The sequence below is a fragment of the Magallana gigas genome, chromosome 8 (assembly GCF_963853765.1).
Source record: "Magallana gigas chromosome 8, xbMagGiga1.1, whole genome shotgun sequence".
Lineage (NCBI taxonomy): Eukaryota > Metazoa > Mollusca > Bivalvia > Ostreida > Ostreidae > Magallana > Magallana gigas.
In genome coordinates, this window is record NC_088860.1 from 50,810,370 (window position 1) to 50,882,458 (window position 72,089).

The window sequence follows — 72,089 nt, forward strand, 5'->3', positions numbered from 1 at the left end:
TAATAACAACAAACATGTTTTTACTCCAAATTCTAGATTTAAGTCTAATTTGAATTATATCCCTTGACTTAGGTAACAAACTATACAGTGTATAATAATTATGTGATAATGTCGGACACAAATATCTTTGGTGTGTTCGCGTTAAATATATAAATGTCAGTCGCGATAGCCGGAAAACACGTGTAACGATTTGGTTGACACCTTATTTCCAAAGGTCCGACCTATCTCTTCACGTCTAATTACTTTTACCACGTTCTAGGCGGAGTGTGAGAGTCTTAGCCAATCAGATAACTTGTAACTGAAGCTGGTAATCTACCTCAAGAACATGAAGCCGTTAATGAAGTTTTAAAGTAGATATCTGCTTTCAAGATAATATGATTGAAATGCATCTTGAGTCTCAGACACCTCGCTTAATTGTTATTAATTGTTCGGATCCTTTTTCATTCACTCACGAATTTCTTAAATCAATGTAGCTATTAGAGCAAAATGGACGCTGAAAAAGAACGCTTGTCACCTGCGATGGCTGAAAAATCTAAGAACAATGTTACAAACAATAACGAGTCGTCTAAATCCCGGCCCCAATTATCGTTTGGAATAAGTCGGATTCTGAGCGACTTTGGGGAGAAAAGTGAGAGCGTGGATTCTGACTTGGAGTCGAACGATGACACGTGTCCAAAGGGAGAGGGGGAGAGTGAGAAACAATCCGGGCACTGCCCACCCTTTCCTACCCAACTTTTACCGGGTGCCTTGTCAGCACCCCCTGTCGGTTACTGTGGGTATTCCGGCCAGTTGTCCATTCACCGACCGCATCCCATAATTCCCATGTTGACTTCCTATGGCATTTCCGGGTGGCTCGATATGCGAAGAGACAGATTCGGTGGTGAGTGAAGAAAATTAATTTTCTCATTAATTAGATTCATCTTTTAATTAATTTTGATAACATTTTATTAACAAAATGTGCATAAATAATCGGTGAGAAAAATATTCTATGTAAATATTTGAACTTTTGAATATACCGAGATCACGCTGTTTTTCACGACTTAAACGCCCGCTTAACTTGTTTTTTATTTGACGAAATTATTATTTTTTAAGACAAATTCAGTTCTTTAAAAATATGTTGGAATTGAGGAAAATTAAGAAGCACATTAATTTGTCATTCAATGCAAGCTTTTGACATGATGTTGACATATTGGTAAAGATACCCAATGTTGCACCAGTGTGTTTGTTTTTATGTTCCGCGAGATCCACGCACTTAAAGTAAACACGGTGGCGCGTTTTGAAGGCCCCGTCGTAAACACACGACACATGGAGCGGGTCTCGGCGTTAGACGTGATGGGGTGTCATAGCTCACTCGCTTCATCTAAAGATGGCTGCCGAGTGATGTCCTGATATAATTCAACCATTGTCCCCCTCCACCACCGCCGGTGGGAACCAATTCATCTCGCTTATGAATTAGCCTCAGACTCCGAAGTTTTAAGGAGACACGATACATATAAAAATTCACGATCTCAGCATTGAAATGTTAAATGCGATTTATTTTTACATATATTGGAAATGCTCTTATTGGTTGTGAAGTTTAAGAACATCTTCTCTTTTTAAATGAAGGGGTTGGGGTGTTTTGATGTTCTAGTTTGATTATTGTATGGGTTTTTAGGACGATAACATTATGGTCAATATTTCTAACACACATTTTTAACTCAGGTTTTTAGAGCTCTATTATCTGGTTAAAGAATTTAAAAAAAATGTGTTTACACAGTATAAAACTGAATTTTAAATAGATATATATTTATTTAAACATAAAAAGGACCTCGTTAGGGTTAAGGCTACTAAATTAGATATTTGAAAAATTGGAGTTAAGTTGGTTGTTTATGCCCAGTACTAGAAGTCTAGAAGGAATGTTTTTCTCGCCTTGAAAACATTTGTTATTTAATACTTCATCAGCCAGATTGCGCCATTAATTTGCCGTGATTTAACTATTAATTCTGATTAACACGGGGTGTTCAGGTCGGTAATCAGATTTTGTCTGCATAAAGAAGTGTTCAAGTCGTCTTCTCTTTTTATTTAAATGAAATTGCCAGAAAAAATAAAATTACCAAGAAAATACGGTAATCTTAATATCCATAAAATAAATTAAATACATCATTTCTTACTTAAATCTTTTTAACGAGGTTTTCACGACACAAATTGAAGTTTAGATTTGAAATTAATGTGAAAAAATTAAAGTAAAAAAATTATATATTTTTGTATAATTCTTTAAATCGACCAAAATAATTAAAAGTATATAAAATGCATGTTTTTCTTATCACATTTTCTTGCCCGCTATTTTGTTAAGCACACTCTGTAAAAAAAAATTAACATTTGAAGATGAATATTTTTTCAATCAAATTGAAATAATTATAACCCAGCAAGTTTGGAATATAATTATCACATGTATGTTGTCTAAATTATCTTTTAACAATGAATTCTGTTCATTGAAACGTTGTGCAGTCGTTGCCCAGTACAAAAACTTATTCATACATAAGCGTGATGAACTGTTCTAAGCCTGTCTTAAATATCGCCCCTTATTATTGAGTCGATTATTAATCACAATTAATTAGTGGGCCCCAGAAAATACATGTAGCGATTGGTTTCTTATAAAAGAGGATGTTCTGCATGATGTTTGGGCACGCCTATGATTTATTTGATAACTTTTGATAAAATGTTTTGATTTTCCTTTTGGAAATGTGCAACACTTTAATGTAAATGCCTTTAAGCGACAGATTGATTTGAACCAATCAGAATTAACTTGTGGCGGGGTACTGGGTGACGTCATTTCAGTTCATTCACCAATTAAAACCTTATGAATAATGAGAGGCTCAAAACGTCACAATGTCGTGTAATATGAAGTACTTAGGTGCTACTAAGACATCTGATGAGCGACTATGTATAGGAAGTATAAGTACATACTGAGAGGACACGAGTAGAGAAGGATGTGGCCACTTGTGTCCCGTACTAATCAAGCCGTGAGATGATGGACTTTGTCCTCACCATACAATTGATAGTATTGATACTTAGTCTATTGATTTATGTACTGGCGGTCAATGGATCACTCAGGAAACATTCATATTTCTATATTGATATATACTGCATGTCTGTTTAAATTTCTAATAAAAAAAATGTATTGATACATGTTAAACTCATCATGTTAAATGTTCAGACCTTTTTTTCATAGGCTCCCTGTTAAATATAAAAATTGAATACATATAACTCGAAAGCACATGTTAATCTAAAGTTAGAATGTTAGTAATTTAGTAATCCGAAAGTTGAAATTGATGCATGATTATGGATGGTATGGTTTGTTATATTAAAATAAAACAGATCAGTTTGAAAATCAGTTAAATTTTATCTAACTTTTAACAAACTGTAGACCCCCCCCCCATAAAAAGAATACCCTCCAAATTTATAAATACGGCCATTAATTTGTGTGAGCTACAGTGTATTAGCTTCTTCTGGATTTAGGAGAGTTAACATCTGGTGGATTAGGATTTAATTCTAGTTTTATCGTAAAAGATGGCTGTTGATCAATTCAATTATACGATGAACCAACATTTAGAAGTGACGTTAAACGTTTTTAGCTGTTTTAACTGAAGAGATCGTGAATTGAAGGAAAAAAAATCTGAAAATTTGTCAGATCTACTTCGTTGTTTGGATAAAATCAAGTAACTTATCTTAAGTGAAGAATGAAATCCATTGCTACAGCTGATTTTACTTATTATCATATTGTCTGGGTTGGGGCAACTTTTAATTAGCGTCAGAGATTTTTACTTGATAATGACTGATATAAGACTCAACTTACATATGTACATGTAAGAATCCCCTTTTTGCTTTTATTAACGCGTGTTCACGGGTAAAATAGGCGTGTTTGAACTCCGGGCAGATTTATCAAAGAAAGAAATCTTCAAGTTCATTTATTCGCAACTTTATATATGTTACTGTCCTTTTCGATATATTTCATTTTATCAAATAAAATATACAACATGACTAGTCATGGTTTATATGTTGTATATAATATTTGATAAAATGAAATATATCGGAAAAGACAGTACGTTGAATAAATAATCATTTTTGTACGCAGAAGGCCATACGAGTACACTTATAAAAACACCAACACAAAGTATATATGCATGAAGTTAAAATTATGTACAAAATACAGGTTTCAGTGTGTTAGGGATGACAGACAAACTCATAGAATTTTTAGATAAACAATGACATACGAAGTGTTTGAAGTGTTTAAACCTTACTGACATAATTAATTATTATCATTATTGACCTAATTTCATGAAAATTATAATATGAGGTCTTGTGCACTACCTACTGTGCAGATACCATTTACTTATATTTGATAAAGCACTGCATTTTATAATTAACATAAAATGAAATTTGTCTGCAATTTTTGGTTCGTAAAAGAAATCTTTCGTTATATAAGATATTAATCCATTTGTCATTCTCTACTTGAAGGCGGTAATTTGCAGTGCGATTTGATAATAGTTCTGGAATTTTTAGGCATTCTAAAAAAATAGTTTTCAAATCCAAAGTCTATTTTAAAAGCTCTTGAATTACGTATATAGTATTTTAGATTCAACGATTGTAGAAAGCCATGCGACAAGGGGCGGTGAAAATGGGAAGAAAACAAAGATAGGGTGAATAAATGGCGACCGATTTATCATAGCATTACTTAATTTGTGGAACTTTGAATGTAAACAAATTTCAATCTTATTTCTTGTATGTTTCAACACGTGGTTTCATGAATCAGTCAAGAAATATTACCCGTCCGACTCTCCTAGAAGTTTATACGCCATAAACTAATTTTTTGTGAAAAAATCCTTTTAATGTTTTACACCCAAAAATTTTAAATGTTTTTCAATAACTCTGTACACATCTTGATATCATCTTTTCTAGTGGATTATAAGAGATTTAAAATGCAAAGGAAAGTGTTTCCCTTTTAAAACAAAGTTTTACTCAAAGAAAAAAATTTAACTAACAATATAGTGAAACAATTATTAACAGAAAAAAAGAAACCAAAAAACCCATAATGATATTGTGTGGTGATTTTTTTTTTTTTTATAAATACATTACATGTAGGTAAACCATTAGGTATATTCGTCAGTATGCAAGGGTAAATTCCTAGCATCTGTTGTTATATATTATGTCTCTTTGATGTAAATACCTTTAGATTGAGCATGCATTATTTTATTTTCCCCGTCAACATAATTATAAATTCAAAGAAAGAAATGGAATTTGAAATTTTTCATTTTTTTAAACTAAAAAAAAAATGAATTTCCGTCTTTCTATTGTAAGCATTATCTAAAATTGTTATAAACTGGATTCATGTTAGCTAGTCATGCACCGCTTGCAGTTTAGTTTAATTTTCAAGAAGATAAAACAATTTAAACGCTTTCAAAATACTATAGAATATATACTACTTTCTTGATGTCGCATTTTGAACTTAAATGTGTTCTAAATAATCAAGTTAAGCATTGTTAGTATTATCCCTTATTTTGAGGAGAAAGAAATTAATTGAAATCGGTTTTTATAATTAATCGGTGTAGAAGGAGTTTGGCAACTTATACAAGTGACAGTGTATAAGAGGGATAGGGCCTTCAACAACTGATTCCAATGGCCAATAAACCCTCCTTGATTCAAAACATTTCTTGTTTGTATGTTTATTTTTTTTCTGAATATTTCCTCATATAAAGAGTCTTTATCATATAGATCAATTTGATTACAATAGTTTCTACGCAGAGAACAAATCAGTTAGAATCATAATTACAGTGAATGGCGAAAATCAGTTACAATTCTTACATACATACAATTGAGAGAGGATATCAGTTTCAATGATAGTTACAGAGTAGAGAAGATATACCATATTTACAGTTTCAATGTTTCTAATTTTAAAGTGCACAGTGTAGTTATTGAAGTTAAAATGAAGAAGAAATCAGTTACAGTATTCAATTTTATATAAAAAAATATATATATAAAAAAAATAACATCTGCGATATTTTTACAATTTAAGAATTTGTAAAATTCTAGAGAATGAAGAATTGTAGCTAGAGAAAAAAAAAATAGTTACGATAGGCACAACGTTGTAAGGATACAAATTGTTAACATCTTTTATAATGTACATAACCAATTCAATCTTTTCAGTTACACGTAGGATCGGGCATCCTTACCAAAACAGGACGCCACCCAAACGTAAGAAGCCCCGGACCTCGTTCTCCCGCCTCCAGATCATGGAGCTGGAGAAGAGATTCCACCGACAGAAATACCTGGCGTCCGCCGAGAGATCCACCCTGGCCAAGGCGCTCAAAATGACCGACGCCCAGGTCAAAACCTGGTTCCAGAACCGCCGGACCAAATGGAGGTAAAGAGAAGTTATCAAACAAAGATATACTGTAGATTCCTTATTTTACGCGAGTACTGAATTCCGCGATTCAACGATACCATCAAATCGCGAGAACATAAAATCTCAAATGCCGAAATTTTATCTTGCTTTCATGTTGTTTACATGTGTCCCAAAATTAAAAGCGAGATTTTAAAATTCGCGAGACGGGCTTCTCGCGATTTTACGCGGATATTAATTCCTCGCGTTTAATTAGGAATTTACAGTACCTAGTACATTTACAGTGTTGTGTGTTAATACGTCAAATTGTTTGTAAGTAGCAATCTTACTTGGGGATGTCTGAATAGATTTTATTAAATATTATAATGATTAAATTCAACATTTACAAAGTTAGGTAGCAACCATTCTATAAAAGTAAATAGATCTACATTGATCATTTATAGGTTAAAGGATTTTTTGTCACTTTAAGAAAATTTGTTAGAGAATATCAATTCTTCTTTATCTTTCTAAACAGACTTGGATTGATTCTTCTAACTTGAAACGGGTTAGGGTATAATTAAAATACCCGTATTCTCATTTTTCATACTCAAATGAGTACAACGACTTATATATCTACCGAGTTTTATATACACTATACAACCTTATTTCTATTTGCTTTCATTACCCCGTAAACGCAATTGTTCCAGCAATAATGTTTTGTAAAAAAAATAATGTCAGGTTCAGTGCGAAATATTGCTTGTTGCTTGATTATCGAACATGTTTCAATCCTTGTAATCTCTTAAGAAATAAGCAGACATCTGATATGACATATACCGTGATGTAAGCTCACAGAATCTGTAGGTCTAATTGTACCGTTCTCCGGGATTTATTTCTGTCGCCCCGTGGCTATCTGCTATTGATTTCCGGTAAAATACTTGCAGTAAATCTCTCCGAGTCTTAAATTGAGAGTCATAAAACTACTTTGTCATTTCTCCTAGTATCAATGGCTACTTCATCTTTTGGGGAGTCTAGAGATTGAGGCAATATAAGTTTGTGTTGGGGGACAGGCTGTGCAGTCAGAGCAGGGTTAAATAACAAACCTTATTTTAAGATCTGGCTGAGTAAGTTAACAGCATATGGTATTGCGTTCATAATTCAACATGAATGCGTTCATAATTTAACATGAATGCGCATTGTCAGTATTTATGATTGATATTTGTGATTATGATTTATTAGATTATTAGATATTTTAGGATGGTGAAAGGGTATATATTGTATGTCTCTCGTACATGTATGTAATAATGTCATAAAAAATTGCATTGATTTAAAGCAAAATGAATATATTTTTTAAAAACCGCTAATATTGAGTTTAATTGCATGACAATAATGAAAGCCTTTGCAAATTGAAATGAAAAGACAACTCTAGGACACAAAATATAACATTGAGAAATCAAATTTAAAGTAGATTGAAACATTGACAGAACGATCGTTCGTTATGCGGTAACTGACAAGTTTAATATGCTACGATATTATATTTTTGTGTTATTTCTATAGTTTATTCAGCGACAAAAATAACACACAGTAATATTTAGACAAACCATACGATATAATTCACCAAACCTGATCTAATAGCATCCAGTAACGATAACTCAAACTTCCGTCGACTTTTTGTAATGTTTGTAGAACTCTAATTGTTTTTGAGTCGATGCCAGATGAAATCCTGAATATTTCTCATATTTTATTTAGGAATTCATATAGTGTTTGAATAAATATGCACAGTTATTAACATAAACAGTGCTGTGTTATATCCATTCGAGAGACCGAACATTTTACAGGAACAGTTGCTTTAGCTCCAATCAAGTAAATAGTTCGTTCATGGGTGATGATTGCGGTTTTGACAGGATTTCGTTAAAACAGAACACATGGTTGCTTCAATGATAAGAACAAGCAATAAAGACTTTAACACGGGTCTTCATGATCTGCCAGCGAGTCAAACAGATAATGAATAACTGTAAATGTAAATTTATACCTACAAAGATCAAATACTCACAGCATAACTCTAATTTGAAGAGACACAATGTCATAAAATTTGTTTTATTTTCTAATAATTAGTAACCTGCTTTGCCTTCATCTATGATTATTTCATACACACCATCGATATCATGTTTCAAAAGGTAAACACTATCGATGTACAACTACATTCATGCACACAAAGTCAGAAATACGTGTACTAGTATAGATTATAGAAAATAAAACTACGTACATAATAATTCAGATCATCATTTAGCTACAAGAAGGACGGAATGAATTCTTTCTAAATATGCACACACCTGTGAAAGTCATTCCAGTTAAGTTTCACTATCTTACATAATGAAAAGTATCTGGTTAAATTATAATAACTAGAATTTAAGTTAGTTTCTTCCACATAAAATTGTTTACATTGTTGGTTAGGGTGTGTTGCCAATTACTCTTCTTTTATTAGTTGTCTTTTGTTAAGGTAATGTTAGAGTTAGTGTTAGAGACAAAATAGAAAAGAAGAGTATACGACATTTAATTAAAGAAGTAGCAATTGTTTCCGATACTATCATAAAAGTAATCTGTTCTTCGGATATATAATACTTAAACACTGAACACTTATCTGCGGCAATGAAATATCAAAGATCTTAACATACAGAATATAATTCACAGAAAATAAAACAAACATCTGATTTAGCAAAACGGCGAATGCAAATCTCCATCAAGTAAAAACGTCTGGATAGGAAATTTTTATATAACCCCCCCCCCCCACACTTTTAAAATCTGTGCCCCACAGTGCACTCCATGTAAACCCAGGTCTACAGCGATTTTAAATTACTACAATTTGTATCTATATGTACATGTATGATAAGTTACACGGAGAATACGCACAAGTACTACATAAAGTAGTATGTAAATATTCGATATAAGTGGAATTATTGTTCAACCTAGAATTTATTTACTATTTTGAAAAGTTTATTAAATATGATATGATAATGATAATTATGAACCTAGTTGTAGGGATATAAATCCTACTCTGTAATGAAATTCTTGTATTAATTGAAAAATGTAATAAAAAGAAACCTTTTTTGACAGGCGACAAACGGCAGAGGAGCGTGAAGCGGAGCGACAAGCGGCCAATCGTCTGATGCTTAGTCTCCAGAACGAGGCTAACAAGACTATCTATGACGTCAGAGACCCTCTGTGTATGAGCAACTCCTCCCTGCACGCGCTCCAAAACCTCCAGCCCTGGATCGACGAAAACTCCCAATGAGGCTCAATGCTTGTGTGTTCTTGTTAATAATTGGTACATGTTTATCTATTATCTAAATACAAACATTCCTCTATCCACATTGTACTTTGCAGTATGTTTCTGTTATACGTGTATATACAGGATATGTACAGTATAATGTTAATACAGAACTATATCAGCTATGTACAGCTGTACATACGATATATTATCAATATAATTGTACATATATATAAACATACGATATATTATCAATATAATTGTACAAATATATAAACATACGATATATTATCAATATAATTGTACAAATATATAAACATATGATATATTATCAATATAATTGTACAAATATATAAACATATGATATATCATCAATATAATTGTACATATATAACATAGATATATCATTAATATAAGTGTACATATATATAAACATATGATATATTATCAATATAAATGTACATATATATAAACAAACTACATCAGCTATGTACAGCTGTACATATGATATATCATCAATATAAATGTACATATATATATGCACTACAGTAAAGATAGGACCACCGCCGGCAGTTAATCCCTTGATATGTGGGTCATATATTGAACTGTGTGAATAAATCAGAGATATTGTAAACATATATTTACCGTTTATTAATAAATCAAGATGATGTATAATACTGTATGTAAGAACCTAACTTTGTCCAAAGTTTGTCGTACATTTTAGAAATAAACAGCAGTTTTTAAAGTTCTCCGGGATAGGAACTTGATCGGTCACGTGATCAAATCATGTGAAGCCCGAAAAGTTCATATAAGGAAACATACTTGCAAATGTAGATAATATACACTTAATATATAATTAATAATCATAATTCCATCCACGAATTCACACACTCGATACATGCATCACATCTGTCTTCCTTATTTGTTAAAGATAAAATTAAAATCATGTCATACATGATATCCTTATCATAGAAAAAAATTAGTAGCATGTATATATTGAATTCATTCCTTATAATATAATTTTTAATATAAAGAAAATACGGTCATTTGAGCTTTAAAATTTTAATTATCATAAATTGTTCAAAATGCAAACGTAACGTAAGGAGAATTGTTACGTTTTTGACGATAGTCTTATTGTGACGTTGGCAACATTCTTTATACGATATTTTTCCTTCACTATTAGAAAGAATGTTACCACCAAAAATAAAGGATTTCATTATTTATGAAATTAAAACGTAGATTTTTGGCGGATGATTTTAGTTAATACTTTGTAACACTTCTGCTGTAAATATTTTTACTCATACAGTGTATGTAAAAAAAATGTTGCAACAATAAACGATTTGACTGACGAAATCGAAAAAATCCCAACAGCTTTTATTGGAGGCAAGTGTCCTATCGAATCGACAATAGGAATTAAATTTCCAGATTGAAGACTATAACACTTCTTGGTTAATACGTCTTAGTTCAATAGATATTTACGTTGCTGACAAGAGAATAGTCAATTATTGTTCTAAGCGGTCAATTATTATTGCTGCAAGCGGCAATAGAACTGATGCTATTTCCATTGTTAAATTACAGCTCCTGACAGATTAGCTAACAATTTGTCCGGCTCCCCGCTCTTTCGGCATCAAAGACAATTCCACCGTCAAAGACAACAGCGAATTTGTCACTGCTATCTGAAATAGGGTCTTAATTATTGATGAGATTGGGGACATACATCTTAATGCACCGGGCTAATGGCTGACAGCGAGCTGGGGGGCCGGATGGGTGTCCCGGGGATCGCCCCTCTCAATTTGTGGTCCTGCCAATCAGCGCCGATCACTTGGACCCAAAACTCGTGACACTCCCTGGTTTATCGTCATCATCGCATCAATCATCCACAGAACCCCCCCCCCCTCCCCCTCCACCGTCATGCACTGTGTCGTGTCCACAGACTCCCCGAACCCTTCTTTACGAGAGTGGTTTTTGTTCTTATTTGATGGCACGGTGTTCATTTTGTAATTAATACCTTCTATGATGACTTTTTATATGTGCGTTTTATAAATAAAATTAATTTTTTTTTAAACCATGATCCATTAATTAAAAACAACAGATGAAAACGATGGGCAATGCATTATCTTTTGTTACTACAGACATATCTTTTCCAATATTCAACTGTAATCGTTACAGCGAGTATGTATAACATTGGAATTCAGTGGTGCATTGTGATGTGAAATGGTCAGCAAAGAGATGTAAGTAACTTACACATAGTCCGCGAACTAGGTATGACTGATCCCTCTATTACGTCACTGACCGCGGATGAATACAAAGAAGCTTACATCTTTCACTCCCTATTAAGGCGATACATGTACATGTATTTTCAATTGCGCACATAACAAGAAATACATTTTTTTTTTAAATATAAAACTATAAAACACGCGTTCAAATAGGCAAATGTTTTTATTTTAGGAAACTATGGTGGTTTGTTTCTGCCATCCAAATAATTTTAGTCAACATAGCATATCACGTAAAGTCGAGATAGCTATATCGTCAAGTCAAGATAACTTTCTTGTTTCTCAACAAACTCTGACTTCTATGTTGTCCAGTCAACATAAGCTTTTACGTTTTGTTGCGATAACATTTCGACAAGATGAGATAATTTATCTTGTATCTTGAGTGAAATTTGTTGCATTTGCAAATGCTGCCATCCACAAAACGAGATAATACATGTAGAACAATTGTGTATTCGTATTTCGGAACTCATTACTCAATACCCTTACGTTTATAGAAAGGCACGTGCGCGTAATCAAAATGAAATATACCGAACGGCCCGTTAATTAGAGTCTAATTAATTATCTTTTAATATTTGATCTTCAGTTGCAAATTCATATCTGAATCTGTAATTAACATAAATATATATTCAATTCTTTATTTCTTTAAGCTTTACAGCTTATCAGTATAACATATGTATAACATGAGGTGGTAGTGTGTTTAGAATATTCAAATTTTGGTTCAAATTGTTACAAAGTCAGAATTGTATTTTGCAGTCCTGTTATAAAATGCTGTATAATGAGTGTGAATCGTCTTTGGCACCTGCTGAAAATTGGGTTACTGTAATTAAGAATAAACTTTTTGAAATAGGTCTAGGACATATATGGTATGAACAGGAGTATATACATTGTGAAACCTATTTTCCTTTAATTAAGCAAAGAATCATTGATCACTTTACTCAACAACTTGTAGAACAGATTAATTCCTCATCTCGATGTTATTTTTACAAGCATATTATTGACCAGTTTTCATTACAATATTATTTAACAAAATCAATACCTTCTAAATATAAGAAACAAATTACAAGAATTAGATTGTCATCTCATAGACTTGCAATTGAAAGTGGACGACACACTAATGTACCAAAAGAAAGACGCTTATGTAAATTTTGTTCAGATATTGAAGATGAATTCCATTTTGTTTTGAAATGTCAGCAGTATAGAGAAATCCGAGTAAAATATATTAAGAAATATTATTGGAAAAAACCTTCTGTATACAAATTTATACAATTATTAAGTGTTCAAAATTTTAAAGAACTGTGTAATTTGGGGAAGTATCTCCATCTAGCTTTTAATATTCATGATAATTAAGAAAAATTTCTCTGGTTTCTTCGCCTGTTAGTAAAATTTTATTTTATATACAATCATGTTCATGTACCATACCATTATTTCAATATTGCTATATTTATATGTAATAACCTATGCCATAAGATGTATGTCTTGTGCAAATAAAGAATATATTTACAGGAGAACTTGTGCACGTACAGATAATAACATTTACTGTTACATATACAGGTTGAGAAAACAAAAGACTACAATTATGTAATACAGTTGTCCCTTAATAACATACTTTTTAAGATTAATTTGCCAAGATTACAGAGATCTTTAACATTGTCAGTATGAAAAAGTTGAATTAATTTTAACATACAAGGTTTTTTATAATAATATTCTTTTATGTATAATCTGCGCAATGTTCTTTATAGAGGACAAACAAATAAAAAATGGAATTCATCTTCAACACTAGTTTTAATTTTGCAATGTGGACAAAATCTATTTTCTCTATTTGCATGCGCGGATCCAGAAAATTTTTCCAGGGGGGGGGGTCCGAAGGATAATTGTGTTTGCCGGGGGGGGGGGGGGGGGGTCCGAGGCATATTTTCGTGATAATTTTACTATGTAAATTTAATAAATTTTCATTTTCCAGGGGGGGGTCGGGACCCCCCCGACCCCCCTCTAGATCCGCGCATGATTTGTGTTATTATACCTGCCAGTTTCAATAGCCAGGCGATGTGACGATAGTCGTAATTTAGTTATATATTTCTGTAATTTAATGGAAATAGATTTTATTAAATAGTATTGAAGGTGTATACCATCGATAAGATATTTGTAAAAAGAACATTTTTTTGAATTTTCAACATTTGCAAAAATATCTTGTTTTGCCTGATCAAAAATTCTTTGTTTTACAAGTTGTAAAATACCATTGTTTATTTTTTGGTTAGTCCATATATAAAAAAAAACGAGGTCAATGAGAATTTTCTTTACATCGAAAACCCAGTTTTTATAACCGTGTTCATATATATAAATATGATGACTTATAGAGCTAAAGACACCTTGAATAAAAGTCGGATGACTCAAGGTTGATATTGAACTATATATAAATTAGATTAATCATACGATCAAAGATTAAAATAATACTTTTTAAAAACAATATCCAGAAAACCACTTAGGTTTTCATTAGATATAAAATCAATTAAATATATTAAGGTTAAATAGAATTCACCAAAATAGAAGCAAATGTAAAAACATGTTTATTTTTCAATTCTTAGCATAACACTTTCAATATCATGTAGTTTAAAGTATTTGAGACAGTGCAACTTTATAAATAAGATGAAATGTCGCAAAATACAGTGTGTTGTTAAAGGGAAAATAAAACATTATATATAAATTTGTTATAACTAAAGAAAAATTGCAACTAATTACGGGTTTCTAGTAGTAAAATCTTGTTTTCTAAAACCGTTGCGATTTAGCCGGTTACTTTTGTTGAACATATGTGTTTTATAATAGATATCTCATCTGTATTTTTTATAAACCAAAAAAGCAAAGGAAACTATGAAAACCTAGTCTGATTTCTTTTATTACAATGTCGGATTTAATGACGTGAAAATGAAACAATAATGATATCCCAAGTTAGGGAGGTATTGGATTTGTTTCCGGGTAGTATATACATTAGTATCAGCAAATCCAAGATTTAATAAACAAAGCATGATATTGAACCATAGATGCATGTATATACTGTAAAGAATAAATATGTATATCTAACAAACTACACGTATTATTAAAATGTAAAATGGAAACCCACTAAAATTAAAGTCGATAAAAAAGCTCAGTGACATGAATAGTGATTACAAATATTACAAACATAGGGCCATCTTTTGGTTCCTGAGGATCGGTTATAAATCAGAATCATCAAAAATCGAGGTAGCACAACTGATTCAAAAAGACACATTTGTATAGGCTAATAGACTATAAATACTACAAAGGACATAAATAGAAAAGTACAAAATACGTATACAAATGACCTAAAAATTACATACAACAGTGTAAAAAGTGACATTTTTGTAAAGTAAAATATCTATCAACAATCAATGATATGTAAATAAAAAATATATTTTTTCAAAAAGCAACAAATAACACATTTTGGGCGGACATTATTTTGTACAGTAACACAAACATATAACAACGCGGATTATAATTCAAACTGCGTGTAAACCATTTCCTTAATTACAACAATGTTCAAATTGCACTCACAACAAAACAAAAATCCTCACAACACGACAAAAGTCTACACAGCCTGGTCAGAGGTGGACAAGAAATCCTTGAGGGCTGTGTACTTGAGGATCAGGTTGCTGAAGAACTTGTAGCTGTCCCTCATGATGATGTAGTCCCGATCGTGGTTATCGGACCGTGACATGGTCCGGTACCGCTGGTTCATGGCGAACTCTCTCCTGGCGTAGTGCTCCTCGCTGACCTCGGCGTTTCGGGTCCTCAGAGCGTTTGAGAGCACACAGAGCAGAGACTTGATGTTCCGGTAGATGGCGTTGAGCGCCGGTAAGAAATAGCTGCTCTCGAAGGCCTCCTCGTCCCAGCGGGCTTGTTCTATAAAGACCATTACCACCGACAGCTTTTGGTAGTCTGTCAGTAAAATGTCCGTCAACTGAAACCAACAGAATACAGCATTATAAGTAACGTTACATGTTGCAGAAATAGAAATACAACCTCACGTGTGTCCCACGCTGTTTATCAGTACGCAAATACATGAAATGACAAAATAATGTATCTATTCCGAGCTATAATTCTTGTAGTATATTGTTTTTCACCTTTGGATTTTCCAAAGAATTTCAGCCTCACCTACTTTCCAAGTTTAGATATTTGTTTTTGGAGGGGGCTGTCGGATTATCCAGAGGACAGCATAGGAAAAGTGCGATTTGATAAGTACTTTTATTAATTTCCAATAGAGCAAGGGGGAAGTGAAATAATTGTGTGTAGTGTCAACACGTGAGGAGCACGTGTAGAGCTTGTTTCCGCTCTCTAACGCAATGAATGATATAGATCACACTTAATTTCCAATATCTATACATAGGGACTTTTTGGTGTTTATGTTTTGAATCCCCTCGACATTTTGTAACTGGTACGTATGTGTAAATATTGGTATCAATAAACAACATTGGGTTTGTTAAATATATCTATAACATCTAGATAGAGAGAATGCTGCTAGTTTCAACACTAGATTATTAAAAGTTTTGTAAGATCATTAACAGACTGATCGGTGTTGTAGGAAACAAACAGGCGTTGACTTACGTTCATTTCTGAGATCATGCGCATGGCTCCTCGGAAGGCGGGGGCGGATGGGAACCCGTCTAGTTTTATGTAGGGTGCGTCCAGGTTGTTACAGCCACCCTGAGAAATTCGGCCCGAGGTTGTCTGTAACGAAACACAATAATGTTGACACTAAGCCTTAGCTTAACCCTAAAAGCTTTAAGTTGAAGTAAAATGTATTTCCTTCTTGATATCAACGGTAAATAAACGGTAAAGTTTTGTTGTTCTTACGTAGTTTTGTTTGAGCTCCTGAACTTTATCCCGGGCCTCTTTCATCTGGTTGACCAGTTCTCCCAGGGTCTGAGGGAGTGACTGAGGGGGTGGGGTGTCGTTTCGCAGGAAGTCAGGGAGTTCAGCCATGGGGGCTTGTCTGGGGGTCCCCACACAGGGGTCTCTCCATTCCTCGTACCGAGAAGTCGGGACCGGGCTACCAAAGCTTGCCATGGGAATCAGTATCAGAACTAGGATCGTTAGTTTACCTAGGACACAACAACAAGAAAAGTTCACTTACTGATAGATATTCAGTATACACACTATCATACTATATATAGGTCGTATACTGGCGCCGTCTTAAGTCTCTTATAGATACGTGTTTATAAAATTAATAAATGAATTGTACCGAAATATAATTTTTTAAGACTATGTTATCTTTCTTAAGTCTTTAACCTCTAATGTTTTGAATCATAATTAAACAGCAAGAAATGTGACAAAATCATACTGCTTTACCCATTGTGTTTTCTTGATCAGTAATCGATTAATAATGTTGATCAACGATATTGTTTTATATATAAAGCTTTAATATGCATCCGGTGTGATTTTGATTGGCTCGGATACAATTCATTAAGTTTCCTTAATTTGCATCCGCTTAAACTCCAAGTTTCCCCAACGAGTCAAGCCGACATGCTGTAGGTATCGATGAGAGTTGCCTGAACCGCTGGATAGAGAGGGGAATGAGAATTTACATCAAGTGTGCTTTTTCATTGTTTGTCTAAGCATCTTGTATTGCTTTTCCTATTTACTGATAGATGTTTGGATAAAATGTCCCAACTCTCCAAAAAATCAAATTATTTCGGCAATTCATCCAAACCTAATTGCACAACATTTAGATTGGTAAGCTGTAAATTCCTAATTATGGTTATCAAATTTTAATTCTATAATAAGGCAGTAAAAGTTTTTCTATTACATATAAATTTTTAATTAAGGCAATTTAAAAAAATTGAAAGCTTTTAATGGGAATAAAAGATTATACAAAAAATCATAAGGATTTTGTGAGAGAAAAATAAGGACTAACAATTTTCTTTAAAAAATGTCGCTATATTTTGAATAACGGAAAATATTGTTTGGTAAAAATTGAAGTTTGTCCTCGAGTCATTTGTGCATGATTTTAACTTTTTATAGAACTATATTTCGTGTTAAGCGAAATCTGTCAGAATATTAACAATTAAACACAACTCGCACGGGTTACAATTTTATTTTAAACTCATGGCTTAGAATATTCATTTTTTAATGTTGACTACTTGTCGTAAATAAAACAATTTTCATATTTGCCCTAGAACGGTTTTAAAAATATTGAAAAATAAATAAACAATGAATAAAGTATCAACAGCTTTTTATTAAATTGGAAAGTTAAAAAGAATTGAGATATCTTCAAATCTTGATCATGATTTAATAAAAAATCTTCATGAGAATTTGTGAAGATTACTCAGTAATTTTTCTAAATTGAAATAGCTGTGCCTAAGTTTTCCCGGCGGAATGGTCAAGTTGGGGTAGGGGTGTGGTTGTGTGTGTGTGTGTGTGGAGGGGGTGGATAGGGGGTGTAAGAACAGTGGATACTTCCGGCGTTTTTAGCGTTCAAACTTTTCAGAAAGCTTCAATTTCCTTTTTATTTGACGAAATAAGAAAATTTAGTTTCCTTTGATTTACAGTTAGGCACGTGTGTATGATAGATCTGAGAAAGAAAGTAGTCTGGAAACAGAACCGGGAAACTAATGGACATGTGAACAACGTCCCGAAGGAAACATTAGTTCATGTACATGGGGACTAGAGTATTGTCTCATTCCTACAGAGGCCGTCATATAGATTACTTTCCCCTCATGCAGCACTGAATCACTCGGTAAATTTGCGACTAAAGATAAATTTCCAAAAAAAATAAATTAAAAAAAATTAATAAATACTAAATCTACATTATTGACATTTGTTGCCTTTTTTAGAGCTCATAAAAAACACTCTACATATTGTTGACAAGCTATCAATAACTTTCAGTTTTGACAGGAAATGTTTTCAAAGTAAGCGTGTTGAAACTGACACATTATTTATGACTAAGTTTAGAAGAACCATAATTAAAAAAATACATTATTAAGAGTCGCAATCTTTAACTTTCAGATGGTATATTCTTTACAACAGTTACGAAGCGATGTTTATCAAAACAACTGTAAAGAAAATGAAATACCGTGGATATTCAATTGTGGATAAATTAATGGTTATCAAGGTTGTCATTGTGTTTATCTTTTTTTCTCCGATCAAGCCTAAACTGTATAATCTGTAATATGTAATGATGATTATTTGTACGTTATACATTGTGAGTAAACGTCACAGAGACAATACCAATGTACCATCCAAAGTGTCAAAACTGTTAGAACCATAATACACTTGTTAGGTAGGAATTTTAATTCAAAACTTAAATTAACTAAACTAATCATTAATAGAAATTAATAAATAGGCCTTCTATGTGTAAAACAATTATTCTAATACATTGAATAATGTAATGAATAAAAATAAACGAAATCAGCCTCAATTAAACAAATATAATATTGACATAAATCAAAGTTCCTTCATCCTAAGTGAAGGCATTTACCCACTGAGTCTTTATCTGCTTTAGATAAAAGAGAGATAAATCTAAATCTAACCCTCACAAATAGTATTTCAATCTAGCTTTGATCAATAAAAATTAAATGTAACTTTTCATATTTCACCTGAATACAGAATTATCTACAGACAGTGCATCACTTCGAATAAAAAAAATTATTATGTTATCTTATAATCAAAATATACAGTCTGATATAACAGTCTGTCCTCCGTAATTCTTTTTCATCATATTTTCATTGTATATATTTTAAATATATTGTTTATTTATACTTATCTAATATTTATTTAATACCTATCTATTCATTAATATCTATTCATTTATAAAATGTTCCTCTTACTTTTAAACTGTATATAATAAATGAAATGATATATAATGATTAAACTCATGTACCATTTCATAGTTTGAGTAAATAAACTGAATTGAATTGAATAAATTTTACCCTTAAACATCATTGTGAATAGTTAATGAGTTTACCCATTACTTGGAAAAAGACCCAGAGTGAGAAGTCAATTTTGTTGATTCTAAAGAATCTGATATTGTTAAATTGCATCATTTTTTCTTCTTACATTTGGGGTATATGACATTGCAAATCTATTGGATAAAAGCTAACTCTCAAGATGTAATGTCGCATTACATGTAAGTAAATTTACCATACATGACCTCAATTTATGTTAGTGCTAATACGATAAAGATCCCGAACTACTCAATGAACGAGACCGCTAAAATGGACTCTGTTATGCCCACTACTACATCTTATGTCCTGATGCTTCTTATTGTAACAGGAAGGGAGAAATAGTGAGGGACCAGACCGGGATTCTGACCCAGACCTTCTGAGTCTGGTGCTCTATAAACTGAGCGATTTGGAGCCGATATTCGAAACGGTCTGGTCGTCACAATGTAAGGACCTTGTATTCGGGGTTATTAATTAATGAAAGCAATTTTTTTTAGATACTAGTATTACTTAGTAGTGTCTTCTTATGGGCAAAGCTTCAAGCATGCATTTCCTGAATTGTACAGAAGATGGCACACAAGAAAAGGTTAAAAAGTTTAAAGAAAGTTTTGCAACGCAATCAGAGAATGTTTTGTGTAAATATTAATATACACGTTGTAGAGTTGTTAGCTAAGGGAACTTTTCTGCATTTGACCTTCACAAAAATGAATTTTAACTTTAGATTGAAAGGTAATTTCGACACATGTATATATACATAGTTTTCCGTCGCCATGTTCATCAACCTTCTTATGCTATCAAATCACTGGACATAATTCAAACATGTACACATGGCCATCTTGGAACTGGGTTAATTGTGCTTTGTGAGTGTAGTGGGAACAACCCCTCTTCCGCCTATATACGTATATAGTTTGACGTTCACTGTCAGAGTTCAGATTCTGGGCCCCGGCAGGTGAAGAAGTACTACTTCCGCCAGAACAGGAAGTGAAATGGATGCTAGGTATGCAGAGGAAAGAACCAGCGCGGATTACAAATGCAAAACTACGATTCCGAAATTCTATTGAGTCCAGAACATGGAAGCAAAATATTTGTTATAACAAAGAGCTGGTAGTTTCTAGTACTTACCATTTTTCAAACCAAACTTATATTGAACAGTTAACTGTATACATGTAATCCTATTTGGAGTGTTGATAGGTCAAATGTAATTGAAATAAGATATACTACGGAGTAATCATGTTGTTTGGTAAAGGTGGTAGTGGCAGTGTATGGATATCGTGTTGGGGGAACGGTCATTTACTGGGGGTGGATTCTGTGGACCTATCATTGTTTGGGGAGGGGGATAAACGTAATACACACTCTAGTACTGGGGATAAATGTAATACAATTTGTTAATTAACGTAATACACACTGTAATATTGGGGATAGTGTAATACACATTGTAATTATGGGGATTAACATGATATACACTGTAGTACTGGGGATTAACGTAATATACACTATAGTACTGGGGATTAACGTATTACACACTCTAGTGCTGGGGATTAACGTAATACCCACTCTAATACTGGGGATTAACGTAATACACATTGTTTTACTAGGGATTAACGTAATACACACTGTAGTACTGGCGATTAACGTAATACACACTGTAGTACTGGGGATTAACGTAATACACACGCTAGTACTGGGGATAAACGTAATACACATTGTATTACTGGGGAATAACATAATACACATTGTACTACTGGGGATTAACGTAATACACATTGTACTACTGGGGGTTAACGTAATACACATTGTACTACTGGGGATTAACGTAATACACATTGTATTTCTGGGGATTAACGTAATACACACTGTAGTACTGGGGATTAACGTTATATATAGTTTTGTTCTGCAGATTAACGTAATACACATTGTAGTACTAGGGATTAACGTAATATACACTGTAGTACTGGGGATTAACGTAATATACACTATAGTGCTGGGGATTAATGTAATACGTATTGTATTACTGGGGATTAACGTGATACACACTGTAGAACTGGGGAAAAATGTGATACACACTGTAGTAATGGGGATAAACGTAATACATGTTGTAGTACTGGGGATAAACGTAATTCGCACTTTAGTACCGGGGATTCCCTTAATACACACTTTAGTACTGGGGATTAGTGAATATACACTGTAGTACTGGGGATTAACGTTATATATAGTTTTGTTCTGAAGATTAACGTTATACACATTGTAGTAATGGGGATTAACGTAATACACACTTTAGTTCTAGGGATTAACGTAATATACACTGTAGTACTGGGAATTTACGTAATACACATTGTAGTACTGGGGATTAACCTAATATACACTAGTACTGGACTTTTTTTATTTTTAGTTGGGGAGAGTGGTTGTAAGAATATTGGGATTTCCCTCATACATCGATTGTTTCTGCGGTAAATGCAAAAATGTATTGGTAACAAAGGTCAGAATACTGAGTGTGTGTACATGTTTGCATGACTGATCCAGAGATAGACGTTATTAATTTGCACCGAATTTTTCATTGTATAAAATTTTGTAAACTGGCTTCATGCATGATTTTTCGTTTCATACACCTCTCACTTTTATTATTAAAAAAATTGACCTAAGAAGAATGTTTGATTTCCGGGTAACAGCGAGTAATTGTAAACACCTGTATTTAATTATTCATGAATGGAATGATTTATCGACAGCATACGTACGCAGTTTTGATAGATGGGTGATCAAGTAAATAGGATAAACATCTTTGGATATACAAAAATAACACAAGGCATCGGTTATTGAATTTTCCAAGGAAGCAGGGGTGGGGGGGGGGGGGGGTGGAGGGTCCGGACCCCTCGATCCCATCCCCCTCCCTCTTCTAGACCCTCGCACGTATTGCATCGATATATAGCAATTGTGCATTCTATAAACGATGGATGCGTTCTAGCAACGAGACTACATACATCCTTTCATTAGTTTTACATGGATACTGGAAAAGGGTCGATGTATACATGTCTTCACGTCCAGAGGTATTTCTTGAACGTGTGTGTTACTCACCTGGTGATTTTCCCCTGGAAGTCAATTAATGGGGACTAAACTCCTGTATATCGTCACATTAACACTTTTTGTTTGGAAAGATATCTGGGTTAAATTCAAATCTGTTCTAAAAACGGAATAGCCCATTGATTTTTATCTCACAAAATATAACATAAATGTAATTGACATTTTTCTGCTGAACACAAAGATATATACAAGTATATACATGAATATCAACAACACATGGGGGCTCCAAGACAGACTCTTGCTGAATATAAGGAAAGAAATTAGAAGAATATTTACTTCCCTGAATATCAATGTATGGCTACATGTAGCATTGATTTAAGTGTAGTTTTGAAGAAAAAAAATCAATATCAAAAAAAAAAATTAGTCGACGTGTTCCTGCTAAAAGACTTTTTTCTTCCTTAAAAAGTTAAACAAACTAATAATGATTAAAATTAAAAAAGGAAGAAATGTAAATAAATTTACATTCTTGGTACATGTTTATTTTTTTGTTGATTTACATTTGTATCTATCTATGTGTCTCATTAATTAATAAATAAGGTGTATTTCTACTTTTATTCATATCCCCATCTATAAATCTGAATGGTTAAAATACCTGTTTTATGCAGAATGCATTTTATTTAATTTAGGATGTTGGCACAGTCACGGATTATAAATGAATGTTCACGAGAGAGAGAGAGAGAGAGAGAGAGAGAGAGAGAGAGAGAGAGAGAGAGAGAGAGAGAGAGAGAGAGAGAGAGAGAGAGAGAGAGAGAGTCCATTGCTAGTAAATTCATATGCTTCATGTTTTTCCTAGAACACTCCATCTTATATGATATATATATTCCAAATACAGCAGGAAGAATAATTAGGGGCGCCAGGATCATTTCTTTATTGTTTCAGAGAAAATTTATAAGGAAAATGTAGAGGAGGGCGCGGCATCCAAATTCTGAGAAAATTTCGCGCAATCTACATCATTGTAAATGTTTTGATAGTTTTTTGGATAAGGATTATAGCGCGTCATTCGTTATTTTTTAACACATTTAGCTTCATAAAGTTCGGCAGTGTATATTTAGCTATATAACTGGCGTGGGGTTTTAGATAACGATTTGAATGAACGTGATGAACATATCTAACAGCTGTAGAATGGGTAATTTGAGAGAACAACACTATTTTCCTGTCAAAGGATGTAGGGGTGCTAACAATGCTTTATTGGGAGTCTAGATTTACCACCTGTTTTTACCATTATACAAACTTCATTAAGAGACAGCTTTAAATGCGATTAAACTAGGAGTTACAAACTCTGAATTCTTTATATGAATACTATTTTTATTAATGGTTGTTAAACGGCATCTAATTAAATGGTTCATTGACAAGAAATATGTTTATTGTTTTGCGGCACCATGTGTTGGAGGAGGGTATACAAAATACTTACTATGGTGATATGGGATATCTGTCGATATTAATGTGGATTAAAGTACATTATAATTAGAATACCTTCACCGGTTTAGAATTTTTCTTTTACACTATTTAACCAAAATAAAGCTTTTGAAAATTTTTGGAGAGGTAAAAAAAAGAAGAAAAAAACCTCCGGCGGGATTTGAACTCATGACTTACATATTCGTAGTAAACCATCTAACCCACTGCTCTCTGCTTTTAGTTGACTATACTGAGAAAGAAACTACTTATATAATTACACTTCATTTTATTGTTTATTTCGATAAAAAAATACATCACAACATGGACGTGTACAACACCACCTTAATACTCCAATTCCTGGTTATTTTTACAAACACTGATGATTGTGAATCTATATCAAACACAAACCTACCTCTCTCTCGATGCACTATTCATTTTGACAATACAAATAGTATTAATTTCTTATGACCCCCCCCCCCCCCCCCGCTTTAATTATTTCCCTTAACCCTCTGGCTGCGGCAGGGACATATATGTCCTTTTACCGCTGGCTGCGAGAGGGACATATATGTCCTTTGCGACGTCATGAACGTAAAGTCACTTCTCCCTTTCATTTTCAATGGATTTTATATCATTTTTACTCGATTTTTACTATATAGATTGATTTTAATTTTCAGAAACATCAACCTTTTGTTATAGTTAAGAAAAATTATTTAATTTTTTAGCAAAAATTTTGAAAATACGCATAAGATACAGTAACTCGCGACGACTTGATGTCGTAAGTAATGAGTGTTAAAGCAATTATGTTGCAATTTTCATGTTGATATTTTTTTTACGAGAATCTTATTTTCTACTAAAATGGCATAAAAATATCATGGTTTTTAAATATCTTTTAGCCCTATTTTTGTGTGAAAAGGCTGTTAAGAAGCTTAATTTGAGCATAACTGATTTTTTGTCGTCCTGTACAAAAATTGATACTTATTCATTTCGTTCTCCTTTTCAATTATCCCGGTTATAAGTATGAAAACATCATACAAACCAAGAAAAAAAAATAAAAAATGAATTTTTGCAGTCGCCATTACCAAAAATTGATTTATTCAGTCGTCATTACCCCCCCCCCCCCCATCCCGGATCTTCATCAGAATAAAAAACAAAAACAATTATAATTAATACATGCAGTTTCTCATAAATTGTAAGAGTACATTATAATTTTCTTATTACACAAATTACCGATATCCGAATGCACACCATGAATCACATTTTTAGTTTTAATCTGAATGATATGAAAGTGTTATTCCTCTGCTATGAAACAAAATGCAGAGTATGGCTTTCCATGTTGACTAGCGGTATTTGCAAGTCATCAGATCGTTTTCAGAAATATGGAGTCTTTAGTGCCGTACTCAAAGTTTTCCTATCTAAGATTTTCTAAAAGTACATGTATGTACGATATGAAACCCTGGTAGAAGTCTGATATAAATTTTGCGATAATCAATTGTAAGAACTGAATGAACTACCAAAATATCACAATGAATTTGCAGTCTAATAGTACCTGAAGTTTTGAAGGGAATAAATGGAGAAATCGATCCATCATCGATTCTTTCTGACATAAATTATGTCTTGTAGAAACTTTCAAACATACTAACCATATATACAAACATATGTATCATTGGATGTCGTCTTGGCCGTCATGCAATGATTTTGTGATGGTTTATTTGTACGTAGATACTCCTACCTGTACACATACTCGAACAATTATGTACATTCATCCACTTTTGATATAAAGCACAACTTTTTTGAGAAAAAGAATTGTTTTAAGATGGGGGGGGGGGGTGTCATTAAATCTACGTATTCTTTTTCAGATATTACTTTAGTAAAATATTAAACGACTATCATCATTTTGACCGTACATAATTATATAGCACGCTAAGCACTGGATTTGGAGATCCCTTTAATACACAATAAATGCTTACAAATTCTCACTGGAAATGTACTCATTTAATTTGTAGCAGTGGTGTTTTTTTTAACAAATGTCAACAAAGTAAAAACAAAATCAAGGTATTGATTTACTACGTATATAATTTATTTCATGAAAGGTTTACTTTCACAATTGATCACATACGTTGATGTTTGAAATGTGATTAACATTTTGCAAGCAACTTCTTCAATTATATAATTACCATATAAAGGACATCATTATATGTGCTAGTGCTATACCTATTATACTAGTCCAGTACTTAACCCTAAGATTTAAAAATAATTAACGAAAATACAACTTTTAGATAATAAACATCTACAAATATTTAAATTACATATACACATGTAGTTGGAAATTAAAGTATTCCGATGTGTTAATTACTTAGTTGTCGTAGTTTACGTACAATATAATTTTTGAACCTAATAGAAGGGCAATGCAAGTTTTCATCATGACATCAAACGACAGTGGTGTATGAAACAGCCATAGCAAGCACACATGAACGAACGTACAAAAGACGTATTTCATGTAGAAAAAAACCCAACAATTTTAAGTAAATCTGAGACTTTATTAGATTGTCTTAAATTAAAAAAAAACAAAGACGAACTGACTGCTATTAGTAGATACTTTATATACTATATATACACGGCGAAATAAGATGTTAACATGTTTCGAAACATTTGATTTTAAAGGTTTTTTTGGCCAGATATCAGACACTATATCCTTTAACAAGACTAAATAATCCAGTATTTTTCACAGTATAACACTACATGCATAAGTCCAGTAAAATTGTGAAATTATCAAGAATAAAGATTTATACTTGGAAAAAACTACACTTGTATACTGTGTAACAGTTGCATAAATGTAATTAAAAGGAAAGGATGTACATAAAAAATGCACAATGCCAAAGAAATGATATGGACGGTAAACAATTGGTATATTCTAATAAATTAGGGGGCTGCAAATTCTCTCTCTCTCTCTCTCTCTCTCTCTCTCTCTCTTTCTCTCTCTTTTTCTTCTTTCTCTCTCTCTCTCAGAATTTTCTCTGAATGGGGAATCGTAGTTGTAGACCTTTATTGTTTTTGTGTTCTGATTATGTCTCTGATGTGATGCAGCCATGCGAAATTCTAAGAGTGATATGTAGTGTTTGTGCACTTTGATCTAGATCTATATATACATGTAACCACCCCCCCCCCCTCTAAAAAACTCATACAAAGACAAATTGGTTGATACAACAAGAAATGATATTGTATTTAGTATATTTTCTAAGAATCTTTTGTTTACATGCTTGAGAATATCTCATGATTGTTCTTCAACAAATGTATAAAGATACATTTAAAATACTTTGTCAAAGACAAAAATGTCTCATCAAAAACGTACAGTTATTATACATGTATAAACATATTATGTTCTTGCATATATATAAAAGACAGTTGCCTTATAATCTATTCATAGTTTTCGGTAAAGATTATCGGGTTCACTGGGCAGACTTATTACATGTACGAAACGATCTGTGTTGATACTGTATATAAGTCCCATATTGACGCTATGCTATGGTAATAGAAAACAGCTACACATATGTCCACGCTTTTCGATACAATTATTGATGAACATTTTCTAAAACATAAATATCCATCAAAAACAATTTTACATCTATCTAGTTATTTTCATGTAAATACAAGAATCAAATAGAAAACACCATAATCAGAAGATTTCCACAGCTAATATGAAACGTACGAAACCATGTTGCCTTAAATTTTGATAAAACGTAAAGTGAATAGTTTTTAGGGGTGTTTGATTATTTTTCTATATATATTTGTTTAAAATATCGCAGCATACATGTAATTCCCGTGCACAAGACTAAAACTGAGCTATCAATATGTGTTTAGTCAATATTAATCTTGTGAACAAGATGGGTTATCCTGCTTGTTCGACAAATTGCCAGATGATGATGGTCTGATATACAAAGTAGATCCAACAACGTGTCGGAAGTCGGAAGTCCAAAAAAAAAAGGGGCGGGGGTAAGAAATCAAATTTCAAAAAGCTGTTTATCTACGCAAGGCACTGTGCTTCTTTGTGGGTTTCTGATCCGCTCTGCCTCTGTGAGAAGCGGAGCGGATCAAAAACCCTTGACTTTGAAAGATGGGCACTGTGTTCTGTTAAGGTAATGTTTGTGGCTTACGTTGGATTTTTCATTCTAAGAAAATGCACCCAAGTTTATACATGATATTTTATTCACATTCATAGTCTTTTTTATCAATAAATTTAAAAGATTTTGTTCGTCCCATTTTAGAACTATTAATGGTCAGATTTCTTTATTTTAAACTGCCGATTGAATAAAGTTGCAACAATTTATCAAAATCTACATCATATTTGGGGATGGGAGAACGTTTGTGAGTGATACATGTATATATTAGTATCCAAAAATATGCAATTATAATGTTGCATTTATCATATCAATCGTTACTTGTAATTTTCAAGCAATTTCAAACAATACACTCCAAATGAGATTTGATAATTTTGTCCGATTCCTTTACTTTAAAGGTAAGAATGATTCAGTTTTCAATTGTGCTACACGATACCTTTTTTAAATAAAAAAATATTTTTTTACAATAACCAAATATCTTAGCAAAAACAAAGTTTTATTTTCTAACAATATAAAAAACAGTCCGCTTTATATGTAATGATCACAGTGACTATTGAAAAACTGTTTCTTCTTGTGCTCGCGTTCTCTGTTGTAAACGGTATACTTTGACTAGTTACAATGTATTATTCACCACGTGATTTCTAAGTCATTGTAACTTGTGATTATAGTACCGCTACTCTAATTTTAGACCACTCATCACAATATTAGTTCCACCCTCTATGCATAAATATGAAACTGCTCTTCAATTTAAGGCAGACAAGTCTAAATCCCAGATATTTGCAGACCAGTAAAAGGGGAAAAAATAATTTATTGCAACGCAGTTTAAAACCATTATGACAATAGATTTCTATTGGAATTTCACCAAACTTTTAAAAAAAGAATTAACGCAACAAGAATGACCGAAAAAGGACACAAAATGCGGCGATCGGCGCAGTCATCCTTTTCTGATTTTCTTTTAAATGTAACCTATACTACTTTTATTAAATTTGAGAATACTGTAAGTTTATATTATTATTAAGCCTCACATGCATTTATGATCTTTTATAATTATGAATCAAACAAATGTTGCTTCTGCTTCTGGGCAACTGCAATAAATCCAAGGATACAGTCATGAAATCTTGGGAAAATTAGTGAAAAAGACAAGTAAAAAATTACGGCATTGTAATCCGCACTTGCAAATAGAACGCGCACTTGTTATATTCCTTGAACTTTGAGAAAATCCCGCGTAAAAACGTCAAAAACTTATGACGTCGTTTTTAATGTCGCAGTGACGTAAAGTTTTCTGTTCAATAACGTCGCAGCCAGAGGGTTAATGTTTGGTGAATTGTGTGAGTTTGGCGATTCGTGTGTACATACGATGTATATAGAGTGTTTTAATGTACATGTTAAGTGTTCACTCAACAGCAATGATAATGCAGGCGAACGGTTCATAAATATTCAATTTAAAATGAATATTAACTACGTAATAAATAAGTCAAAAGATACACGAAGGTCTTGGATACGTTAATTAAAGTTAATAAGAAACCAGCCTTGAGAGTTCGTTGTACGTCATTGAGAGTTCGTTGTACGTCATTGAGAGTTCATTGTACGTCACGACTTTCACAACGCAAGCGACTTCTTGATTTCAACGAAGGCCCCAGTCCAAATAGCAAAGGAATGCAATAGAATGCAATAGAATGCACGCCCCCGCCTCAATAAATTTGGCCATGTTTATTCATTAAACATATATGTAAGTTTTTATACATGTGTTACCGAATTTCGCTGGAAATTTGTTCAGAATTACCCGTCAATTCAAAGCCCTTATTTGTAAGGTGTACAGGTGTGAGTTTATACAAATAAAAATAAATAGATGCATGCGTGTGTGTGTGTGTGCGTGTGTGTGGTTTCGGTGGGGGCTCGTGGCTGTTCAGGTAAATCAATAAGGGAATTACCCGCTCACGCGATATTTTCATAAACTTAATTATAGCTGCAAGTTTGCAAGTATAAGGGGGCAGCTGCTAGGAAGAATTAAGAGCACTGGGAAAAATGTCATACGGAGGAAAAAAAAAACATTGTTAAAACCTAAAGATACATGAAATGTATGAAACACACGACAAAATTCAAGGCTAGACGTTGTCTGGTGATACGTTTCTGAATTAATTTATAAAGGAGATAACATTAACATTAATTAGCATTGTCTTTTGCTATAATTCGTTATACTTTAATAATTTTTACACTATTCATTGGCTCGTCTTTTTCTTGTAAATATAATATGTCATGTATTTGTCTGTCCTGGAGTCTGAATCAGAAATACATGTATACATGACATGTATCTGTATACTAGGGTGATATAAACTCCTAACGTATAAAGCACCGTCTATGGGAGACTGACCGTGGGTTTTAGACGTCAAGGTTGACGATGTACAATGTACTGGGTTTCCTCTATCTGGGTTTAACATTGTAATACATGTACCATGAGTTTTGATGCAATTCAAACCAATACTTGATCTCTGTCAGTGTCCATGAGTTATTGCCCTTTGGATACCAGATGTATACAGGCACTTAGCATCGGGGAGGGGGGGGGGGGGGGTACAGGGAGGTGGGCCTATGACATAAATATTGAATTATCACGTACGGAGTTACCCCCCCCCCCCCCCCCCCCCCCCCCAACGCAAACACTTTTTGTGAGTATGTAAAAAATTGAAATGAATATAAGGAAATTAAGAATGAATTTGTAGTTATAATAATTTGTAGTTATAATAATTTGTAGTTATAATAATTTGTAGTTATAATAATTTGTAGTTATAATAATTTGTAGTTATAATGAGTTTACTTCTTCCTCACGGATTAGGAGTGTCATGATTTTGTTGGTGTGTGTGTGTGTGTGTATGTGTGTGTGTGTGTTTTTATGCTTGCGATTGTAACGAAACACTGAACATTTCTATCTTTAATACTATATCATGTCGTGACCCTTATGAATAATTGACCCCCAAAACAACGTTTTACAGTTGTATATAAAGAATATTTTAAAAATGACACACAACACAGAGTAAGACGTTTTACTCTGTGTTGTCTTTCGTTTTTAATTTTTTTTTATATATAAAACCGGATACTGATATTTTTTGGATTTAACTATATACAATGTATATATAAATATATTGTATTGCATGATTCTACTTTAGCATATTATTTATGTCGCTGATTTTTGTAGATATTGAGAGAAATTAACATTCTCTGATGGTAATACATGTGCCTCCTCCCCTCCCCCAAAATACACACACATACAAGGATGATTACTAATGTTTCATTATTTTTTTATCAAATTAAATTTTTTTTATAATGAACAGTAGTATAGTATACAATGGACCGTTGATACCAATATTAATATAAATTACCGGTAATATTCCATGTAAATCTATCATGTGTTTTACCCATACTATTGGGATCGTAATACTGTGTACATGTATATACTTATATTGCTATCAACTAAATGTCAACCGATTGAATTTATTTATTTACATTTTTGTCATTTTCAGTTTACACGTTTTGACCTTCATTATTAATCCAAAGGGGTTAAAAGAACGGTAACTCGTGTAGCTGTACCGGTGTTTTGAACATGGGTCGCACTCATTTATCATTTTAAATATTTAAAGACCTAATCTCCTCGAAATCGATATAGTAAAATACAACGACAACAATGGCAAACTACGAGTAAATCAACATAGAATGGGCGGAGATAGCCGCTCCCATAACTCCCACCCTACAGAACTCACTTTCGCTTTGGAATATTGGCAATCGGGGGGTCTCTTGACGCATTGAAAGTAAATTGTTCTGATCTTTTCTTAACCTAATAATTTCCTCGGATATTTTTTTTAAACTTTGGCATAACAGTAATCTGACAGTAACCAGACGTTAACCAGACGCGCTCGTTTATTATTTATTAATTAATTAATTAATTAATTAATTTATTTATTTATTTATTTATTTATCTGTATTTTTTTAAAGTACTGTACATGATTTATGCATGCATTTTCTTTTAGTTCACAATCAAGATTCCTTAGTTTCACAATAATTCTGACATTAATCCCATCTTTTAACACTCCATCGTCTCAAGCCACGGGTATTGCACATGGGCCAAGCCCGTTATAACATTAATTTCAATGTAACCATAAATATGGTTTACATGGAAATTAATGGTAAAACAGGCTTGGCCCCCGTGGGGTTTAGAGTCCATGATTGAATGGACAGAAACCCGTGGCTTGAGACGATGATTACACGCCAGTAACGTACATGTATGTTGACACAATGATTGGAGAAATGAGAGATGTATACTCGATTCATCCTCTGTATTTTATATTTTAAAACCATTCACATTGAATTTAGTGGTTTATAATTTCAATTTCATTGGTGCAAGAATGTACCCAAGTTACAGAGTTCTATTACATAGTTTACACATAGCTAGCTGTATAGATTTAAACATTGATGGTGTTTCCCACTAGTATTTTTTTTATATATTTGACTCGTGATTACTGATAGCGTGGATATATTAAGACAAGCAATCTAATTAAAATTAGAACTTCCATCCGCTCCCCGGTTTTCGATATCGATAATCGGTAATTAGATTGTAAGACAAGGTGACATTCATCCTCAATTTTGGCTCTACAGAACCCATACATTCAGTTATTACGCAGAAGATTTCTTTGACGTCCTTTTGTCTATGGATACATTATGTGATGACGTTCTGATTTACTGAGTTGTTTTCTGTAAATACAAGGAATGGGTTTCAGCAAATAATATTGTAGTGAAAATGGTCAATGATGTCTTTATTTAACATTCATCTAGATGAACTATTGATATCTGCCATAAGATTTTGCACTAAAGGTCAATAATTCTTTGCTTTATACATGTAGGTAAAAAATTGCTTTTATAACACATTTTGTCTTGGTCATTCAATATGGAGCCTAAACCAACTTCAAACAATCTGTCCTTGATATTTGACACCTAGTTAAATACCTTTTTTCAATTTTGTACACATTCTAAACGGTAAACGGTAAACGCAGAAATGCATGGGTAAAAATATGTCAGAATTTGTCAGCATGTCAGAATACTGCATGTGTACATGTTTGCATACTAGTAATTGATCCAGATACAAACGCTATCAAATCTGTCCAGAGTTTTTAATTTCATAAAGTTTTGTAAACTGACTGCATGCATGGCATTTTGTTTCATTATACACCTCTCACTTTTACTACAAAAATTGTTTGATCAAAGAAGATTGTTTGATTTCCGGGTATCAGCGAGTAATTGTAAACACATGTACTTTAATTATTCATGAATGGAATGATTTATCGACAGCATACGTACGCAGTTTTGATAGATGGGTTATAAGTAAATAGGATAAACATCTTTAGATGTACAAAAATGACACAAGGCATCGGTTATTGATATACTGCATGCGCAGATCTAGAGAAATTTTTTACAGGGGTGGGTACGTTACTAATTTTACTGCATTGGTGCTTTTTAAACAATTCTCAACACGTGAGTCACTTTGATAATTTGGAAATGTAAAAAGTATAATTGATTTTCAATTGGAAATATTGCTTTAGAAGAAAAAATAAACAAAAGGATAAATGAATAAATAAATAAATAAATAAATAAATAAATAAATAAATGAATGAATGAATGAGCACGATATATACGGAAATGTACTGTCTACACATGCACACTATTGCTTTAACAATGAAGTTGCTTCCCTTTTCACTTAAATGTAAACAAAGAGCTTGCAGAAAAAAAATGTAAAACTGGAATGAATGTTTTTTTAAAAAAATTACAATTGAATTATCTTATGAGAATTTCAGACAAGTAAAACATGTTTATATTAAAATATGTGTTTATTTATTCTCATTATAATGCAATTCATTATGATAAATAATTATGGAATACAGTACGAACATTTAAAGGAAATTAAATTTTTGTCCCCCGCCCCTCCCCCTTTAAAACACCAGTTCAAACTTTACGAGTTTGGGTTTACCTCCCCCTTACCCCCCCCCTCCCCCTCCAAAAAAAAATAAAATAAAAAATTGGGTCTATATTCACCCCCCCCCCCCCCGAAAAAAAAGAAAGAATAAAAAAGAGAAATATGGTGTACATCTATCCCTCTCCCCACTATTTTTTTGTCAATATAATATTGTTGAATGTACAGTGTGTTTGTTTTTCTTCCTATAAGTCTGTTTTCAATTTCTACACACTATTACAGACATTTACGATAAGTATTTCATTTCTCTGTCAGTTGTACCATAGCTGTTGTAAGGCAGTAAGTATAATATGATATACATGTATGTATTAAGAGTACAATCTAAGCTATTAGAACTTGTGTCGAATCCTTTAGACATATTTGGTCAATAAGATCTGTTCACTTCATGTTTCCCCGCCCAATCCACCCTGTCAGATTTAAACACCCGCCCAAAATTGACAAGAAGGTCACCAGGAGTGTTAATATTTTGAACCCCCCCCCCCCCCCCCCCCAGCCCTAAAACTTAAATTTAAAATTAGTTAGCGGTAGGGTGTTGAAAAGTATGGAAAAGTGGCACCGATTTCTCAGTATTGTTATGCAATAAGGTGGAAAGAAACTCACCGAGGCGGGATACGCATAGACTGGTGCTTAATCAGTTCACCGAGGCGGGGTACGCATAGACTGGTGCTTAATCAGTTCACTGAGGCGGGGTACGCATAGACTGGTGCTTAATCAGTTCACCAAGGCGGGGTACGCATAGACTGGTGCTTAATCAGTTCACCGAGGCGGGGTACGCATAGACTGGTGCTTAATCAGTTCACTGAGGCGGGGTACGCATAGACTGGTGCTTAATCAGTTCACCAAGGCGGGGTACGCATAGACTGGTGCTTAATCAGTTCACCAAGGTACATACAGTTACTGGACAGTTTATGTAAATGGATGTAGGACTATCCAACTAGAACGCTAGCTTAACTACAATTAAGATATATACCGACAAGAATATCTACACAGAAAAGTTCACGATTGCATTGACTGACACACACTGCATGATAAAATTGTTTGTTTTCAATAATGAAAAAAGAATATAGAAATTTAAAAATGACCACTTTTTACTTTGCAGCATGAACCCCCCAAATCAAGTTTTTGGTTCAAAAACACCACACAGCCACTATTCATCTAAGTAATTTTTATGTATTTAGACACATTGGGGGAGGAATTACATCAATGCAATATATATCTGGATGGTCAATGAACTATAGGTCTGTCCCAAGATATTTATGCAGCACGTTTTCTAATCAAAATACATTTACCTATGAGAAAAGTGCAATTGAAATAGATGAAAGGAAACCTTCCAAGATATTTTTTTCATACAGTATCATTTTTCACTCGGAAAAATTCTCAGGAACGAAAACTGATTTCTTGCGTAGAATTATAATGGGGAATGTTGACATCTTTTCTCCATTCGGAAGTCAATCGGAATACCTCACACAGTTTGTCAACGCTAGTATCATCCGGGTCTGTTGTAATACAGAATCCCCCCGTAGACATCTCATTATTTAGCTGTGTATTGTAACCTGATAAGCTAGAGGGGACGTTTCAAAGGAGAGGTCTTGGAAATTCTTCATACATTCGAATAAACATCTTTTGAACCCACATATTTTAACAAATACTGAGTAATTAAGCAAATTGTGAATCGAGGATATCTTGGCAAAGATTATAAGAAATAACAAACCAGAAAGATCATATCCCCATTTACATGTTAACTAGCAACTTATTATATACGTAAATCATTACTAGTCTATATAACTTTAAAATTAATGCAATAAACCTAAAATAAAATTAAGAAATTATGTGGGCATAAATAATTTCAAAGTAATACGTTAAGTTTATGAACCAGATTCATTGTTTTCAAGTGAGCAAGCCCTTTATGATATATAGAACATCTGCTTTCAGTTTTAATTAATCATATTAGTTTTTGTCAAATTATTCTTTGTACTCGTAATTCAAATCATTTTAATGCTTATCTCATGCAGATTAATTTTACAGAATTAAAAAAAAAGAATTTTTAATTATTATTTTTATTATAATTATTATTAGTGTTATTGATGCAACAGTAATACAACTGAGTATTAAAGAATGCATGCATCTTACCTTCAAAATAAGATACATCCATATCAATTAGACACTTCCTCTTACCTTCATATGTATTGTTTCTGGGTCACTAGGATCAATATTCAATCGTATCGTCCACCCTTCGTGTTGCACTCTATCTAGAAATATCTTGGCCGAGTTACCTTGCCAACCACTTGACACATATACTCGGTATAGTAACATTGTCACCTTCAGCTGTCAGCATTACATGTTTGTCACCTAGATGAAAACGTATTTGTGGATTCTTTTGTCAGAAACAAATTGAATTCAAACGGATTCAAACGGAACAAAACAAAATACTACAGCCGCGATTTTTTCACGTAGTTTTATTTCGGCAAAAACAAAGTTTTATAATCGGTCAACTTGTGTAAAGTTGTGTATCTGTATATGCACATACTTCCGTAAAATATCATTGGATACGAGGTAGCAAATTAGAGAAAATATTATCTTTCTTAACCAAATAATAAATCGTCGCTTTTCATTAAGATAAAAAATTTCAGAGACATTTAAATGGAATGAGGAAGTAAATATACAGGTAAGTTCTTCCTGTGTGAGATACTATAGAGATACGTGAATCGTCGTGTAGAACGTCACAACCGCTGACCTATATCTGTAGTTAACCTATTACCTCGGAGTAACGCGTTCATTCCACAGCAACAGCGACCGGTCATGCTATTTGAGGGAATTACATGCCTTGGTTTAAAAAATGATTTGAAAAAAACCCACTTTATCTATTTACTAACACAAATATGAAATATTTATAGAATATTACGAAATTAAAATCAAATTCCTCAGTTCATAGTTCAGAAGTTGGACAAAAAAGAAATGGTGATGACAATTACCGGTGAAATAAAATACCCCATGACTTTATCTTTTTCATTTGAATACAAATTAAGACTCCTTCACACACTTCCATACAAGACCATTCTTCTACAATACTTAAAGATATGGATTTTTAGCATGTCTTCGACTTCAAAATGACATTATCAATTTTGGGCAAAAAATCAACTTTAAAAGTTTATTGACCTATTCATAAAAATAAAAGCCCCTGCAGTATTCGAACTCGGGACCTGGGGGTTGGTGAACCGAAGCTACACCCGTTGCGCCATAAAGTTAGACACCAAATGTTGGAGATATAAACTGCTTCACATTTCGTTAAAATCAGCATGTTGTGACGTAAAGTAGAAGTCACGGAGTGTCGAGCATCCTTAAAATAATCCATTTTTATCTCATATTTTCAGCAAAAAATGTCTAGCCCTTTTGGTTTAGGCTAAACAATTTTAGAAAAATATCTAAATGGCAGTAATGGATAGGGACTGTAAAAGGAAATGAGCTGCGTATTTAAAAAAGATTTATTTTGCAGCAGAAAATCATCTTTTATCATAATGACAATTCTGCACTAAACTTAAACTTTCATAATGAAAAAAAAACCAAGCCACACACACACAAATAAATAAAACAGCATTTACTTCGATCAGACTAATGATTATTAAAATCTGGATTCATTGAGCGTTCGTAGTTTACAGTATAAGGTATAAAAATACTTAATTTATAAAATAATGAATGTTTCCAGTAAAATGAAGTTTTTCCAAACCTTTTTCGTGCATACGATGGGGAGCGGGTCATGGCCGCCGACATAACATGTGATCGATAGTAATCGTTAAGTTGTAAGTCTGTCTTTTTTATTATACCGTTACTCTTGCTAAATACAGAGACTTGACTATTATAACTAACGATGCTGTGTTTCTTTGGTGAAATAAATAGCTATTCGACATCAATAAAGTAAAGTTTTTTTTGTTAGCAAAGCCCCTGAGACCTTAAAATGAATCAACAATATAGTTTGTTCTGAAAATATATTTATTAAAAAAATATACTTATATATATACATATCATGCATCTGTATAAAATACAATCTGGTTTTTCTTACGTGAGCAACGAAAAGAAATATCAACATTAAAAGGGGGCTGATGATTGTTAGCTAATATCAACATAATCGGTTCAATTTGAAAATAAAGTCGTTCAGTACTTTAAAAATCTGAAGAAAAAAAAAGCCAAAAAGTGATTTTGGCATCTGTATCTTCTTGCTGGTCACAAATGGTTCATACTTTACTTTGATTTCTTTCTGAGAGTGTCATTCAATTATTAAAACATCCATATCAAGTTCTATGGGTTTCACAAAGTTTCCTATATTGTTGGTTTAAAAGTTTTCCATAATTTTCAGCTTGATGAAAAATAATGTAATTGCACATGAACCGTTCGGCTCTATTATTTGGAAATTTCACATCCTCCGGCAAAACGTCTTTAGCAGTGGAAGGAACTGAGGTCGAGTTAACATCCATCTTCATGGCTCTACGTAGGTTACTTAAAATGACGTTAATTGATTCTATCATCATTACCATCGATTCGACGTATTCACTTTCTTGACTTATTTCATCTTTTAAGACGTGGTCAAGGTATAGCCTCAGACGAGAGAGGTTCTCATAATCTCGGGAAAAGTCTGGAGTTATCTGAAAGAAACGGAAAACAAACAAAACTGAGTTGTTATAGCGATATGAAGAATTATAGTATGCATTAATAGTGTTTTGTACACAGAGAGAGAGAGAGAGAGAGAGAGAGAGAGAGAGAGAGAGAGAGAGAGAGAGAGAGAGAGAGAGAGAGAGAGAGTTTGCTTTACTTACATCTGTGATGTTTTGAGGTAGATTGAGACCAGGGAAATCACGGGACTGGAGGAACTGGATCAGTGTGTCCCCTGTCACACGGTCGTTTTCCGTCTAAAAACGAACAATGCTTGATGTCTAACTCTTAAGAGTGTTAGTTAAATAAATCTCAACTTAATTTTATCCGTAGCATTAAGAAATGTCCAAACACTATATTTATCAGATTTGTGATTTTTAATATAATACACCGGTTGGTAGGAGTACCATTCCCCCGATTCTCTCCATTCTAAGAAAATGATCCAGTACTCACGTAGAGGGTTTTAAGGTTAGTCGCGGCTCTTGTGAAACTCGTCGCGTCCTCTATCAGTGCTTCATATATGATGGAATGAGAAGATCCACAGGGTGAATCCCAGTTGGCCGGGGCGCCAAAAGTCTGGCCCAGGCAGGCACATAGGAACCCTTTAATAAAGTAAAGCGTGCAAGGTTAAACTCTGACAAACTTTCACTGTCTGATTCTGTGTGCAAATATTCTAATGCATGTAAAAAAAAAAAAGAATCATATACAATTTTAAAAACATTTTTAGACATATTTCCAGCTTTTATATCAACAGTTACAGATTTACAGTTTAGCTTACATGTTCCACAAAATGTGATTTCAAATATTTTCATTTCTTCTTAATATATTTGTTCATATACCGTGAACAACTATTGATACTGTACCTTCAATGCAGTTGTGGCATCATATATATGGCCGAGGATTTGTGTGAGTGTGAGAAAATAATGGAGATTTCAAGGAATGGACACCCCCAAAACTCCCTCAGAATGCGATATTCCAACCTCGCTATCGATTCATTACTATTAATGTATGATAGTAAATTTTCCCGTGAACTGAAAGTTAGATTATACATAATTAATGAATAATAAAGTATATCAATATACAAGAGTTTCAGTTTTATTTTGAATTTAGCCATCAATATTAGAGTGGTATGAAGGAACTGCGCAAGAATTGCGGCGGAGGGAAAACAACGTGACGTCACAATTCCAATTCCTCTGCATATTTGTTTACGTCACAAGATCGTAAAATAGATCACATGATTATCGGCTCCAATTCTTGTTTGGTGTTCACACACATTACATACAGTATTAGTATCCTGACTTCCTAACGTAGAACGAATGCATCTGTCTTCGCCAAAGTGAGAATTTAAACTCTCATATATCATTTTAAAGAACTGTACACACTAACGATGTTGACCTCTACCTGTTCACACTGACGATGTTGACCACAGTTTAGATATCGATGTCTCTACCTGTACACACTGACGATGTTGATTACAGTTTAGATGTCGATATCTCTACCTGTACACACTGACGATGTTGACCACAGTTTAGATGTCGATATCTCTACCTGTACACACTAACGATGTTGACCACAGTTTAGGTGTCGATATCTCTACCTGTACACACTCACGATGTTGACCACAGTTTAGATGTCGATATCTCTACCCGTACACGCTGACGATGTTGACCACAGTTTAGATGTCGATATCTCTACCTGTACACACTGACGACGTTGACCACAGTTTAGATGTCGATATCTCTACCTCTACACACTGACGATGTTGACCACAGTTTAGATGTCGATATCTCTACCTGTACACACTGACGATGTTGATCACAATTTTACATGTCGATATCTCTACCTGTACACACTGACGATGTTGACCACAGTTAAGATGTCGATATCTCTACCTGTACACATTTACGATGTGACTAAAGTTTAGATGTCGATATCTCTACCTGTATACACTAACGGTATTGACCACAGTTAAGATGTCGATATCTCTACCTGTACACACTAACGATGTTGAACACAGTTTAAATTTCGATATCTCTACCTGTACACACTAACGATATTGACCACAGTTTAGATGTCGATATCTCTACCTGTACACACTGACGATGTTGACCACGGTTTAGATGTCGATATCTCTACCTGTACACACTCACGATGTTGACCACAGCTTAGATGTCGATATCTCTACCTGTACACACTGACGATGTTGACCACGGTTTAGATGTCGATATCTCTACCTGTACACACTGTACACACTGACGATGTTGACCACAGTTTAGATGTCGATATCTCTACCTGTACACACTAACGATGTTGACCACAGTTTAAATGTCGATATCTCTACCTGTACACACTAACGATATTGACCACAGTTTAGATGTCGATATCTCTACCTGTACACACTGACGATGTTGACAACGGTTTAGATGTCGATATCTCTACCTGTACACACTGTACACACTGACGATGTTGACCACAGTTTAGATGTCGATATCTCTACCTGTAAACACTGACGATGTTGACCACAGTTTAGATATCGATATCTCTACCTGATTCTCCAGTGACGGAGTTTCTGATTTTGTCGTTGAGGCCATAAACTGATTTTGGATGTAAAAACATATACGTTTTCTGAAATGTCATAAGATTTGGATAAATTCCAATGTCGTTCTCGTCAAAATTTAAGATATAACAATTTTTATGTGATTAAGATCAGAATACAAAATCTCTCTGTGATTTTAATGTTAATTGCATATGTTTAAATAGAGGTTCGGTTCTTGATGTGAGTTTTAATTTCGAGATCTCTTAGTGATTTTAGATGTCGAGATCTAAACGTGAATTAATATGTCGAGATCTCTACTTGATTTTAGATGTCGAGATCCTATGTTATTTTAGATGTCTAGGACTTTTTGGGCTTTTAGATGTCGAGAACTGTGATTATTATGTATCAAATTTTATGTGGTTTTAGATGTCAATTTTTTTTCCTGATTCTAAATGTCGAGGTCAATGTAATTTTAGATCCCTTTTTGATTTTTAAACGTCAAAATCTTTTCTGGTTTTAATTGTCGTGATTTCTATATAAATTTAGGTGTGGAGATTTCTATTTGATTTTAGACGTTGAAATCTTTGTTATTTTAGATGTGGAGATCTCTTTGGTTTTTAAGATGTGGAGATCTCTTTTTATACTTTAGAGTTGGGATCATTTCTAAATATAAGGTATTAGAATTGTTAATTCAATCGTTTAAAAGGGGTTTTCATGATACATGTAAAACAATTGCAACATGTAATTTAACACATTTACAAATTATTTAAAAACATTGCTATAATTTGCTTAAACAAAACATGTCCGGTAGATTCTCAGAATATGTTTGCAAAATCCTAAATAACATAATGGGAATTCATTTGTTAACACATCAATGTTTAGTTTAATTCAATTGACAAACCGAAGACCTATCGATAGAATAGACGATGATTCAAAGACACTTTGTTTATCACACACCAGTGCCTGAAATTAAGAGGCTAAATCTGTCTTCTACTTTTTCAAAATCTTTAATCTCTTATACACAGTATATGGATCCATTAACAGGCTTTTTAGTGTCTCTTTTTGCGTATTTAAGCAAACGATATCATGTAAATATGTATTGTATGCATATTTGATACATGTTTGCAATAAGTAAAAAGCGATTCCAAAAGAAATAGTTGCAAACACCTTTATGTAGGGCCCAAGAACCCAAATAAAATTGTTGTTTGTATCAGGAATTAAGGATTAGATTAAAGAAAAAAATGTTGACATATTTTAGAAAGAAACCAGATATTTTAAAAGTGGTTGGCGTACACCTTATTGCCTATCCTTCTGCTCTGTAGTAAAAAGATGTAAGTGTATTGCATTAATACTGAGACAGAAGGCTCGAGTCGAGTCTATGTTGCTCCTCAGAAGAACTTTGTCGTGGGGAAGATACCAATCCCTCTTCTTCCTCCTCGGTGAATTTCATTCATGATTGTAATGTGGTTATCTTCAAACATTGGAGCATCTATTTGCACATCATTTAATAATGATTCATGAATTATTAAGGAGTATTTGATCTTTTATCATATTTGTATTCCATAATGATTCTCAACAATTTTGAAATATACATTTAAAAATTGATTTTTTAGCAGTTCCTTTACCATATATCAAGTTATGCGTGCGTAAGCAGTTTTTACACCAGAACGTGAAACATATTCAACAAATTTAAATTTTAGGTCAGAAAAACTTTTTAAATTTGATATACAGACTTTTTCCACGACATTGCAATTGTTTAATTATGTTATATTGAGGGCAGTCTGTAGTGCACATTATCACTAAGTAGGTTGATAACGGAAGCTCTAGACAGTTTGTTCTGCAATATAATTTGGGGAAGGGGGCACGTAGGAAAAGTGTGATTTAGTAACCCTCAGGCGGCGCATCAACAAAAAGCGGAGCTATTCATAAACACCATATGATTGCAAAAACGACCAGAATTTAATTTAATATTTCCAAAATTATCTTTTGAAATAATTATTATGTAATTACACATGTTGAAAATATGTGCTTTGAATTATTCAATACATTGCAATTACAATTGAAACAACTTAAAAAAATCATTGTAGTAGTAACCAAACAAATTAGAGCTAAGTACTTCGTCGCAAACACTGTTTAAATGGTAACAGCCTGTAGGATGAATCTTAAGACCAAGAAAGAGAATGTATTTCAAACAGTACACTACTTTAAACCCGCCATTAAAATAAATGAGCAAAACTGAACAAAACTCCAGTTCCGATGGTTTAAAAGTTCTGTGTCACGATAAAGTACCAGATCACCAGCACATATTAAGGATTTACAATTTGTAATAATTAACACTGTGCTTGATAATTATGCCAGTGCCAAAGTGACATTATTGCACCCGTCTAAGCTGCATACATAGAAAAATTCAAATATGCCATACGATAAACCATTGCTTTAAGAGTTTATAACCGACTTTGTTATCATTGATTCTCACCTGTCAGCTGAGATATTTACCTTTCAAAAATAATAAATTCCTACAGGAAAATAATTTTTCCCATAGGAAAAACAGTATTCCTACAGGAAATTTGAAATTTCCTATCAGAATACAAGAACTTCCTATGGTAGATTCCATGCCGACAGTGTTTGATGAAATCTGATAGGAATTTAAATTTCCTATAGAAAATAATCTGTCTGGATCAAATAGCTACAAGAAATACCATTTTCCTACAGGAAATATTATTCCTTTAGGATTTTTAGAAAATCCTATAGGATTGTCACTATTTTCTGTAAGAGAATCATTTTCCCATGGGATATAATTTTCATAGGTTAATATCCCACCTGTCATATAATACAAACTAATAACAAAACTGATTATGTACTCTTTGAACAATGGTTTAGCATTTTGTACGTATGGGTTTTTCCGAAACTGCAACTTAAGCGGGTGTAGAAATTCAACCTTGGCACTGGCATAATTATCCGACACAGTGTTAATTTTTCCTATGCAGAATTTAAACTTAAAAAATATAAATAAATAAATATATATATATATATATATATATATATATATATATATATATATATATATATATATATATATATATATATATATATATATATATATATTGCCTGTTTGGGGGGGGGGGGGTAACTGTTGAAACTGACACCCCGAAAAATCCATTGTCAACCGACGCGAAGCGGAGGTTGACAATGGTTTTCGAGGGGTGTCAATTTCAACAGTTACCCACCCAAACAAGCACTATTTATTTTCTTATACTGAATTGCTAAATTTTAAAAAGAATTTACTGCTTTTATACAGAAATAAAGTGAATTCTACGGCAAACCGTACACGCATAATTTACGCGCACGTAACAGTTCGTTGTGTTACCCGTTGCCAAGTCTTGCCAACGCTGAGGGTAATAGAACGGATTACCAACTGCGTCTAAACCAATCAGATTTCAGTAATTAACATGAAAGTATAATAAAATAAATTATCTTATAGAAACAGTTAATAAATACTTTGATTTAAAGATCAAAACTAAATTATGACACTTAAAATATGATGCAAAATTTGAAGCAGAATTTACTTAATTGTAAATGTGGTGGATATAATAACGAAAAAAACCCATGTGTAAACTACTTAGGTAGAAATACGAGAGTTTGTCCAAAAGTAATGTCACAGATGCGATAAAATCGTGAAAAAGTGATTCATGCTTTGAATTATCTACCTAATTCAAATCAGATCTGAAAATTTTAATGCATTATTATAAATATTTCTGAAGATTATATATTTTGTAGAGCGTAAGGTAAAGATAGTCGCCGCACGCTAGCGACGTCATTTCCTTGGCGTTCTGGTAGAATTTCGTTATACAGTACTCTATATAAATTCGACACGGTGCTCTATTGTACATTTTGTTATCACATTCTTAATGAAGAAACTAATTAATCATTTTGTAATCGATGGAGTAGTATATAGGATTTTTTAAATGTGCGATCAGTTTGTCGAGGTCTCTTCAAAAAGTAAAAAACGTAGCTATACAATATAGCCATTGACGTAAGAGCACAGCTCTAATTTCCCTTCAGAGCGTATGTCTTCTATCTACCCAATTTATTTATTAACATGTCATACGCCTTTATTAGATATTAGAAACACGTTTAGGGAACCCTGTTCACTCGATCTCAATTCTAGGTTGATATATCAATACCAGTACATTTTATTGTGATTTCTATTCATCGAAGCAAAATATGCATCGTATCACTATTCGCATGTCCAGCCTTTTTATCCCTTGATCCAGAGACAAAAGTCATTGGGTAGATATCCGATATGGATGGTAACGGTCCCTAGTTTTTTAAAACGGTTAGAAAAAGTTTATAATATATATGTTTTAAAATATTGTATTGTTTGGGCCTTTTTCAAATTTAGGAGCATTTAATTTATTCATAAATGCAAGCCTTAAAAAAGATGTAAATTCATGACGCAGCGATGTCACGTATATATTACGCTATAAACATCAATATCTTGTTAAGCTTTCGACAAAATTTAATCAAAATTTTAATTCGAATTTGAATTTTGATAAGGTAAATTTTAATGTATCATTTTATACAGTACAGCGGCAGTGAGAAGCGTGGTGCATAGTGTGACATTACTTTACAAGTACAGCGCCAGTGAGGAGCGCGGTGCATAGTGTGACATTACTTTTCAATCAAATCTTGTATCACTCTAGACCTATCGACAGTTCATGCAAGTTTAGATACGAGGGTTGATCCAAAAGCAATGTCACAGATGCGATAAAATCGTGAAAAATCCGCAGAAAGAGACAAAAACTTGTGCTATGAGATATCTATCTATTTCAATTCAGATCTGAAAATGTAAATGCATTATGATAAATATTTCTGAAGATAATATATTTTGTAGAGCGTGAAGCAAGGATAGTCGCCGCACGCAAGCGACGTCATTTCTAGATCTTTGGCGTTCTGGTAGAATTTCGTAATTTTGTACTCTATAAAAATTGGCCACGATGCTCTATTTTACATTTTTTTCTTAGTATATAATATCTCTTTTTGTAATCGATGGGGTAGTATGAAATATTATTTAATCAGCGATCAGTTTGTCGAGGTCTCTTCAAAAAGTCATGAACGTAGCTCTATGATATAGCTCATGACCTAATAACCTAGTTTTCAGTTTCCTTAAGAGCGTATATCTTCCGTCTATTTCATTTATAAATTAACATGACATATACTTTTATCAGATATTGGAACCACGTTAAGGAAACCCTGTTCACTCGCTCTTAATTTTAGGTTGATATATCAATTCCAGTACATCTTCTAATGATTTCTATCCATCAAAGCAAAAAAATGCTTCGTATCACTATTCGCATGTCCAACCTTTTTATTCCCTGGTCTGGAGACAAAAGGTATTGTGTAGATATCCGAAATGGACGGTAACGTTCCCTAATTTTTTTTAAAACAGTTAGAAAGTGTCTATGGTATATCTGTTTCAAAATATTGTGTTGTTTGAGTCTTTTTTCAAATTTTGAAATTATGTTATTTATACACAAATACAAACCCTAAAAAAAACGTAAATTCATAACGCGGCATGTACGAGGGTCAATCAAAAAATACGAAGACTTTTGCCATAGCTATGTTACTTAACGTCGTATCATTACTAAATTTGGTAGACATAATTTAGCAATAGTTTCAGACAATTTGTAAGAAAAAAAGTTAATAAATTTCTTTCTTTCTAAGAATAATTTAGAATTTCATCCTGAAAAAATGAGGTCACGGCGCACGGTCAAAATTTGTGTTATGTCAACAAAAAACCATATAATGTTGAAAGTATTATCTCTATAAATTTGGCTTAGAACAAAATTATATTGAAACTACAAATTTTGTTTAGTCATGGTATTCTATGTACCAAATAATGACGGGATAGATTAGTAACTAAAGTCAGATAGTCCTCTTTAGAATTGACTAAAAACATCGACGTCGCCTGACGTCACGGCGCAACGAGAAGTACAAATAAAATGGATTTAACTCAGGAAAAAGCCGATACAAGCTGTGAAAATGCTCAATGGTGAACAAAATAAGTCAACAATTATTTGCAAGTTTGTGTTTAACTGTAATAAATTTTGTGGGGGTGGTGGTCATTGTATTTTGAATATAAAACAGTCCGAAAGAGAGTAGAATATCTGTAAATATTTGGTCATAAAAGAAGTAATGTCAACCGACGTTCAGGGTTATCCTTACTGTAAACTAAGATATACACGGTTAGAAAATGAAAACATTGAAGAACTAACTTATGATTCTCGAGCAAATGTGTGCAAATAAGATGTTAAGTGGTTCAATGCCATTCTAAATTGTAAGAAGAAAGGCACAAGAGACTAAGTGTGATATAAAGATGGGGTATATCTATAAACTGTGCGTGTTTAATTTTGACGTCATGTTTTGAACGTTACCGTGCGCCGTGGTGACAAAACATGTTGTTTTTAAAAATGGGGAACAAAAATACCCTTTCATCAAATGGACGAAAACTTCGCATATCAATAACATAAGTGTTGGTGCACAGATTAATCTATTAAGTATGACTTTCATGAAAAATATATGATAGACAGCCGCATTGTCTTCGTATTTTTTGATTGACCCTCGTATATATCAGGCTATAAACATCAATATCTTGTTAAATGTTCAACGAAATTTATTAAAAATTTTACTTCATATTAGAATTTTGATAAAGAAAATTTTGATCTATCTTTTATATTATACAATACAGCGCCAGTGTTAAACGCTGAGCATAGTGTGACATTACTTTTGGATCAACCCTTGTACATTTATTTTCACACCACGTTGTAGCCACTGTTTTAACAAGGGACACTACCTAGTTTATATAGTGGTTAGAAAATGCTCCAAAATTTAAAGAGGCATCTGATTTTGTTTCTAAACATTTGTTCACTTATCCAGCTGTTTCTATGGCAACCAAATCCAAAGTGAGGCAGTTGCCATCTTTAAAATCACCAAAATTAACAACTGAGGTTTGATAAAAGTACGGAAAATAAAGACCAATATCAATTAGCATGACGTGTAGTGATAACGAACAGTGTTCAACGTCAAAATCTAAAGGAAAAATACAAAACAGGAGCAGAGCAAACATGGACCTCTACAAAAATTAGGGGTAGGATAGGGTGCTATAGAGGAGTGGGCATCCTCTGCTGACCGGTCATATCCGCCATGTGCTCTTTGTCGTAATCGGGAAACGTAGAAATCTTTAGGCAATTAGGTCATAAATACGGATCGCCAGGGATTGATCAAGCCCAACAATCTTAAAACAAAAGCACATTTTGACGATATCTTGTTTGCAGAGTATTACATTAAAATGTTTTCAAATAGTTTGTTTTCCGTTCTTTAAAAATAAGACCAAACTCTCTACTACAATAAGATGATTTTTCACAAGAAATAAGATACTGGAAATATATGACATAGCGTCAACTTTGTCTGGTTTTCAAAACGTAAATTTGTGAAAAACTTGCGTTTGATCATGATTTTGACTTGTATAGATTTAATTAAAAAACACGATGTATCAAGAAAATCCGATTTTTTTCTCCTTCTGCAATCAGTAGTATCCATCAGTAGTATCCGTGGCATGTAGTGGAGCTAGAAACCATTCTCAATCAGTGATCATTTTAGTAGCGGCCTAGACCTAAATATTGGTTGCAGAAAAATTAATAATTGAATAAAAATTGACACGGAAGGTGGTTGGGGAGTCAACAACACGTCATTTACTTTCCTTCTGTTGCCTTGTTTAACTTCACACTTTGTTGCAACGGATGACATATACTGATTAAAGCCATGCGTTCTAAATGGAATTCATATCAATTGTTTGTATTTTTATTACTTAAGAATCAACATCAATTGGTCTAAAGATAAAACAAAAAACTTTTTTGTATGTAGTGTTAATAAGGCAAGGTGATCTTAGTCGTTTTATACTGTATGAGTCTCTTTACAAGGAAATCTATGCACACAGATAAAGGGAGATATTAAAATATCAAGGCTATTATTTCCAGAATTTTTCTTTTCTTCATAATAGTGTATGGCTACAATGATCACATATAATGTCTCTTTTTTAACAAATATAATTTTTATGCTTTCCTAATCATTTGAAGTCTTTAAAGTACAGTTACTGAAATCAACCTAAAATTGCTTAGGTACCAGACGGCCGACAATTAAATGTGCCATTAGTGAGATGTCTGCTTCACTTAGTTTAGTGTCAAATATACAGGAAATAGTAATTATTTATAAAGAGCAATTAACTTTAAAGATTCAAAATGGCGACGATGATTTTTTATCAGTTGTGTGTTCACAAGAACACTTTTGATATAAACCTCTTAGAGTGTTATAGTAAAAACCCAAACTTTACATGCATTGTGTATTCCTTGTTTATCTATAGGAAGATATCAGATAAAATGTTGGAATTTTGAGGTTTAAGAATTTATTGCTTTTAAAACTTTTATTATCCTTAATAAAAATTGATTAAAATATCAAAATACCAAACACAAATTAAATGCATAAGGCTAACGTTAACCAGGAAACACAGAGAGCAAAACGCATACGGCTATGGATCTTGGAGGAAGCACATAAAAAAAATCGTTGATTTGTGAAGCATTTCCTTTAAATTGGTGGATTTTACACTCAGAAATTGTACTCGCGTACAGCCCTATGTCTTTACAACGTTATCGGGTTTGTTTTCCCACCAATCCTTGAAAATTTGATTGTCGAATAAAATCAGTTCAATTCACTCTTCAAAGAGCGTTATATTTGTATTACCTGTACCTTTTCAGTCAGGGTTTTTGTTAGTTCATGTATGATTCAAATACGTGATTGTGTGAATGAAAGTTTGCTTTTAATATTGTTCATGAATTTTTTTGGCAACTCATTGTTTGATATGAATTAAATGAGATCATTTTGAACATCTGGAATACAATAATCATCATTGTCGCTGATAACTCAAAGTATTATGTGTCGGCATATATGAATAATTAAAATAAACCCAAATTTTTCAGTTTTTCATTTTATTGCAAATAAATACCAGGTATAATGCACTGTGTAAAAAATATCACAGATTCCGTTTTGCATAAAGCGCTAAACGATGTTAATAAATAATAAAAAAAAAAACAGATATGAATAATAAAATTAAAAAAATAAATATACGCTCCCATTCTCATTTCTTTTTAAAAAAGACATTTAACATGCTATGTCCTTATAAATTTTTCTTATTTAAGTACATTATTTCCGTTCAAAACTTTCACAACACTATAAATATAATGCAAAATAAAAATAGATACATCTAAAAATAAGATTAAATCAAGCATATTGCACAACTTTGAATATGAGGTATAACAAATAAACCAATTCAATTATCATATAACATGTAAAACAATAAAGATTACCACTAAGAGTCTAATAAGTATTTTAGAACATAAAGTCAATTATACCAGGTTCATGGAATATTGTAAACACTGTCCATCATACACATAATATTGTAAACACTGTCCATCATACACATAATACAAGTCAGCTTAAAAAGCCATAAGTCACGCTTACGGATCGTTCTCCAACATAATAAAAATCGGCACTAATTTTCAAAAATGTGGTTTGTTTTTATCGACATTTTCTCTTTTTTATGTCTCAAAGACTGGAAAACAACACATAAAATTTTGGTAAAAATAGTATTTGGATTTTTTTTTCCAACTCAGAGATAAATTTTTTTTCTGTGGATCTTTTAAAAATATTAGTGTCATAAAAATGAACAACACTATTATCACTGGAGCAAGAAGAAAAAAAAATTTCTTCAGGACGTCAGGTTTCAACGTTGTACTAGTTAGTTATGAAGAAGTCGTCAGATTCAGAAATTTTGCAGATAAATGATTGAGATACTGAATGTTTTTACTGTAGATGACATAATCCCTGTAGTAGCGACTCGATCGGTCTTCTGATAAGCTTCTTAAATCAGTATTCATGACGTCACGTGTCACATGATTTTCAATGGTGACATGAAGAATAGTGTATAAGGTGGTATGTAAATCACACATGAGTTCATAAAGCTTGTCTTGAACTGGTGCCATGAGGTCATAGAGCTCACTGTGCTCAAAGTACACCTCATCCTCTAGCACTTTCTCCAGAAATACCGCCAGAGTAGACAAAAGTCGGTACTCATTAAGTAAAATTGTCGATATCTGAAAACCAAAAAGATCAGAAAATCAATATTTTGTCAAACTTCAGTACAACTGTTAACAAACAATTTTTTTTCTCTATAAGTTATACAGCCTACTGTTAAACTTACGTTGTTGTTTTTGCAAGCAGTCTGCATGTTATCAGATTCCTCTACCAAATTCAACCCTTCCATGTCGGCGGTCTCCAAGTTCGTAATCAAGAAAGAATTCGTTAACCTACGTCCTAGGACTGGTATCTATAAGTAAGTATTCACATAAAAAACCTCATTCCTTGAACTCAATCATAAACAGAACAAAAGTTATAAAAAAAGGTCGGACGATTAGGTATATAAAACAAACATACGTAGTTTTTCTTTAGAACAATCGCAGCATCTTTCTGTAGAGTGGATTTCACGGACATTGCACGAAGAGCTTGTTCCACTGGGATGACCATGGGTGGCAGGGAGTCAGATGTGTCTCGTGAACAGGGGGTCTCCCATCGTAGGGTAGTACTTCTTTTTTCTATGTTGAGTGGGTGGGAATAAATTTGTTCACAATTCCAACTTACAACAGCTGAAACAAAGTTGATATTTCAATTAGACAGCATGGCGTTTACTTTCATTGTATCAGATCATTTAGTTTAAAATATGTTGTCATAAAATTAAGATAGTTAGAGAAGTGGCAGTGAATACACGAACATCTGTTTACATTGCTATCTTAACAAATATTTGTATAAAAATAGATATTCAGCTTTAAGTTGAAATCATTATTATTAAAATTTTAAGAACAACAGCAATATAGATCCTCTCACATGAATGCGATATTTTTATCGTTTTTCCGCGTTAACAAAACAATGTTATTGTTTTCCTTTTTTTAGGTCACCTATCTATTATACAGTGATTCTATTTTAGGAATTAAAGGGCCAGCGAACAGCGATTAAACCATTGACGATTTAAAAAAAAAAAAACCGGAAGACAAGAAGTAACATCAAAAAGCGTTCCATGACTCTTTCGAAACATTATTAACTCTCGTCAAATTTAAACCCCTAAGTAAACAATAAAACCTGGTACAGTCAGAATAAAACATAGTGTATACAAGCGTTGGCTACATTCTTCAGAGTCGGAAAGTTGTATATAAAGTACATTTAAAATACACATAACAAACTTATAACATGAAAATCGTTTCTCAATAATATATCGTATTAAGTTAAAGACGTTCATCTTAAGCTTATGTATTGTGTTTTTCTTTTGCCGTTCATATAAATAAATATCTTAAATATATTATACAACAACCCTATGTCTCATAAGATGAATACGTTCACTATTATATATAATATGTTATGAATCTATAATAGCTTTGACATACCAATTAGGAATGGTAGCAAAATTGTCTTATTCATTGTTTCTGTATCAGTGCTCAAATCGCCTTACCTTTCATGAGTGCTCTGTGGCCACTTATATTTATCAATCTGAGTGAGAAATTTTCGGCGAAACACGAAGAGTGGCCACATTGTTTTGGAAAGTTCTAACGTCCAACAATCCCTCTCACCTCGACAACAATTCATATCCGGTGGAAGTTGTGGGCATGCGTGGAACTGATTTTCCCAGTTTCATTGTATGTCTTTTAGTAAAGTTACTTTCACTTCCGCGAATGCAGTAGGCGAATGCAGAGAATTCTTACGTTCACTCTGAATTAAATTCCACGGCGTTGGAGCGGCACATTTTATTTCCGCGAAAAGATTTTCAAACCTACATGAACTGATCTACCCGGAAGCCGAGTATAGATCACTGATACCTCCTCACATTGCTAAATCTACGGGGAATTATTGACTTATTGACATATAGTACTTACTTTGTTAGGACAATCGGGGAATATCCTCTTGTAGGTAGAGTCTTTTGAGGTACAATCGCTCTTTGGAAAAAGGTTAAGTCAACATTGCCAATGTTAAATTTTTAAAACTTTTTTCATATTCATAATCGATATTCAGGTTGTTTTTTTTTTTGCATGTTGTGTGCGTCCAGCCATTATTATACGATGAACACGGAAGTACTTCGAGGTTTGAAGGAAATACAAAATCTATTACAAGGAATATTAGCATTGCTTCCTTAATTTTTGATATATATTTTACACATTTGTATATTGCTGTACAAACTTTTTAAACTCATTGTTTCCTGTGTTGTGTACATGTATGTTTGTTTTCTCTAAAATTGATTTACTAATAACGTCAAACGGACCTACACTTCGACTATGTTTTGGGAAAATATGTTTGTGAATATATAGGTACAGCATATTTCCACATTAGCCTAATATGACAATACGTGAAATATTATCATCTAGGCTTTACTGTTAACTTTTTAAATTTTTAATGACGCCATCTATGTTTATAATTAATGAGGTCATATAATGGCGTACGATTATCAATCAGTTGCATGTCACATTCATCAGAATCAATGCTCCGATCAATAAATAGTACATCCCTTCCTTAAAAGCTAGGAATCGCTATAGCCGTTGATATAAGTCTCACAACATTTAGACTTATAATAGAGAGTAAAGTAAAACAAATTTGAAATCAGGAAAAATACAGCATCTATAATCCAAGTTAAAATTGACATTTTGGACACATCATGTGAACACTGATTATGAAAAAAGATGTATTTTAAAGGTCTGTGTTAATGTTAATGTTTTGTTGTAATATAACCATGTACATATATAACAAAAAGGTAAAACAGGACAATATTTCAATGACGTAGATTAGAAAAAATACATTTTCAAGAATAAATGTAAAACACAATAATTTTCACTGATTGATCAATATGGTTAACATGTGGTATTTTTTATGACTGTTTATTTAAAAAAAAATTGCAGAATGGTGACCATGTTAACAAATGGGATTAAGCAGCTAATGTTTACGATATGTTTAATGAAGAAAAAACCCAATATATTTTGCCTTATTTATCTTTGGTTATATTACCCCTTTATTCAGTGAAATGTTTTATTGCTGAGACATTTAATGTGTTAAAAGTCTAAATTTGGTTTATGTGCTTATTTCCTTCAAAAATACAAATGAAGACCCGTCAAAAATTTGATGCAGGATTCTAAATAAACAATGACAGTTCTTCATTTGTACATGTATTTTATACCATGCTAATGTTTATTGATGACCTGAGTAAGGAAAGAGTAAATAGAAATAATTTTTTCTGTTTCCATGAAACTGGTAAAGCAAACATTAACATGTATTCTATTGAGAAATCTACAAACTGGTAAAGCAAACATTTACATGTATTCTATTAAGAAATATACAAACTGACTTTCACCAGGATCTTTTTCGCGAAAGCTTCACACATTGTCTTCCCACGCGACACTTTATTTTCCCCACAACTTATGTCAATGGTCGAATACTATTTTACAAAGAAAAATTGATAATAATGATAATAATGATAATGATATAAAAAAAGAAGCCTATTATTCTCACGGGATCCCACAAAAACGATTTTAATATTACCCCTGAGGAAAGGTAATGTGTGACAGCAAAGGACCAGGAAAGACTTTTTGACTGCCTTGATTTATAGAATAGATATATACACGAGTATCATTGTATCAATTTATTCACATGTTGTGAAAGGGGCGTTTAAAATCGAGGTAATTTTGCGAAATCCAACAATGTGTTATCCTGTGCTTTTACAAAGACCTAAAACTAATTAAGTAAATGAGAGTAAACTTTTGTGGATAAGTTTAGGTTAAATGTAAAACATTGCGTAGATTTATACATTATTGACGGTCATTACTGGAGGTTGAATGTCTTGCAAATTTGATCGAAAAGCAAGCTGTAATCAGATATACAAGAAATATAAGTTAGTTAAAAATTTAACAAGATAATATGATTTTATTAAATACTCGCTTAAATGTATGTAACAATGCTTTTATTTCTTGATCAAACCTTCCTCGGTCGTTATTTACAATAAAAACATCCGACTGCAGAACAACACCACAACATATATTTTAAATTTCACATTTAAAAACAAAGTGATAGTTTGAACAGTCTGACAGTTTGAACAGTTCCTTTAGTTACCCGCAACACGTATTGATTTGATGCATCATGCCGTTACTTCTCAAAATTGTATGAAATTTAAGGATGTATGTTTAGGAACTCGATAAATTATTAATTGATCGAGGTGAAGACATGGTTCTTAAAGTATTTTTTTTTTATGAAAGTAGAATATTGTTCCTTTAACTAATATAGTTATTGTTTTGTAGGAACAATTGAGGTATACTTTTTTATTAGAGGATATTCGTAAGCAATGTAAAGCTATCACGTGATAATGGACTAAATTGGCTGTAATGTACCGCTTTATTATAATGCATTGACATCTAATAACAGGAAAAGCATTTCGTTTTTTATATGAAATATTATATTTACTAAGTTTTCGAATTTTTACGTCAAAGTCTGAATAAGATTTTTGTGGCAACGCACTTTAAAAAAAATCAAAGTGCATTAAATTTAGGACCAAATCAACGCATTTTTAAAATGTCTTTAAAGTGCATTACATTTTGGACCAAGTTCACAATCTTTGAATAGAAAATTCAGAGTGCCTCATGATTTCAATCAAAACTTTTTAAAATCTTGTTTCATCAGCTTGTTTGTCATCTATTACATACCTAATGAATTTCTGAATAGTTTTCGGTTCCATTTCTTACGATTATTTCTGGCAATTCATATATTCTTTAATCCCATATTTTTGTAAGGTTTTGAGGATTTACATTAGCAATGGCACAGACAAATAAATGTAGATATATCGAAAAAAAAAAACATGATTTTTTCACTTTATCGAATTCCTTGTTGTGACTAGCACAATCTTAATTCTTTGATTCTGTGTGTAGGAGCGCGGTATTGATGCACTGAATTCAAAGGAGCACATGATTGATTCGCAAAATATCAAAGAAGAACGAAAAATTCATCGAATTTTAAGGGACACAGACTTGATACATTAAAACCGCATGACCACAAACTTGGATCCCATGTTGGTACACGGGAAGTAAAACATCCCTTGCAGGATTTTGTTTCTGATTGGTGGCCAGTTAAGTTCATTCATTGGCGGATTCTGTTTGATAATGATTGATATTGACTTTGTGTTTTTCCCTAATATGACATTTTCCCGATTTTGACATTTACCTCAATTATGACGTGCCCAGTAGTGTTTAACCCGATTACGACAAAGAGCACACGGCGGGTGCGACTGGTCAGCAGATCATGCTCACTCCACCTGATCCTACCTCTATCTATTTGGAGGTCCGTGTTGCTTTGCTTTGAATTTGTATTTCGTTTTATGGATTTTTTCAGATGGTTCAAGGTTTGTTATTGTCATTTTTTCATTGTAATATGCTGTCATCTCTGGCATTTGATTGGTTTTAATTTACGATGAGTGCACTCGCCATTTTTTTCTGATGTATACTGTGGTTTCATTTATATTCAATGGTATCAATTTTCGTGAATTAAGTGAAAATCACAGTGTCAAGGATACGTAAATTCGTGGCCAATGACCCTTTCAATACAAAATGTTAATAGAAATTGCGTTTCAATGAAAATTTAATTTCATGGATCAACTCAACAACAAAATCCACGAAAATTGGTATTCAACGAATATTGAAACCACAGTATTTGAAGATAGATTCATGTCTGAGAATACTAACTTTTGTTTTGACATCAGTCATTTGTTTCAAAAGTATAATCCCCTATTAAAAGTGTTCATTTTTGCTCTTTCTGCTCGCTCATGCTTTAGCTCTTTGAAAGTTAAATGCATGATACAACACAAAAGTTAGTAATGTAAACAGTTCAAATTGTGTTTTCTCAATGTCAAAACTATTTCTTTTTACAATTGAATACAAATATCTTTGCCCGGGAAACGATAACTCAGAACTTTTGCTTTTGGAAACCAATAGATGAAATTTCGGCGGTGAGCTGTAAAATGTCTGCGAAAAGAGATTGAAGTATGCATAAGTTTTAAAAGTATAAAAACGATTATTACCGAGTCTAATGGGAATATTTCAGTGTGAACCTATTTTTTGACAACATTTGCAACATATTGTGAAAGGATTTGCGTAACTTTTGTAAATTATTATTTATCAAAAGCCTAAAACGGTGTTGAATTCACAATTATTTTATTTACAAATTTTCAGTTTGCAAAATCGCATTTCACCTTTATGCATATAGTGTAGCGGATAGTGGATGGAATATTTCGCTTGTGGATACAAGCACCAAATTTTGCATGAAGGTTCCTTGAACATTACTTGATCAAAAAATATCGTTGGCCATTCAAGTTTTGGTCATTTTCAAGATGGCCGACTCTTATTTCAAAATGGCGTCTTTTTTCCAAAATGTTTTCATGATATTTTAAATATTTCTGGGTAATGTTTTTATTTTCTGTAAAATTATGAAGAAGAATTTGATGTATGATATAATTTGATGTTCATTTCATATATGAACACTCTGCGCATGCGTTTAAAAAGATGCTGCAGCTCATTTTTGAATGTACATGATCTAATCGTCTTGTATCCACAAGTGAAATATCTTGCTGAAATATTGACCTAAGCCGCTACACTAATATACATGTACAATAAACAATAAAACATCATCATATGATCAGTAATAAATTGCGCTTAGCATTGCTAATACTGCTATATATCCTTAACATCTGCTATCAATGAAGACGTGCATTCAATAACAATTATGCTTCTTCATGAACAAATGGATATCGTCTTCAACAACTATTAAAGCAATTATCATATCTCATTTTTTTCAGGTCGAATATGAAAGCTTTTATAAGATAATATAGTTTGAATTGAAGTTTTCACAAATACATGTAGTGTTGACCCATATAAAATAAGTATTCTTTATCCAAAACAGAGAGGAGGTAGTTTTTGATGAATAAATGTGATTGAATTTTAATAATTTTACATTCTTTATAATGCATGTAATTTGTCGGCTGTTGAGACTGTGTAAACCAAAGATGTACTTGGATACTGTTATGAAAGTTACTGTTAAGACTATGTACACCAAATATAGAAGTAGACACGATTACTGTTGAGACTATATAAACTAAAAATGTGAGTAAACACGGTTATAAAACTTACTGTTGAGACTGAGTTAACCAAAGATGTGAGTAGACACGGTTATAAAACTTACTGTTGAGACTGTATAAACTAAAAATGTGAGTAAACACGGTTATAAAACTTACTGTTGAGACTGTATAAACTAAAAATGTGAGTAAACACGGTTATAAAACTTACTGTTGAGACTGAGTAAACCAAAGATGTGAGTAGACACGGTTATAAAACTTACTGTTGAGACTGTATAAACTAAAAATGTGAGTAAACACGGTTATAAAACTTACTGTTGAGACTGTGTAAACCAAAGACGTAGTTGGAAACGGTAACAAAAGTTACTGTAGAGACTGTGTAAACCAAAATTGTGAGTAGACACGGTTACAAAGGTTACCATTGAGACAGTGTAAACTAAAGATGTGAGAAGACACGGTTACAAAGGTTACTGTCAAGACTGTGTAAACCAAAGATTTTAGAAGACACGTGGTTACAAAGGTTACTGTTGAGACTGTGTGGACCAAAGATGTGATTAGAAACGATTACTAAGGTAACTGTTTAGACAGTGTAAACCAAGGATGTGAGTAGAAACGTGGTTACAAAGGTTTCTGTTGAGACTGTGTAAACCAAGAATGTGATAAGACAGGTGTTCACAAAGGTTACTGTTGAGACAAAGTAAACAGAAAATGTGAATAGACATGGCTACTTAGTCTACTATTGAGACTCTATAAACAAAAGATGTGAGTAGACACGGCTACAAAGGTTACTGTTGAAACTTTGTAAACCAAAGATTTTAGAAGACACGTGGTTACAAAGGTTACTGTTGAGACTGTGTTGACCAAAGATGTGATTAGAACGTTTACTAAGGTTACTGTTTAGACAGTGTAAACCAAAGATGTGAGTAGAAACGTGGTTACAAAGGTTGCTGTTGAGACTGTGTAAACCAAGAATGTGATAAGACAGGTGTTTACAAAGGTCACTGTTGAGACAGTGTAAACCAACGATTTCGTAAGACACGGTTACAAGGTTATTGTTTAGACAGTGTGAACTAAAAATGTGAGTAGACACGGTTACAAAGATTACTATTGAGACAGTGTAAGGCAAAAATGTGAGTAGACACGGTTACAAAGGTTACCGTTGAGACAGTGTAAACTAAAGATGTGAGTAGACACGGTTATCAAGGTTACTATTGAGACGGTGTAAACCAAATATGTAAGTAACCAGTTACAAAGATTACTGTTGAGACATTGTAAACCAAAGATATGGGTAGACACGGTTACAAAGGTTGACCGTTCGTCAGAGAAGGAGGTTGAGATCGATGTGGTTTTCTTGGCTTGTTTGACTCTACAGTTTATGTCTGGACCACTCGCTTTGAATGTTTTGACTCTTTGCTTAGCTAATCTTATCAGGGTTTTTGCGGTGCGTCGTGTATTTGATTTTGATTTGGTAAACGGTCCCTTTAATCCGTATTCCTATGCTAAGTTTAAGTTTTGGTTTTATTAACGATAATCATAACAATAGCTATTGTTGTTTTACTAATGATTATTTATTTAACAAGAGGCCAATTGGACGTAACGGTCACCTGAGTACCATAAACAAACTTGTCGAGGAGTCTCATATATGCATTTAATTAATTAGGTTTTATTCTGGAGTAGAAAAATTATAAATATGTAATGAGGACCACCTCCCTGCCTGAAATATTTTAAAACAAACTGTGAAATCTATAATTTTGGCGAACAACCTAAAGATCTAGTCTTCAAAGTCATGAAATAAGTTTTCCTTTCAGGTGTGTAGGAGTAAAGAAGATACTTTTTAACATCATATGCATAAACACCTTTACATCCATTTTGGCCCTGTCCTAGAGTCAAAACCCATACTCCAGGGGACATTAACATTGAAATTTCAGTAGAGGACTAGAGGACTCCAGGTAAACATAATGATAAGTCATTTTTATACAGATGTGTGAGAATAGAGAAGAAATTTTATAAACATTATATGCATTAACACTATATTGCCCCCCCCCCCTCTCCCTCATGCCCTGAACCCCGGACCCAGTGGCCATGAATTTCACAATTTACGTAGAGGAGTTAGTGGACATCATAACCATGTATTCAGTTCTTTGCCTGCATGGGAGTAGAAAAGATTTTTTAAGATTAAAAAAAACCGTTTACTATAGTATTTTTAAGATTTTATGGCCATATTGGTTCCACCATAGAGCCTGAACCCCTGAAACTGGGGCCATGAATTTCACAATTTTGGTAGAGGGCCTCATGGACATCATAATCATGCATTTAGTTTTTAACAAATATATATGGGAGTAGAGAAGAAAATGTTCTAAGATTTAATATATCTTAATTATATGGCCATATTGGCCCCACCCTATGAATTTCCCAATTTAGGTTGATGGCTTCTTGGACGTCATACTTATGCGTTTAGTGTTTAACAAATTTATATTGTAGTAGAAAAGAAGATATTCTAAGATTTAATGCATTTTAACTATATGTCCATATTGGCCCCACCCTAGAGCCAGAACCCCTGACCCAGGGGCCATGGATTTCACAATTTTGGTAGGAAGCTTCATTGACATCATAACTATGCAACCAGTTTTTTCCTCACAAGAGTTGGAGTAGAGAAGAAGATTTTTGCTTTTTTTGCGTGGACCCTGAGGTCCACGCAGAAAATATATAAGCGAGGTTAAACCGGATGCTATGGAGAAAATTCAGCCTGCTCATGAGCTAGCCTGGTTCCTGTGCGTAATGGGTAGCTCAGGGAACCAGGCTAACACACGTTTATCTGCATCGGGATCCGGATTCACATAACACATAAGTAATTGTAAAGTTGTCGGTAAACAGTGCAGAAACAAAGTATTTCTTTTAAAGAAAAGATTGGCATGTGATATGAACTATCAGTATTATGAAATAAGTTCATGTTATGCTGAAACTACAACATGCATCAAATAGCATAATTTGCAATGTTTTGTTTTCCGAATACACATATGTAACTAAACTTTACTTTTATAGTAGGCAAGGCTAGATAAATTCCCGATTAATTTTTTTAAGCATTTAAGTATGCTTGAATAATTATGTCACTGTATAAAAGTTTAAATCTCAAGAAAAATGCATCAAAATATGAAATTTTTGATTTACACAAAGCTGTCACTGCATAGTTAACAAAGTAGTGCGAATCGTAATGTGTGCGCAAATAGTAGAATTAACCGAATGCCTGATACTATACATGCAAACTTCATGCATATATAGATCATAATTTTTTTTAGACATATTAACCCTTTAAATTCTGAGATAAAAAGTCAGGAGTAAACATACATGTATACGTAATACAACGTACAAATTTAGTGGTTAAAAGCAGAGGGCTATAGTCGGTGGAATCTCTCATAAACTTAAGGCTTTCACGTTTTCGTTTGAAACACATGCAAATGGTCCACGTATTGTAGTTCTTTTTTAAAGGACAGCAACTTGTTTTTACATATTTGTCGCCACATCTGGCGCCCCGGTGGTGGAAGAACCATGGATTTCACAATTTAGATTCTTCCTACCATCGAAATGCCTCAAAGCAAAAATGGTAACAATCAGTCTTGTAGTTTTTAAGAAGGTAAAATATAAAATTGTTAACGCAAGACGGACTTCGCACGACGACAGACAAAAACGGATAGCAAAAGACCTAAAAATACATTTATATTTTCTTCTGATTTTATCATAAATAGGTTTTTGCAAAACTAAAGCGAATTTTATTTTAGTAAGGATATTGCCATTTTTTAAAGACAATTTTAATGTTTTTTTTTAAATAATAATGATTTTTTTGTAATTGTTTACCGAATGACTATATGTATTTTTTCTGCGTGGTGGTCGCGTACAGCTCTTTTTCGCGGCCTTTCTATATATCTGTTTATATTCTTGCCGACGTATTGAAAACGTTTACGTATTTCAGATACTTCTTCGCAAAATAATATTAATATTGCACATGTATACAAAACAATGAATTTTAACATATCTTTATTATTTTCTTGGTCAAAGAGAAATAATCATCAAATTATTATGAAACAAGTATAGCTATTTTAAGCAATCAGGCTTTTCAGATCTATAAACGCGTCATGTATTCTGAAATAGTGTCGTCCCTACTAGTTTATACACGGAATGAGAAATTACTCATTTACAATTATATTAAGAGGATATTTGAATATGTGTACTCATCTAGGTATAAAAGCTATGATGCATTAAAAAGCTTTAATGCACACATATGCATAAATGTTTTCAATGAAAAAATGACAATAACAAACCGTGAACAATCTCAAAAATCCATAAAACGAAATACAAATTCAAAGCAGAGCAACACGGACCTCCAAATAGATAGAGGTAGGATCATTTGCCTATGAGGCGTAAGAATCCTCTGCTGACCGGTTACAACCGCTGGGTGCTCTTTGTCGTAAAATTCGGAAAAGTCTGTAGACAAATAGGTGATTAATTATGGTTACACAAATAGTATGAAAAACGTCAGTCAGCATGCGACCCAGTGGAAGATTGTATTTGCTGACAAGGTCGTTATATCGACCATATAACTTACAAAAAGATAACTTCAAACGAGACCGTTGATAGGCCTGTTTTTATCAACTTGTTTGTCAGTAGCTTGTTTCGTCTTAAAAACTGTTCATACGAAGAGCACGCCCTTGCGTATCGAATCAACTGAGGGACAAAACACCATTTGCAGGTGATGAAGGTATATTGCTACAATTACATAAGGAAAGCTTACTATAGAAAACTTGAAGTCATCGCGTTTATCATAAAGTTTTGCTGTTACGTAACCATCAATGTCTATGTCCAGTGAAATATCCAAATATGAAACAGATGTCGCAGACTCTATGGTATCTTTTATTTCAAATTCACTGGGATATATCGAGTTGACGTAAGTATGGAAATAACAATTGTTAATTGATAATACGTCGTCGATATACCTGAATGTTGAATTGAAGGCCACAGCGAGTGATTTTTTTTTCACGTTATACTTATATGACAATAAAATTAAATATGATGAATAATATATTATCAAAAACAATCAATGGAACCGACAATATCAATTTTAATTTATCGATACACTATCTTTTTTAAACATCGAATGACGATTAAGACAAATAGCATGTAAAGTAACATTTGGCCTAGTGATGCAGCCTACTGATCTACTGATTAACATCAGACAGATTTGTGTCTCGAAACCCTATCGCGACAGCTGATTTTTATATGAATATTATATACTATAAATATTATTGATTTTTCAAGTGCCATTTAACTTAAAATATCATACAATAGATAGAAAACAACGATAATAAAAACTCATAATCATATTACATAATCAACATGGAGTTTTTTCAAACTATGTATTAAGCCGAGATCTATTTTTTTTGTATTTCCGCGTTTTGCTAACTAGCATAAAAAACTTAATACCGTAATAACAACATATCCTGTTATAAAAACTGACATTATAAGACTAAGGGAGAATGGAAGCAGTGAGTATTAGTAGAATCCTCATTCTTACTTTATTATAAACAACCAAAGTTTACGTACTTATGTTTTTGAATAATTGATTAGGCTGTACACTGTTTAAAATAGGAAACAGCGCTTGTATTATAAAATAGTAAACATTTAAGACTTTAGGTATTTTTTCTAGCAATCTTTTAAAAACTTTTAGGGTGTCAAGTACATTGCATTATTTTCACGTAAATTTGTTATCAATTTCTGTAAATATTTGCGATGTTGTATTTTTTCAGACGTTTTTATTAGGTAAATCTTTGACATGAAAATGATAAACACAAATATAACAACCGGGAAGAAAGTTATTTCTATAAAAAGTCTGATAATCACCAATTGTATAATAAAAGTAAAGGTTCAAAAATTACGAAAATCATACACAAACAGAGTAATTAGAATCACAACAAAGATTGATGTAAACAAGACGTTTTGATGCCTCTAAGTTTGTTAATAAAAATACGATTAAATAAAGTACAAAATAATATATTACAAAATACACATAAATTTAATGCCCCTTCCTTAACATAGATAATTGCTAAAAAACATTTTTTCTTGTATAAAGGCAACGCCTAAAAATGAAACAATGCGGTACATCTATTTTTCTGTCCCACTTATGTTCATAACAATTAGCAGCAAGGCAGACACGTTAGACAATGGTGGGTGCGTTTAACTGACTTCGGATATGATCGGCGTAAGCAATGGATTCTTTGAGAATAACGAAATCTTGATAAAATCGGTACTGATTGTTACTTGTACGGAATCTGTTTATGTTTTTTATTTCCATGCACTTTGCCTCGACGCGCAGTATAGTATGAAGATCAAAGCGGACGTGGTACAGCGTCTGGTTGGCCTCTTGTATAAAATTTGATAACTCGCCGTAGCTGTATTGGTCTTCGTCTTTTTTCATCAAGTCCAAATAAGACGAAATTAATGTCAGAGTCTTGTAGACATCCAGAAGGCTAGCAACTGTTGACTGAAATTATAAAATAGGTCATTTTGAAAAAATGCTCAAACTATTTAAGAGAATTTTATTTCGAGAAATTAAGAGAGAAATAGAACGAAAATAAGGAATAAATATCTACCTTTGATGGTTCCAAAGAAAAGGGAGACGTGACATCCAGTTCCATGATTTTTTGTGACCTTAAAGCATCAATTGTTCGGTTACTGGTTATTCTTCTTCCTTGAGGAGGTATCTGTAAAACAACGGCATATTGATATTCAAGTTACATCAAATTCATAGTTTTCATATTGAATTTCAAAATCCGTCATTTTCACATCCGTAAAATCATGTATATGTGTTTCTCCATTTTATAGTTTATAACAAAAAAGCAGCAAACAACGTATAACATTGCAAGCTAGAAATTTATAAACAAAATTGCTTACATATTTTTCTATCAGTTTTTGTGTGGCGTTGTGAAACAAATTAAGTCTAATCCACAAATTCTGAGCAATTTCTTCCCTTGTAATGTTCGCAGCATTGATGGTCGAATCGACATTGGAACTCTTGGTGGGACATGGCTTTGAGATATGTCGTGAGGCCACAAAATGACCGAGGAACAAAATCAATCCTAAAAATGAAATTAAACGGATTGAAAGAATTATCAAAATGATAATATACATATTTAAAATGTCATTTTCTTGCAAATCAATATTTTTTAAATCTATTTTTCTATCAATCTATATTGATAGAAAAGTTTTCGTTAACATATAGATAGATGTTTTCATCTATTTTTAGGAGGGCTTTGGCTTTTTTTATTTGAAGCGATTTAAATTTCTTTAAAAATTGGTTGTGATCGTTAAAAAGTTATAATGTGCTTGAAATAACAATTCTTCAAAATCCACGATGTTAGAATTTTGTTGTTAAAACAAAACTCTACGCCATGGTAAATGTTGCCAGTATTCTGAGTTATGTCATGATGTAGAAAAAAGTAAATGTACTATTAAAACAAGTGCTAGTCACAATTTTTCCTGATGAATCACATAGTATAGTTATGTACCATTCAAAGGTTTTTTCTTCTAAAAACACCATCAGTATCTAAATGTACTATTGTTTTTATTAATAATTTTTAAACTCCTATTATAACATTGGTAATAAGGGTTTGTACTCAAAACCTTGACAATCACAATTGATTACACAATAGGCTTAAGAACCAAACAGCTGTGGTGTTTAACCAATGACAATGTCAACTTGAAACACTAATATTAGAACTCTTTAAAGCTTAAATATCAAAATTGAACTTATATTTACGGTTTGATAAATTTTTGAAATAAATTTCATTGCAATTTTTTAAGACCCCCTCCCCTCCCTACATGCACATTGTTTATATTCCAAAAAAGTTTAACGGTTTCGTCTTATGTATAATAAATCAGTCAAATAAACCGAACCCTAAAAACTGTTCTTAATAATAACATGACTCTCTGTGTTGTAATGGAATTGTTTAGATCGGGTTTATATACAACATTATCAAAAAATTACTTTCATCCAACAAACTACTTCAAATTGATGTTCGATAATAATAAGAAAAAAATATTTTCAAAACATATTAAGTTTAAACCGAAACTGGCTGTTCGTATTTGTACCCTGAAAAACATTTTGTCGATATTTTAGGAAGGAAATATCGATCACGATGAACACAACTAAATCCTTAAAGTTCAGAGTAACATAACACTCTCAATAATCCGTGCTGTCTAAATACAAAGCGATTGTTTCAAATCAAAAATGTACTTTTAAACTTTTTTTTTAAATAAATATATGTTTTGTTTCAATTTAAAAACATATCCTAGCTGAATCGTGATTATTAAGAGGAATGCATCAACGTCTTTAAAGATTAGAGTAACAAACTGATATCGATAATTAGTGCTTTTAAGATATTAAAGGCTTTAGAATTATAAAAGATACACTCTGATTATAAAAAAAGTTTTAAAATTTTAAATAATGTTTAAGGAAAAAAGTAATGTATTTGAATGTAATAAACACACTATCTTAAAAAAATTCTGTTAATGTAAGATATTTGTTTTTAATTAGAGCTTACCAAATGATAGTATATACATGGTATCTGTTTTGAACTAATTAATTTTCTAGCTAGATATCAATTTATAAATTGTAAAGAGAATTTTTTATGATATAATTAAATTCATAACTGAAACAAATTTTCCTAAAGACTGATGACTAAGTTCAGATTATCTTAATAATCCGCTGCGTATTCATGTAAGCTATAAACTTTTCAAACTAAATTCTTGTACATATTTTGGTGTTTACTTTTGATATTAAACTATTATTAGTAAGCGGACATTTTAACTTTTGTGTTTAAAATATCGCATAAAATTTTATAGTAGATGTTCATATATAGATTCTCCACTTAATAATAACCTAAAAGCACAGTTTAATTAGACGTTGCTGTATTTTTTGTTTTTTCTTTAATATTGAATAGTGTTATCGGACTCCAAGGTTTGTAAAGAAAAGCTTATTGTACTGTAAAATAGTTTGCTCGGTATGGTACAAAAATATATGTGTACCTATGTGTTAATGTTGAATGCTAATTACTTGTTGCAATAAAAGTTGGTAATATATCTTCTCTTTCGTTTTTGGTATTCTTCCTTATTTTGAGTATTTTTCTATGCTTATGTTGTCGCTATCGGTCATATAAATAGCCAACAGGATCATACACTTGAAAAGTTGTAAGTTGATATAAAGGACATAGATCTGAGACATACTGCTTTTTCCCAGAAAATAAAGTCGTATTTTTAAAGCCTATTATTAATCATACATTCACATTAGGTTAAATGTACATGAAACTTTAATTCAATAACCTTTTAGATATTCTAAAGCTTACATTTCAGACTCGAAGAGTATACCAAACGAAATGATTTATCTTAATGAATTCTACCTAGTTTGTGTTTTTTTCAGGCCTGGGTCAAAGTAGTTTCAGACTTAAGTGAACATTTTAGTTAGTCATAAAATGATTATTTATCGAAGTTTGACGATTGGTATTAGTTATCAACAACGCTACATCAATACACTTTTAGTACCATTTCAATTTTGTCAGTGTTATCAAGGAAGAGCCATTATGATATTGAACAATTTTGGACTTAAGTTAAATACTGCTTCATGATCCTTATATTTCAGGTCTGTCTGTGAAGGCAATCTACTTTCCTCTACACTTCAGGTTTGATTAATGTATTGTGGGGGGAAAATTATATTTAGGGCATTCACAACAATAATGTGCAAACCTGTCGAACAATATTTTCCGTATAGGTTCCTGCGTCGAATATGTAATTTGTACAACGTTTCATTATGTAAACAAGGGAAAGTCCCTACTCCTCTTAGGAATGGGTCTGTCCAAGGTAAAACAAAACGCCTTTAAAAAGTTAGGGAAATATTTCATGATGCCTAGTTCAGTCAAAAATAGATAAAGAAAATTATATAGCAACATCCTTCATACATTTAATAATAACATCTGAATTACAACTCATTTTACAAGTTTCTTACAAAGTACAATTAAAATAAAGACAAACAATAAAGCACAATACATGTATTTGCTGTAATCTGTTCAAATATTGAAATAGTGCTATTGATGCTATATTGGTTCATGTTTCTTAGGAAGAGCTGTTTTGAATTTAGGTTTCCTTTAAATACATTTTATCTTTTTCAGGTGACAAACATTTCATTTCGTTACACAACTGAATTTGAATATTCTTTAGGCCTATATAGAAATGAAACATTTATGAAGATATTGTATTTAATGCTGGTCAAATGCTGTAAAAATAAATTTGTTTTTTGATGTTAACTAATGTGTTAAATAATTCACTCTGCATGTATTACAACGATGTAAATATATTTCCATGATACTAGTTTCAAACATGAACGTTTGACACCCACCACTTTTTACTCGTTGACATGTTCAAGACAAAAATAAGGATTGCATATAATTCATTTATTTAACAGCTAATCAATGTGGAAATTTTGCTGATGTTTAGTTTAAATTTGCTTTTTAATGGATCCACTTTGAATCCGAACGGAATTCCTGTTCCGCCCCGAAACTGGTTTCCGGTTCAAAAAGACACGACGGATAATATACTTTGATTCTGAAGTCTATAATTGGTGGTATGACAAGTTGTAAGTTAAATTAACCCACTTTATCAAAATCATTAAAAAGGTCGATGAAATTTATCATGAATTTCTGATATATTAAAAACACAAAATCAAAAGAAAAGTAAAGTCATATGGCAAGTGAAAAACGCTATTGATTTAAAATCAAAACATACTTTTCCGATGCTAGTTTTGTTTTAAATGCAATATTTAAATATAGCTAAATGATGTTTCTATTAAATAAATGATTTTGGGAGTTTTAAAAAAAGATTCAGATGCTTCTGAATAATCTATGTTTTACATATTAATATACTTGCAAACAATTTTGAAGCCAGGGTTAACTCGTATGCTCGAAACTTAAAGAAACATCAAATATCATTTTTTTAGTTAAGATGTTTTGTTTAATATCAGAATGGCCTTATATAATCAAAATAAATGAAAGAAGAAACTAGTTGCTCAAACCAATGATGTTATAATATGTGTCGTTAATTTTTAATAAAAATTCTTCTCAAGGTATCAAAATACAACAACACATAACTTTTTCCATCAACTACGTCACATGATGGTTTTTTTAAAAAAATCATTTATGCAAAACAATTTTGTTGTATATACTCGTTACTCAGCGGTAAGTGCAAGGCTTGTGAACTGCCAGTTTGAATCTGCTGAGGGCTTTTGTTCATATTAGTTTTTGAAAATCATTAATTCTTATACAAATTTGCATAATTGTGCTTTTTTGACTTGTTATTGACTTGTTACTTCTTATGCATCATGCGTTTTATCATAATCAAGTAATTTTATGCTGATATGAGAAACTAGGTGTAGAGAAACAACAGATCTCGGTTTCTGTTGTGACTTTTTTTTTCCACATATTATTTATTCTTAAAACTTTTGACACCAATGAAGTTGTAATTTTTTTCTGAATTAATCCTAACATATATTTGATATAACAAATGACAGACAAGATCTTGCCTAGTGAAGATAGACCCGTTCTACGTAAACATACACATATACTCTTTTGAACTTTACTTTTAATTTCCGTCTCAAGTTCTAACATATCATTATTCAGTTTGTTTATTTACTGTTGATTGTCGATCGAAAGGTGTAGAGGTTGAGAAATTCATCTTTATAATTTCTATTAATAAATGTACATTATACATGTGTATACATGAAATGAATGCGGAGCACATACAACTTTTTAGGTTATTTAGGGATAGGATAACCTTAACTCTAATGTCATCGGCTTGATGCTATGCAAATAATTTAAACACAATAAAAACGTCAATATTGGGGAATCATGTACTGTTCTGAGAATTCCATAAGCTCTGGCATTGCGTAAGCGTGCATTGATAACGTCGCCCAAGATAACAATATAACCAGTCATAATTTATAAACACTAGAGATTGTGTGCATTGTTTATGCTTGACGTAGATAACAGAATTGATTGTGAGCCGATCGGAAAAAGCACTACAAGGCTGTTCTTATAATAATGCGTAAAACAGATATATCCTACTTTGGACAAAGCGCTATCAGAAGAGTGTAGCAACATTTTTTATTAAGCCCCATCCTAAACTATATGAGGTTTTTTTCATTAAAAAGATAACTTACCTACATAGTATTTTTCAACGAGATTTCTAAATTTGATTGTAAATTTACACCATTTTATTAGTAAACGTACGTTAGCACTTATATAATATTAATAATCATGGACGTGAATACAATTTTTTAAATTTCATAGGTTCACTTCTTATCCCCCCCCCCCTTCAATTATACTTGCAGTAATCAGCACACCTAAAAAGGACAAACAAAAAATCAGTTAGATATTGATACCCACATTTGTGTTTTTACAATCAATCAATGAATACTTTATATGACAATAGGATTTAGTATTCTGCTCTATTATGTATCCACTCAAAAACTAGAACTTCCTTATTCGTTGTGAAACTATTCTTCCGGGATTAAAAGACAAAATTATGTAAAACTTAATATGGAAGTATTGTTTTAATCAAAACACAATAAATTATACAACATTTATTTACGTAATTTAAAATAAGCTAGATTTACCATAGGTTATGATATACCTGTTGTTTGTAAAACGAAAACGAAAAGAAAAACACAGAAGTAAACAGATAACATTTGACAGGTTTTTTTTAAAAAAAAAAGCAATACGAAAACTATTTCATTTTAACAACATAACTTGATTTGCGATATTTTTGTTAAGATTGACATTGCGATAATAGCCACTCCGTTATAGTCACTTGGATATATATTCGTAAAAATTGTATAATTTCACGACTTTTAAGAAAGAAATCCTATCTCTGAAACTAATTGATAATGACTTAAACTGAATTTTATTTTTGGCTACCTGTAAAAGAAATTGTTAAACGACTTTGAAATGACAATATATGCAGTAATGAATTTCAGGAAGTTGAATTTATTTTTGTTTAAATTAGTAAAAGCTAACATTGTCCATTTTTAAAAAATTAATGATGAGTTATTAAGGTCTTCCGTTTCCAACAAAAGACCTTATTATTAAAGTCTTCCGTTTCCAGCGGTGGACCTTATTA

The 72,089-nt window shown here is 32.6% G+C and overlaps 3 protein-coding genes and 2 long non-coding RNA genes across 8 annotated transcripts; 1 reads left to right on the top strand and 4 right to left on the bottom strand.

Annotated features, from left to right (window-relative positions):
- The first annotated feature begins 344 nt into the window (after positions 1-344).
- On the top strand, positions 345-9,835 carry LOC105319056 (T-cell leukemia homeobox protein 3). The gene is made up of 3 exons (XM_011416459.4): positions 345-880; positions 6,184-6,400; positions 9,470-9,835. The coding sequence occupies exons 1-3, from the start codon at positions 487-489 to the stop codon at positions 9,645-9,647; spliced, it is 789 nt and encodes a 262-aa protein (XP_011414761.3). The 5' UTR covers positions 345-486; the 3' UTR covers positions 9,648-9,835.
- Positions 9,836-14,768: 4,933 nt separating this feature from the next.
- On the bottom strand, positions 14,769-36,788 carry LOC105319064 (uncharacterized). 2 transcript variants are annotated; one of them, XM_011416484.4, is made up of 4 exons: positions 36,619-36,788; positions 16,760-17,007; positions 16,511-16,633; positions 14,769-15,866 (listed from the first exon to the last, which is right to left on the bottom strand). In XM_011416484.4, the coding sequence occupies exons 2-4, from the start codon at positions 16,970-16,972 to the stop codon at positions 15,495-15,497; spliced, it is 708 nt and encodes a 235-aa protein (XP_011414786.1). In that variant the 5' UTR covers positions 16,973-17,007; positions 36,619-36,788; the 3' UTR covers positions 14,769-15,494. The 2 variants fall into 2 exon arrangements, with proteins under 2 accessions (XP_011414786.1, XP_011414779.2); XM_011416477.4 differs by lacking the exon at positions 36,619-36,788 and adding an exon at positions 17,255-17,300.
- Positions 36,789-38,471: 1,683 nt separating this feature from the next.
- LOC136270564 (uncharacterized) lies at positions 38,472-39,675 on the bottom strand. Its single transcript, XR_010708357.1, has 3 exons — positions 39,541-39,675; positions 39,252-39,344; positions 38,472-39,080 (listed from the first exon to the last, which is right to left on the bottom strand). It is a non-coding gene; the product is annotated as an uncharacterized lncRNA (long non-coding RNA).
- An 11,009-nt stretch (positions 39,676-50,684) lies between these two features.
- Positions 50,685-53,834, bottom strand: LOC105319084 (uncharacterized). 3 transcript variants are annotated; one of them, XM_034472062.2, is made up of 4 exons: positions 53,656-53,834; positions 52,169-52,377; positions 51,936-52,061; positions 50,685-51,828 (listed from the first exon to the last, which is right to left on the bottom strand). In XM_034472062.2, the coding sequence occupies exons 2-4, from the start codon at positions 52,256-52,258 to the stop codon at positions 51,478-51,480; spliced, it is 567 nt and encodes a 188-aa protein (XP_034327953.1). In that variant the 5' UTR covers positions 52,259-52,377; positions 53,656-53,834; the 3' UTR covers positions 50,685-51,477. The 3 variants fall into 3 exon arrangements, with proteins under 3 accessions (XP_034327953.1, XP_011414803.3, XP_011414796.3); XM_011416501.4 differs by lacking the exon at positions 53,656-53,834 and adding an exon at positions 53,235-53,571; XM_011416494.4 differs by lacking the exon at positions 53,656-53,834 and adding an exon at positions 53,170-53,224.
- Positions 53,835-64,764: 10,930 nt separating this feature from the next.
- LOC105334490 (uncharacterized) lies at positions 64,765-66,442 on the bottom strand. The gene is made up of 3 exons (XR_010708355.1): positions 65,820-66,442; positions 65,519-65,629; positions 64,765-65,409 (listed from the first exon to the last, which is right to left on the bottom strand). It is a non-coding gene; the product is annotated as an uncharacterized lncRNA (long non-coding RNA).
- Between the last annotated feature and the right edge of the window lie 5,647 nt (positions 66,443-72,089).

Bases quoted from the DNA above. Each gene is read 5' to 3' on its own strand.
- LOC105319064 (XM_011416477.4), bottom strand. The intron at 16,634-16,759 runs GTAAGAACAACA...GTTTCGTTACAG, and splicing joins AGGAGCTCAAACAAAACTAC to ACAACCTCGGGCCGAATTTC. The intron at 15,867-16,510 runs GTAAGTCAACGC...TGTTGGTTTCAG, and splicing joins GCATGATCTCAGAAATGAAC to TTGACGGACATTTTACTGAC.
- LOC105319056 (XM_011416459.4), top strand. From the start codon at position 487: ATGGACGCTGAAAAAGAACGCTTGTCACCTGCGATGGCTGAAAAATCT. The intron at 881-6,183 runs GTGAGTGAAGAA...CAATCTTTTCAG, and splicing joins GCGAAGAGACAGATTCGGTG to TTACACGTAGGATCGGGCAT. The intron at 6,401-9,469 runs GTAAAGAGAAGT...CTTTTTTGACAG, and splicing joins AACCGCCGGACCAAATGGAG to GCGACAAACGGCAGAGGAGC.
- LOC105319084 (XM_011416494.4), bottom strand. From the start codon at position 53,203: ATGAATAAGACAATTTTGCTACCATTCCTAATTG. The intron at 52,378-53,169 runs GTATGTCAAAGC...ACTTTGTTTCAG, and splicing joins TTTGCTACCATTCCTAATTG to CTGTTGTAAGTTGGAATTGT. The intron at 52,062-52,168 runs GTATGTTTGTTT...ACTTACTTATAG, and splicing joins TTGTTCTAAAGAAAAACTAC to ATACCAGTCCTAGGACGTAG.